At 59.2% G+C, this 69,982-nt stretch overlaps 1 protein-coding gene across 1 annotated transcript; it reads right to left on the bottom strand.

Moving 5' to 3' along the window:
- Positions 1–23,467: 23,467 nt before the first annotated feature.
- ELFN2 (extracellular leucine rich repeat and fibronectin type III domain containing 2) lies at positions 23,468–36,356 on the bottom strand. Its single transcript, XM_047786346.1, has 2 exons — positions 35,624–36,356; positions 23,468–26,435 (listed from the first exon to the last, which is right to left on the bottom strand). The coding sequence occupies exon 2, from the start codon at positions 25,959–25,961 to the stop codon at positions 23,499–23,501; it is 2,463 nt and encodes an 820-aa protein (XP_047642302.1). The 5' UTR covers positions 25,962–26,435; positions 35,624–36,356; the 3' UTR covers positions 23,468–23,498.
- Positions 36,357–69,982: the final 33,626 nt, after the last annotated feature.

Genomic DNA, 69,982 nt, shown 5'->3' with positions numbered 1-69,982 from the left:
GAGGGGCCTCGTGGAATGCTGGTCACATCCTGCGTCTTCACCTGGGGTCTGCGTGTCAGGGGTGTATTCGCTTTGCGAAAAGGCCATCGTTTTGATCTGTTCACTTTGCGTGTGCACGTGGATGTGATCTTTTTTTTTTTTTTTGTCTTTTGTCTTTGTTGTTGTTGTTGTTGTTGCTATTTCTTGGGCCGCTCCCTCGGCATATGGAGGTTCCCAGGCTAGGGGTTGAATCGGAGCGGTAGCCACTGGCCTACGCCAGAGCCACAGCAACGCGGGATCCGAGCCGCGTCTGCGACCTACACCACAGCTCACGGCAATGCCGGATCGTTAACCCGCTGAGCAAGGGCAGGGACCGAACCCGCAACCTCATGGTTCCTAGTCGGATTCGTTAACCACTGCGCCACGACGGGAACTCCGGATATGATCTCTATGATTAACTTAAAATATAGTCACTTCATAATACTAAAACCCTGCAGAAGGATTTAGAAGAAATTCACACCCTACCCCACATGATCTTGGAGTGTGACCTCCATAATTTTTTTTATGCAATTGTATATCTTAGTTGAATTTTTAAAAAAAACCACACACACACACACACACACACACACACGCACTCACACAAATGAGATTCTACCGTATCTTACTGGGTTGTTGGTTTTCATTTTATTCCAGGGGTCCTAAGTTTTGGCACCATGGACAGTTTAGGCTGGATCATGCTTTGTTGGGGAGCTGTCCTGTGCCTTGGGGATGTGTAGTATCATCTCTGGCCTCTATACCCACTCGTGCCCCCCCCCCAAGTCATAATAATCAGAAGTGTCCCCAGACATTGCCAAACATCCCCTGAGGCTAAGGTTGCCAGATAAAATACAGTACATCCAGTTAATACGCACTTTTTTTTTTTTTTTTTGCTTTTCTAGGGCTGCACTCGTGGTATATGGAGGTTCCCAGGTTAGGGGTCAAATCGTAGCTGTAGGCGCCAGCCTACACCACAGCCACAGCAATGCCAGATTCGAGCCACGTCTGCCACCACAGCTCATGGCAACGATGGATCCCTAACCCACTGAGTGAGGCCAGGGATCACACCTGGGTCATCATGGATGCTAGCCACAACGGGAACTCCCACTTTTTTTTTAAAACTTAAATTATCATCTGTTATGACTGGGTCACTTTGCTGTGCTGCAGAAATTGGCACAACATTGTAAATCGACTATAATTTTTTCTAGCTTTTTTTTTTTAAGGGCTGCACCTGGGGCATCTGGAAGTTCCCAGGCTAAGGGTCGAATCGGAGCTGCTGCTGTTAGCCAACACCACAGCCACAGCAACGCGGGATCTGAGCCCCATGTCTGCAACCTACACCACAGTGCACGGCAATACCAAATCCTTAACCCACCAAGTGAGGCCAGGGATCAAACCTGCATCCTTACGGATACTAGTCAGATTCACTTCTGCTGAGCCACGACGGGAACTGCCTATAATTTTTTAAAATGTAAAAAATTGTCAGTTGTTTATTTGAGATTCAACTTTAACCGGGCACCCTGCATTTTTATGGGCTTAATCTGGCAACCCACCTGGGAACTAAATCATCCATGGTTGAGAACCAGAAGTATCTCCTGTGGCTGGTTCCCTGTGGGGACAGAAGGCTCCCTCCTCCTCTTCTTTACAATGGTTCTGCTGTATTCCACAGAACAGACATGCCCGGATTTGTCAAGCCTTTCCTTCTGATGGACATGTTGCTTGTCCTTCTGGGGTTTCCTGCTGCAAGTAACAGAAACCCCTGCTCTGTCTCGCATTGACCACAAGCACATCTGCCATTTCTGTGCAGCAGAAAGTGAGGCGTGAGCTTTGGGTTCCTGGATGCGGGAAGCTGCCTCTTCCCTCCTTCTTGCTCGCCCCCACCTCACTGGTGATGCAGATGTCACCCCCAAGCCAACTAGGTCCTGGGCCTCCCCAAATGAGTACCTACAGCTTTCCCTGATGTTTCATTGGCTGGAATTATTCACATGCCCACTCTTGACCTATCACTGGCAGAGGGCGTGGTCACCCTTAGACCAATCAAGAGCACCAGTGGTGGTGGTGGCGGCGCTCCAGCTGCTGCTGATTCCCTGAAGCAAGGTTTGGAGGGAGGGGAAGGGACGGGCATGGATAGTTAGGATAAAGGGGTGTAGGGGTGCGGGTGGGCAGCAGACACCATTCTGCTGATTCTGAAGTTGCCCTGTTGCCATTAATATTACCATCCCCACCCCCACCCCATCTGCCCCTCCGCCAGCAGCATGCAGGGGGCTCTTTCAAGTCAGAGCATGCTGCTCCCTGCCTAGAGCCCCCTAGTACGTCCCTCTGTTCTTAGAACTAGCCCATTCCATCTCCCTGCCAGCCAGATCTTGTACCTACCTGTGGCTTCTTTGTTCTTTCTCAAACAGGTCCAACCCCACCTTGCCTCAGGGCCTTTGCATCTGCTCTTCCCTGTGCCTGGATCATATGTCCTGGGCTCCTTCTTCTTGTTGGATCCCTGTTCCTGCTTCTCTGCAGATGGGCCTCCCCTGAGCACCTCGTGCATGTGGCCACCTTGGGGTCTCCTTCTCCTTCACCTTGTTTACTTACCTATATTTACCCAGCGTCTCCTCCTGCTTGGATGTCAGTTCCTCGAGGGAGGGGCCCTCGAGATCCTGGTCACTGCTGTGTCCTCGGCAGTCCTCGAGGCCTTCTGGGACAGCCCATGGCACCAGAATGTTCTCCACTCACAATGACTAAACCAAGCATGAGGGGGCACTTCTGTGGACCAGGTGAATACAGACCAGTCCTTTATCTGAGCCATTAAAACTTTATCTGTATGGCAGCAAACCTGACCCAAACCGTTGTGAGGTTATGTAGTGTCTTCGTTTATCTTATTTAGTGTGTGACTATAAATGCATCTTGCTGAAGAAATATGTTTGTTTTGTTTTGTTTTTAGGGCCGCACTCGCAGCACATGGAGGTTCCCAGGCTAGGGGTCAAATCGGGTCTGTAGCTACTGGCCTACGCCACAGCCACAGCCACGCCAGATCCAAGCCTCATCTGCAACCTACACCACTGCTCATGGCAACGATGGATCCTTAACCCACTGGTGGAGTCCAGGGATCAAACCTGAATCCTCACAGGTCGTAGCCAGGTTCGTTTCCACTGAGCCACAATGGGAACTCCTTAGTGGGATTTTAGAAGGTTGTCCTGGGCTGGACAAAGCAAAGCCAAAGCAAGAGGCAGAGATAGGACTTGGATGCTGGGGGGTTGTTTAGAAGGTGGTGCCAGGAAGCAGGAGGAGGGGACTGGAACAAGGGAGCCTGGGACAGGGAGAAACCAAAACGAGCATCTTTGTCAAGGTCACTTCGGAGGGCAGTGGGGCAGGGATGGGGACGCTCAAGTCCTCTGGGACCTTATGAGCTGCCCAGAGAGCTCGCCTGAAGGATGGAGGCTGCTGGACACTCACCCACCTGCCCCCTGGGCCCTGTTAGCTGAGCTTGTCCCAAGGAGCTGTCCCTTCCCCAAACTTCCCAGCTGCACTTGAGGTGGGACTCAATACCTGGTGGGAAAAAATGCCTGTTCCAGTTGTTGGTGACATGAATGACTGATTTCCTGCGCAGAAATCTGAGCCCATGTGATATATAATACTACTAACACTATTTACTATGTGTTGAATGAGTTAAGATGTTTGGCTGCAAATAACTAAGGAAGCAGCAACTCAAAATATTTAAACCATAAGGACATTTTATTTATTTTAGTTTTTTAATTTTTTTTAATCTATTCTTTTTTGTCTTTTTTTTTTTTTTTTTTTTTTTGCTATTTCTTGGGCCGCTCCTGCGGCATATGGAGGTTCCCAGGCTAGGGGTCGAATCGGAGCTGTAGCAGCTGGCCTACGCCAGAGCCACAGCAACGCAGGATCCGAGCCATGTTTGCAACCTACAGCACAGCTCACAGCAACGCCGGATCGTTAACCCACTGAGCAAGGGCAGGGACCGAACTCGCAACCTCATGGTTCCTAGTCAGACTCGTTAACCACTGCGCCACGACGGGAACTCCTAGTGTTTTAATTTTTCAATTTTTTCGGTCTTCTGTCTTTTTAGGGCTGCACCCATGGCATATGGAGGTTCCCAGGCCAGGAGGTGAATCAGGACCTGTAGCTGCCGGCCTACACCACAGCCACAGCAAGGCGGGATTTGGCTGCATGATGCCCACGTTAGAAGTGGGCTGAAGACCCAGCGTGGGACACCCCCGGGCCCTGCGGGGGAGGGACACCGAATGTGCCACCGGCACCAGATTACCTTCCTAAAATCTGGAGCAAGTCTGGCTTCAGGGATCTCAGGGTCCCAGAGGTAACAACTGCTCCATGAAGAGGGGACACATTAGAGTCTTGTGCATCCTTTTAAAGTTTTAATAGATGCAACCAAGAGCCCTCTGGAATGGCTGTCTCCATGTCACACTCCCTCTGCCCAAATCAACAGCACATGTGACCACTAAGTGGCAACAGTAATGGCAGGCACTTGCGTGAGGCTCTGTATCAAGTCCTTTTTTTTTTTTTTTGTCATTTCTTGGGCCGCTCCTGTGGCATATGGAAGTTCCCAGGCTAGGGGTCTAACCAGAATTGTAGCCACCGGCCTACACCACAGCCACAGCAACTCAGGATCCGAGCCACATCTGCGACCTACACCACAGCTCACGGCAACGCTGGATCCTTAACCCACTGAGCAAGGCCAGGGATCGAACCCGAAACCTCATGGTTCCTAGTCGAATTCCTTAACCACTGTGCCACGACGGGAACTCCTCAAGCACTTTGCTAAGAATTTATTTCTCATGATGATTCCACAGACTAGTACTGTTTTTTACCATCTTTTTTTTTTTTTTTTTTTTCAGGCAAGGAAACACTCAAAAAGGCCTGAGGCCCAGAGGTTATGTAGTATCATCCAGGTTCCACAGCTGTTGAGTCCGAGGCAGGAGTCCAGCGCCGGGGGGACATTAACCACAGGGCTGCACTGCTTCTAATGACGTAATAACCTTTTAATTCTTACCAATCCCGTAAGTGAAAAGTGACACTTCATTGTCTCATTTTGCATTTCTTTACTGTCATTTTATCAGTTAGGATTAAGCGTGGGTGCAAATAACAGAGACCTAAATCAGACATTTCTTGCTCAAGTAAAATCTTGAGCTTTGTAATCGAGAGCTGGCAGGGCAGCTCTACCCCGTGGTGTCCATCACTCAGGCTCCTTTTCTTGTTCCTTTGCTGTGTGTCATCTCTGGTCCCAAGATGTCCTCATAGTCCAGGATGGCTGCTGGAGCCCCAACCATCACGTCCTGCCTTCCAGCCACAGGAAGAAAGAGGGACAAAGAAAAAAGAGACACAAAGTACCTGCCAGCTTTAGGAAGATCCCTGGAATCTGCTACTTCTCATTGGCCCGAATTGGGGCACGTGACCTCACCTAGATGGGAGGCTGGGCAATGTCTTTATTCTAGGTGACAGTGTGCCCAGCCAAAAATCAAAGTTTCTGCTCCTATGGAAGAAGGGAAAGTAGATATGGGAGGACAGCCTGTGATCTCTGCCATGCTGGACGAGTATTTTGCAAAGGTTTCTGGGCCATTTTTATTTTTTCGCCCAAGAATTATCTTTTCACACTCTCTTTTTTCTTTTCTTTTCTTTTCACACTCTTTTTTCTATTGCACTGGTTCCTCTTATTTCAAGTGATGCTTCTTATAGGGCTCTCACTACTGTAACAGCCATCCTTGGCTCTAAGGATTTGGGTCAAAGTCAAACAGGAGACACAGTGAAGGGCTCAGCTCAGCACCTGACTTATCTTAGACACCCCATGAATGGTGGCTTCCTTCCCCTAACACAGAGGTCACCCAGGCTTGGCGTGCAGCTAGCCAACACAAGCCTCAGGGGTGCTAGGAACACAGAGGCTCATTGAAAGACAGGGACTGGACCTTGTGGCTTTTAACCAAGTTCCCCAGGTGAGGATGCTGCCCAGCCAAGTTTGCGTTTGCCTGAAATTGTTAGCAAACTGCTTTGCACTGTCACTTCCTCTTCGTCCTCCGTAGCCAACACAAACATGGCTGGTCTCTCCTCCATTCAGCAGTGCCCCCCCCCCATTTCGAAGAGATTAATGAAGCCTTCCCTGAGCCTTCTCTTTGCCAGGCTTAAAACCCCTGCAAAAGTCCCTTGTGTGATAGGATTTCCAAACCCTTCCAAATGGTATTGTTGTCAGTTAGATGGACGCTGTCAGGTCAACCTCCATCTTGGAATTGACCAGAGCCTCTCCAGGTGGGGTCTGGGCAGGAAGAAGAGCATGGAACCCTCACCTCCCCCGGCCTGGACCCTATGTTTCTATTCCTGTGGCCCACGGCTGCATCGGCCCTAGAGGAGGCTTTGTCACTCTTGTGACACATTTGAGCCCAAATCTACCACAGCTTCCAGGAGCAGGAGTTACATCTTGATGGTGTACACCTGCCTATGGCTGCAAGCAACACGAAATCCTTGCGCAAGCAAGGTCAAGCTAAAGAGGCATCATCTCACATGAGAAGGCAGAGGCAGGCAGATCCAGGCCCAGTGTGAGCCTCAGCTCCACCGTGTCTTCAACCACAGGCTTTGTTCTCTTTCCACTTGGCCTTCCTAGTGTGTCAGCTTTGCTCACGGAGGAGGAAGTCACGCCCAGTGAAAAATAACCAGACCACCCAGGAGAACACAGGAGACCCTTCCCCAAGCCCATGCCCACAGACAGGTTTCCTCCTCTTGGTAGGAAGTGGGTGACATGGCCATGCCTAAGCCAATCACTGGCAAGGGGCATAAGGGCCACCATGATTGGCTCAACCCGATCCAGATTTGCAGGGGGCGGGGCCGTATCCCTCGCTATGGACCCAGGTGGGGAAAGCTTTCCTGCACCTAAAAAGGATTCTTTTAGGGGAGATAAAGGGGAGAAGTAGAAGTTCAGTGGGAAATCCCCAGCAAAGAGAAGAGCAGGTGCAAAGGCCCAGGGGCATGACTGGGCGAAGGAGGCAGCGAGATGATTTAAACAGATGAGGGCCCCCAAAGTCCCTTCGGCTGCAGCATAGAGAGGGGCTGGGGCTCACAATGGAGGCAGGGAGGCCAATGAGGAGGCTGCGGCAGTGGCCCAGGTGAAGGGGGCGTGGCTTGGACCCCAGGGAACCACATGCATGGAATCAGATTCGAGATGGGTTTTTAAGGTAAAGTCAATTGCTCAGGCCGCAGCATCGGACGTAGGAAACAAAGGAGAGAGCTCAGTGAAGGTGCCGCCCAGGTTAGCTGGAGCAGCTGAGTGGTGCCATTTACATAAAAAGCACGAGGTTTGGGGGGGCGGCCCTGGAGGTGTCTGGGCTGGATATGTAGCTGAGAGTCATCAACATATGGATGGTACTTGGAGCCGCGGACTTCAGAGTGCGGGTCGGTCTGTGGAGAACCAGCGAGGGAGTGAATGTGTGAACCCACGCCTTTCTCTAGCTATTGCAGGAATCCGAGAGGAGAAGGAGGCTGGGACTAAGGCCCCATTAACCCGATGCAGGTGGGGAAGGGGAGGAAGAAGTCGAGGTGGCCCCCAGGTTTGGGCCTAGAGAGCACTGGGCAGGGTGGGGTCCAAAGCTGACCATCAGCCCTGCAGGCGCTGGATCCTCCCCAGAGCCCGCCCTCTAGCCCCCTTGGCCAGGCAGTCTCCATCTCCCACCTCCGAGGCCTTGTCCCTCCCCGTTCTCTTTCATCCCACTCTTGAGACCCTCTGCCTCTCCCTCCCCTGGTCCTAGCTGCCCCCACGCACCCTCTCTGGGGTCTGTTTCTTTGGGGCTAAGCATGTGCTTCCACTGTTATGCCAGCAACTCTGTCATGGCCTCCTTCCTCCTAATGTCTTGGCAGCCTCCTGGGGTCGGGGGCGGCCAGGCCCTGGTCAGAGTGCTTCTCAGCTCTCAGGTCTACCGCTCCTCCGGCGGAGCCGGCTCCATTTCGCAGAGGTTCACCAGCTGGCCACCAGAGTCCCTCTCCTTTCAGGGGTGCCCCTCACCTTGGAGTCGAGCCTGGGACACACTATCCACTGATGGGCACTGGGGGGCGGGGGGGGGCAGTCAGGCCCGGGCCAGGGGCATGATCTGTGGGAGTCTGTGTTAACATCTGTGGCATCCCGATCCCCTGGTCTGTCCACTGGGGATAAGAAGAAAATGTTTATCTCGCCTTAGGCCATTAATGACCTAATGCCTACCTCACGGTACTATCGTGAGGTTTGTCTGGTTAGCACTGTGTAGGTGCAATGCCGACACACGGTAGGTGCTTTGTCCTTCAGTGAGGTCCCCCAGGGCAGGAGCCATGGACCGCACTCCTCCCCACCCCTCCAAAGCAGTCCGCAGCAGGCCGGGCAGAGTGGCAGCTCAGGGACCATGGGGAGTCTGTTGACAACAGTTGGCTTTGACCCTGGTGTCCTAAAGCCGGAAGAGTTCTTAGACCAGAAGGGGCTGGGCAAGGGGACCTGTGGACCAAAAATGGGGGCTGTGGGGAACAGAGTCGACAGTAGCAACACCAAAGAAGTGGAGGGATCCGGGGTGGGAACGGCTTCTGTGAGTGAGACGGATGAGCAGAGTAAAGAAGGGGCTTGTGAGAAGCACTGCCATGAATCCTAAGTGCAATCTAGATGCTCTTCAAGAGAGCAGAGAGTGGCAGCCCTCTCGCCTCGTTATTTGATGGTGGGACTGTGCTCTTTGGAATGGTATTCACTTCTCACGCTGAGCCCCGTGAAGCCCCGATATCTACTAGGGTTGCATTTCAGCATTTAATCCTCACCTGAAGAATGTGAAAGGAACTTTATAATTAAGGGGTAATTATGGCAGCTCCTGTGCCCGGCCCGTGCTCCATGTGCTGCCCCTCAGGCCCCTGTTCCGCCTCAGCATCTCTTGGCTCCCTGGAGACAGAAGCTGTGTCCCCTCGAGGCATCGCCACTGCAGATGCCAGCCAGGACCAGAGCCTCAGATGGCACAGAGAGCAAGGCTCGAGGGTTGACCCTCAGAATAAGAAACGGAAAACCACCTGGGCTGAGGATTCTGCTGAGCAGCGGAGGGAAGAAAAAAAAATAGCTGCTTTACTTAGCTGATAAAGGCAAAGGGCAGACACCCCCCCGCAAATGCAAACAGACTTTCTGACCTCCCCTGATCCCCGCTTCATCCCCTCCCTATTCCAGGAGACAACCCCCGCCCCCCACCGCCACAGAAGCTGAATCATTTCCACTCCAATTTTTACCTTCATTGCAGCTTTATCCTCTCCTCTGTGATTGGCCTTCCAGAACTCCCTGTTCCCGCCCAGACACAAAAAAGCAAAACCATTTCCTCACCCTTTATTGAGCCTTTTCCTCCAAACAGTGGGCCCCTCCCCTGCTCTATGGTGGCCTCCCTTAACCCCAAGCCCAGCCCCCCACCCCTACCCCCCAGTGCTTGCAAGGCCTAAGGCCGGACTACAGAAGGGAAGCCCCAAGACCCCATCGGTCTAAATCTTTAAGATAAATCAAGCTAATCCACTGTCTGGACAGCCTCCTACTTTGACAAATATACTATCAGAATGACCTACGAGCGATTTGAAATGTGAATTCTTGGGCTCCTTGAATGTGGCAGCCCAGGGAAAGCACGCCCCCGTTTTCTGGCACCCCCCACACACCCCCTTCTCTTCTCACCCGCTCCACAGCGTAAGCGAGCTTGCACGCAGAGAGCCCCCAACCCACACATCTAAGCTCTGTCCACACTTGCATACACACCTCCCCCTTGGCCAACTCTCGTGCTGGTGGGGGGTGCCCACCTGAGCGACCCAGTCCACCCTTGGGTGGACAGACCCCGGAAGCAGACCTGAGGCCAATTGGGCAGACAACCCCAGGATCCCAGGTATTTCGAGTAGAGTCTAAAAGTAGGGAGACCCTGGGCACGCACGTGGTCTGCCCTGCAGATTCATCGCTCTAGGTGGGGAGGGGCTGGAGGCCAGAGGCAGGTCCGGGTAGGCCTTCCGCTGGGCACGGTCCAAGGCGGGGCCCCCTCTTGACCCCGGTCCCCTGCCGCCGCCGCCGCCGCCGCCGCCGCCGCCGCCGCCTTTCCTTCCCATCTCTGGTCATTGACATACTGCCAGGCCTGACCTCCGTTTTCCCGGGTCAGGCCATGCTTCTCCTCACCCCCTGTCTTCTGGACTTCATTCTTCTCACCTTGAAATGAGCACTTTGCGACAGATAGCTTGGAAGGAGCCTGGATTTTAACAGCAAGGGACAGAACACAGGGTCTGCCAGATCTTGGGACAGCTTCCCATGTAAGTCCAAGGCTCAGGGCAGTCACAGGCCCTGGGCCCCTTCCAAAGCTGGCCTTCCTCTGCCTTCTCTTGGCCTACAGATTGGGACATCCGCAGTTCTTTTTTTTTTTTTTTTGTCTTTTTGCCATTTTCTTGGGCCGCTCCTGCAGCATATGGAGGTTCCCAGGCTAGGGGTCTAATTGGAGCTGTAGCCACTAGCCTACACCAGGGCCACAGCAACGCGGGATCCGAGCCGCATCTGTGACCCACACCACAGCTCACGGCAACGCCGGATCCTCAACCCGCTGAGCAAGGCCAGGGATCGAACCCGCAACCTCATGGTTCCTAGTCGGATTCATTAGCCACTGAGCCATGATGGGAACTCCCCTCCTGTAGTTCTTAACTGAGCCTGGAGCCTTTAGATGTTGACCTGAGGGGAGGTCTTTCCAGAGGAAACTTTCTAGAGGAACAAGCCAAGCTTGGGAGTAAACTGAGGCAGCGTTTCCTCCCAGCCTGGCTCTGATGAGCCATGCTCGCTTATGACGTTCCCATTTCTGTTCCCCAAATGTAAAACGGAGCTAAAACACCTGCTTCACAGGGTTGCTGTGGGAAATAGATGCAACTCGGTCCTGTGCGGTGGCTGGGGGGCAGGGGGACTGGCCCACCACCCTGCAGAGGGGCTCCTGGCACTATGGAGATCCAAACACTAAAAATGGTCCACACCAAGCCAGACCCTCTGGAAGCTGAGTGCCAGAGGCTGGGGTTTCAGTTCCGCAGACCAGCTCCTCTCTGGAGACATGTGGAGGAGGCAGTGAGGCAGAGGGTCCGCTTCTGCTTCTGTAACCCTCCCCTGCCTTAGCGAAGGACCCCCCCAGCCCATCATCAGTTTCCACGGGCATCCATTGGGCTGCTGTGGTCCTGGCCCCAGCAGCCTGGGTGTCCTGCCAATGGACCAGGGAGCAGCAGCCTGTTACTTAGAAAGTCAGTCCAGAAAGCACAAGCTTGAATCTGGGCCATCAGCCTTTCCGATAGCTCTGTACAACTCTCGGCCCCCTGTCATCATGCCGTCCCTGCTTCAATTAGCTATAGGGAATTCTGTTGTCTGTGACAGAGCGCAGGTCAAAGTTTGTCAGTTCGTAGCTGTCGTGTCTAGCTAATGGGGGGGGGTGAGATATAATGTTTGCAAGACTTCGTAGAGGGGGGCGGGGGTGGGGAGTATCAGCTCCTGGGCCAGTGCAGATCCTGAGCTGGCTAAATGGCAGGCAGCAGAGGCTGCTGGAAGAGGCGGTCGGTCGGCAAAAGGGGAGGCAAGAATATTGACGACAGGGGCGTTCAGAGGCTACCGATTCCCATGTCCCTGGGTAGTCCCTCACTCCTGACCTTGCTTATTAGTTGGGCAAGATCCACGAGGACCCAGGTCGGGCTGTCAAATGCAGGGGGGACGGGCTATTTCAGCCCAAGAAAGGAGCCTGGGGGCAGGACTTCCGGTTCAGAGGGGAGCTGGGCAGGAATGGGTGTGGCCAACGTGGCCTTGAGGAGAGAGGATAGACCCGCTGGGGCTCCAGGCCTAGAGGAGGACAAAGGGGACTCAGGTCAGGCAGAGACGGTGGCCGCAGACCCCACGTGGAAGGTGGCCCCAGGAGATCCCGTCTCAACCCTGTGCAGGCCCCAGTGAGAGGGGAGGCAGGGGAGGCCCAGAGATAACCCCTGATGAGGGCCACAGTGCCAGGGACAGACCCTGCCATCCGGCTCACACATCAGGGTCAGGACGTCTTGGGACCAAAGACAAGGGTGAAGGGGGGACACTCTGAGAGCTCGGGCCCGAGGAAAGAGACAGTCCGTGAATTCCTGGCCTAGCAAGGCTGAGAGCGGCACCAGAAGCAGGGGCGGGGGGCCGACAGGAGGGGGATGGAAGGACAAGGAATGGGCCCGGAACCTTCGCCGCTGACTTATGTTGGGCACAGGGTCTCCTTTTTTGCAGGTAAAGGGCCCAGAGAAGGTGGCCCCTGGGGACTGAGTCCTTACCCCTGTAGGAGACTGCAAATGCAGAGGGACCTGTAACCCAGGGAAACAGGGTGAGTTTGGGCCAAGAGACACCCAGAACTGGATTTTCCAACCCCACAGTCCAGCAAAAAAAAAAAAACACTTCAGGTGCTGTGAAGTCATTTTAAGTAGCCTACTGTCAGGGAGCAGAATTTGAGGGCTTTTCTGGAAGAAGGGGTTAGCAGGCCCCCATCCTCACAACTATGGCATGAGAAGGCTTCAGGGGGGCAAGACGAAGGCAACTGGGCCAGGCATCCCTGAGCCTGAGCCAGATGAAGCAACCCCAGGGCAGCCCCAGCTCCAGGCCCCAGATGACAGAGCCTGCGAGGTTTCAGCACCTGCTCCTCTGGCCCTTCCCCCACAACCTGCCCTCTCTCCTCCTCCCAGGGGGCAAGCTCATGGTGAACCTTCCCTCAGGAAGCTGAGCACAGGCTGCTTGCGGAAAAGCCAACAAACAGAGGGGGGGCCCAGGCCGCAGCCCCCTTGGGACAGCAGCGCTGAGGGTGAGCCCTTCCAGAAGGATCCTCCCCATCTCCGTCTACATCTACGCCCAGGGAGGTCAAAGGCATCAGGAAAGGTGCATGGGCCAAGAACCCCCAGGACCACAGGCACGCTGCTGGCCCCGCCCAGGTCCGGGCTCCGGAAGGCCTCACTGTGACCTCACTCACTCCTGGGGGAAGAGGTCAGAGCCAGGGAGTCCCCTCCAAGTTCCCCTCGAGCCACCCAGGCCGAATCCAGGGGCTGCCCGGAGGAGGGCTTGGCAGCAGGTGGAAAGCAGGAATCCTAGAAAGAGAGAAGGGGAGGGCCCCTGCCTCCTGGGGAGACAAGGGGCCTGGGGCTTGGAAGGGGGCTCCAGGCTCCACCTGAGCAGAGGTTTGGCAGGTCAGCGCGAGGTCCCTGGAGGAAGCCCGGAGCTCCGTGCCTGGCCAGAGAGACAAGCTACATCTCCTGACCCCTGAGGAGGAGCAGGGGTGATGCATGGCTGTGGAGGAAAGGGCAGCAGACCGGTTGAAGGGGGTGGGTGGACAATGGGGAACAGGGCAACTTAGGGGGCCTGGGTCAGGGGCCCAGAGGAGCCCGGAGGGTGGCCTGGCCATGGCCTTACAGGGGGCGGCCCTCGGGTCCCCCAGAAACCTCGACCACTCAAGGCAGAGAGAGACAGGCCTGAGGCCAGACACTGGTGCCTGGCCCCTGGGAACAAGTGAGACCCAGGTTTGCCCCAGATTGTCCCCGTCACTGCTGACAGGCGAAATCTAGGCACCTTCCTGCAGGAAGGAATTCCTAGTCCCGACAGGATGGCGGGGCCTGGAAGAAGAGCTGTTGGCAGAGCAGTGGACAATAGCGCAAAGAAGCCTGAGGTCACTAGATGACATCCTGCGTGGTCCCCTGGGATGAGAGGACAGTTTCTGTGCAGGCAGTGTTCCTCCCCCCACCCCCCAACAGTGGTGACTTTGGCTACCCCCAGGGCCAGGTTCAGGGACACCTGGCTTTGAGAAACACACTTGGCTCAAGTCAACTAGGAGCAGAGTGTGAGCGTCCCTGCTGGTACCCAGGGTCCCTGAGGCCCCCAGCTGGGAGGAAGAGGTTGTGAGAAGCAGAGGGGACCAGCTGCAGGTACCGGCCCAAGAAGACCAGCAAGGCATGGGCATATGGACTGCAGCTCAGGCCTGGCAGGTGGCCCCCGGCTCCCCTCAGAATGAGGATCTCACGTGACCCAGGCGACTAGCTCCCAGCCCAAAGGAAAGTTCTGGAGGGCATGGGGCCTAGGAGAAGCACCGACCCAGGTCCTAGTTGCTGGCATCAGAGTGTGAAGGACAAGGACCTGCATGACCCTGCTTTTCCTGAGGACCTCATTCCAGACCCTTCCGGGGACAGGTTTCTTGACACACACCCCCATCCTCACAATGGCAGCAGGAGAGGGCAAGGGGGAAGGCAGCTGGGCAGGGCACCCTGAGCCTCAACCGGCCTGGGGGACCCCTGGACAGCCCTAGCTACAGGCCAAAGATAGCAGAGCTCGTGAAACTCCAGCACCTGCTCCTCTCACCCCTCCCACAAACCTCCCTCTCTCCTCCTCCTTCCATGATGCAAGTTCACAGTGAACCTTCCCGCAGGAGGCAGGACAAGGGCTGTATTATCCTAAACCTACAAAATAGCCAGTTATTTGACCAGCAAAATGGGTTTATTTGGGAGCAGCAAGGAATTGCAACTCAGGACATGCAACTATGGTGAACTACTTGCTAATCCTGGGAAAGTAAGGGAGAGGAAACTCTTTGATCGAGGGGAAGGGGGAGCTGGGAGGGGCTGTTATAAACAAAAAAGTCCATTAGAAGAAACTGCAACTGCCTGTAGTATACTGGCTTTTCATTGGCTGTCTTGTGACCGTCTCTCATTGGCTGAGCTGTTGCCAGGCAAGGAGAAAATCTTTGTTCCTCCTGCTAGTTAGTGAGCTTGTGTCACTTCTTGCCAGAGATGCAAGGTACCTCTCTTCCCCTTCGGGATCTGTACGGACATCTAAAAGTACACGCCTGACGGCGCTCCCGCCGGCCTCCCATCTCCATTTTAGTGAGGTTTCCCTTTATGAATTTTCACAGCTGCTTGGGAAGAACCAGCAAACAGGGAGACCACGGCCCAGGCCACACCCCCTTGGGACAGCAGCGCTGAGGGTGCTCGAGGGCAGCTCCAGCCTGGGCCCTTCCAGAAGGATCCTCCCCATCTCCGTCTACATCTACGCCCAGGGAGGTCAAAGGCATCAGGAAAGGTGCATGGGCCAAGAACCCCCAGGACCACAGGCACGCTGCTGGCCCCGCCCAGGTCCGGGCTCCGGAAGGCCTCACTGTGACCTCACTCACTCCTGGGGGAAGAGGTCAGAGCCAGGGAGTCCCCTCCAAGTTCCCCTCGAGCCACCCAGGCCGAATCCAGGGGCTGCCCGGAGGAGGGCTTGGCAGCAGGTGGAAAGCAGGAATCCTAGAAAGAGAGAAGGGGAGGGCCCCTGCCTCCTGGGGAGACAAGGGGCCTGGGGCTTGGAGGGGGGCTCCAGGCTCCACCTGAGCAGAGGTTTGGCAGGTCAGCGCGAGGTCCCCGGAGGAAGCCCGGAGCTCCGTGCCTGGCCAGAGAGACAAGCTACATCTCCTGACCCCTGAGGAGGAGCAGGGGTGATGCATGGCTGTGGAGGAAAGGGCAGCAGGCCGTAGCCAGGAGGAGGGAGCCAGCAGGGGACAGGGCGAGCCAGCGGGCCACGGGCAGGGGTCCAGCCAGCCCTGGAGGCTGCCTTGGCCATGGCCTGGAGGCGGCAGCCTGACTTCCTACAGAAACCTCAACCATCGACCATTGGAGGCAGAGACAGGAGGAGACAGCCTGGGAGAAGCCGGGGTCTGGGAGTCAGAGATCCGGGCCTCCTCGGAGAACCAGCTGAGACCCAGTGGGCTCGATGTGAGGGCATTTCCACCCTCGCCATCTGCATTTGCCCCCAGGGAGCTAAACAGCCTCAGGATGCTGACAGAGGCCGAGGATCCTGCTGCTGCCGAGGCAAAGTGGGAGCTCCCCGCAGCGGGGGAGCTGAACTAAGCTCCTCAAGAGAAGAGGGAGGTCCCCGGCCAGCAGCTCCGAGGGGGTCACAGAAGAACCTCGGGACTGTGAACACCTTCAAACCAAGCCCCAGCGGAGCCCAGAAAGGGGGAGCTTCCCAGGCAGGAGGAGTGTTGGCGAGCCCGGAGGAGGAGGAAGCCAGCTGGAGACACGTTCTCTCTTGACCCCTGCCGAGGAGCAGGGCTGGAGGAAAGGGCCGCAGACCCCCAGACAGGGGGAGGGGGACAGCGGGGACAGGGCAAGCCAGGAGGCCAAGGGTTCAAGGTTGAGAGGACACACGTCGGGTTGCAGACCTCCAGGAGAAGACAGAAGAGCCTGCAGCTTGGCCCCACAGGCACTGGTTTGAGCGAGCCCGGCACTGAGAGGGCACGACACAGGAAGGGTCTAAGAGGGGTCTCTCCTGTCCACAGCCCCGCGACTCCAGTCCTAGCCGAAATCTCCGGTCCTCGGGAGCCCGAGCCAGCATGGAGGTTTTACCCAAACCCGCCCACAAGGCAGACCCACGTGTCCCCTTACTGGATGGATACCCCGCACCCCGGAAAGAATTAGGCGTAGGTCCGAAACAGACATGTCACGTTTGCGTAATTCGGGGTCTGTGTTAAGAGATCTGGGCATATTTAGGGTTCCAGGTATTTTGGGATGTTTGCTCTATTAAAGCACCAGTGTCCTTGGAATTCAAATCGATGATTCAAAAAGAGGTAATTCAGAATTGTGATTTTCCTTGGAAATAGCACTCATGGGACAGAAGCTTGGGACAAGACAAGAGCCCAGCGTCACCCTAGGAGTGGAAATTTACTAGGATCCAAGGTTCTGTTTATTCTTCAAGTGAACAAAGTATTGAAAAAGGAAATTAAATGTGTTAAAGTTCTGGATAAAGTCTGGGACCCTTAAGAACATTTACCTGATTACATTTGTAAGCAGGATCTGAAATGAACCCCCAGTCCCCTTGAAGGGGAAATGTGTACATTTACTACATGTGTACATAGGAGAACTTTTGTGTTGAAATGAAGGGTGTGGCTCTTTGAATGTGTAACTTTGTAAATAAAAGTTCATTCTGAAACCTGAGTATAAAGGAGCGAGCCTTTCTGTACCCCAAAGCAAAACTGTCTTTGAAGACCCTTCCGTGTTCCCAGTAACTACAAGTTCCTCCTTAACCAAAGCGGAAGAGTGGTACTCGGGGGGTAGGGGGCACTGGGGCAGCCAGGAGAGGAAGGGCCTGGCCTAGCCACCACCACCCCTGGTCAACTTTGGGTCACACCTTTGTTTTCTCAGGAATAGTAGGAGCCTCCAAGAGGAAAGGCTCATGCTGATGATGAGTCACCAGGACAGAGTGACACAGGAAGGCAGCTGGGCAGGGCAGCCCTGAGCCTGAGCCAGATGAAGCAACCCCAGGGCAGCCCCAGCTCCAGGCCCCAGATGACAGAGCCTGCGAGGTTTCAGCACCTGCTCCTCTGGCCCTTCCCCCACAACCTGCCCTCTCTCCTCCTCCCAGGGGGCAAGCTCATGGTGAACCTTCCCTCAGGAAGCTGAGCACAGGCTGCTTGCGGAAAAGCTAACAAACAGAGGGGGGGCCCAGGCCGCAGCCCCCTTGGGACAGCAGCGCTGAGGGTGGGCCCTTCCAGAAGGATCCTCCCCATCTCCGTCTACATCTACGCCCAGGGAGGTCAAAGGCATCAGGAAAGGTGCATGGGCCAAGAACCCCCAGGACCACAGGCACGCTGCTGGCCCCGCCCAGGTCCGGGCTCCGGAAGGCCTCACTGTGACCTCACTCACTCCTGGGGGAAGAGGTCAGAGCCAGGGAGTCCCCTCCAAGTTCCCCTCGAGCCACCCAGGCCGAATCCAGGGGCTGCCCGGAGGAGGGCTTGGCAGCAGGTGGAAAGCAGGAATCCTAGAAAGAGAGAAGGGGAGGGCCCCTGCCTCCTGGGGAGACAAGGGGCCTGGGGCTTGGAAGGGGGCTCCAGGCTCCACCTGAGCAGAGGTTTGGCAGGTCAGCGTGAGGTCCCCGGAGGAAGCCCAGAGCTCCATGCCTGGCCAGAGAGACAAGCTACATCTCCTGACCCCTGAGAAGGAGCAGGGGTGATGCATGGCTGTGGAGGAAAGGGCAGCAGGCCGGCTGGAAGAGGCAGGCAGCCTGGAAGTTGGCCTGGCGATGGCCAGGAGGAGACCTACTTAGGGTTCCCCATCACCCCAGCCCTCTGAGGACAGCAAGCAGTTAAGAGGCAGGCCCATGAGAAACTGGGGTCCTCGGCTACTGATTAAGGGGCATAGTCCCTGGGAATCAGCTGAGACTTAAATGATACTCAAGTGTCCCCCTGTCTCTGAGGTCCAGAAACTGAGATGACGGAGGCCAGGATTCCAGGAAGGGGACACATGAGGACAGGCTTCCTGGTTTCCAGCGGGGAGAGGCCATGAGGCCATCCCCCTCAGCAGGTGGGGCTTGGGGTGGGGGGGGGCACCGTGACCCTTCATTTCCCTGCTGGCCCACCCTCTGTCCGGCAGACACATGTCTCTTTTCCTTGACCACGGGCGGGGGCTGCCCCCTGGACTGGGCCCCGTTCCTTGATCCTGTGTGGGAGGCTCTGGTGAGAAAGGGAGCTGGTAACGGGGGGGGGGGGGAACACATCAGAGACTGGGGGCGGCGCGGGGACTCCAACTTGCAGAGGGAGGGGTGGACACTCAACAAAGACCTGGGTCCTGTTGTTTTAAATAAGAAATTTATTGCAAATATAGAAATTGATTCTCTCCATACAGGAATCTCCAAGTTGAGGAAAACAATTTCGTGCCATTCAGTTTAAAATAGGAAATTGGGAGGGAGAGGCAGATACAGGGAAGAGAAAATAAATGAAGTCACCCCCCCACCCTGAAAAGAAGAAAAGGAGCGTACATCCCCCCCCCACCCAAGGAGGAAAAGGTCCGGTCCACACAGCAAAGGTTCACAGGTTCGTAGCCCGGGGGCCCGGAGCCCAACTCTGCAGGACCCAAACCAGGTGCCAAGCCGCGAGGCAGGGCCGAGGGGCTGGTGGCTCCTCGGGGAGGGAAGGAGCGAGCGAGGGTGGACCCCTCGCCCCTGCCCAGCCCTGTGCTTGTTTGGGGAGGGGCAGGGGAAGGGGAGGCCGCCCAGACCCTCCCCCCACCCCATCCCAACCCCTCTCCTCCCCCCACTGCTCAGCAGCAGTGATGGACCTTTAATGGGGGCCTCGGAGGCAGGCGTGAGAGCACAGAGCCTGAAGTACCGGTTCTGTCTGAAGGGTGGGAGGCTGGAGGGTGGAGGAGCCTGGCAGCTCCTGGGGCTGAGGTGGCCGTGGAGCAGAAATCTTAGCAGAGAGGGGAACAGCCCCAGGGCCCTAACTGGCACACAGGGCTCCCGGGCAAGCTGCAGCCCTGCCCCTTAGGCCCCGTGGGGGTCAGACACCCAGGGGGCTTCCCCGGGCCTTAACCACCCAGCCAGCACCCGGCAGAGAGAGGGCCCTGCTCCGCCAGGAACGGGGTGGGATGCTGCCGACTCTGGGGGTCCTCGCAGGGCAGGGGCAGAGCAGTGGGGGGCATCCCAGGAGGTGCTTGGGGACATCGGGCCCTTCTGAGCCGTCCTCCCCTACCTCCCGTCCCCTCCTCACATGGCCAGCGGGCTACTCCTCTGGCTCTCGCTCAGAGCTTGGCTCCGAGGGCTTCCCCAGCCCCTCCCCACTCCATCGCCCTATTTTAATTCTCTGCACAGTGTCCATCTGTGGAAGAGACCTTGTGGCTGTCCCGTGTCGCTGCACGTAAGCGCCTTATAACCTACCGCGCTTGTCCCCCGATGCCTGCCCCCCTTTCTGGCCTCAGTCTGTCTTTAACGGGTTTTGAGACCCTACAAGCTTTCCTTCCCTCTCCCTCCTCCCTGTGCTTCCTCCTCTGCTAAAAGTCCGGGACATGGGGGTGGGGAACATCAGAGACCCTCGGCCAGGCCCAGACTCTCAGCCCTGCCCTGGGAGGAGGGGGAGCAGTCAGAGGCGAGGGGCCAAGGCAGGGCCCCTCCTGCCGGGGCGGCGGGTTGGGGATGAACCAGCCCCGGCCCCTTGAGGTGATGGCCACAGCAGGCCGAGCTTCCTTCCTGCCAGGCCTCTGCCTTTCACTTCTGGAAGGCCACGAGCTCCAACAGAGGGCTGGCGGTCCCCCCCCCCCCCCCCGGCGTGGACCCCCTCCCCGGAACAGGCACCCAGGGCATTTCCTCTGGCGATTCCAGCAAGTCCAGGCACGACCAAGGCAGGTCCCCGGAGGTCCAGGGTGTCGCACCCACATCTGCTCCAGCTGGCTCGCCCCTCCCCCCCAACTCCACCAGCCCCTCCCCCCGGGGCACCCCCAGTACCCCCCTCCCCGGCCCCCCCACCTCCGCCTGCCCTCCTGGCCTGCCCAGGCCGTGGCCCCAGGTCCTGCCATTACAAACACAGGGCCCCGGCCAGCCATGTTCTCCTCAACATAAATGTCATTTGTTTTTTGTGAAGATTTTGCCCCCCCCCCCCCCGGGAACGTTATCCTGAATCGGACCCAGGACACGGATATAGGAAAAACCCCCAGGGTGAGCTACCGTGCGGTGGGGCCTTCCCTGGAGCAGGGGCAGGGGCCTGGCCTGGGCAGCTGAGGGAGGCAGCCTGGCCCCAGCAGGCAGAGGCCTGAGTTTGAGACCCTATTCTGCCTCAAAGATCCGTGGGACCTGGGCTATGAACTGTTGGTTCACCTCCTGGAGTGGAAAACTCTGGCGGCTAAGAAGGGGACCTGGCCTTTAAAGGCCTCCCCCCACCCCTGGAAGTGATTCTGAGGTTTCTAGAGGTCATTTTCAACCAGGAATGATGGAATGGCAAGGGTGGGGGACTGTGGCTCCTGCTGCAGCCCCCCCCCCCCAACCCCGGTGAGCCCAGGCCAATGTCAGGGGGCCCGCCATCCCCCCAGGGATCCCTCCCTCAGGAACCCAAACCTCCCTGTAAAGCTGAGCACGAAGCCCCAAGCTCTTGGCCTCTGTCCTCAGCAGTGTGACTGACCCCTCACCTGGCGGCCACATCACCAGACCCCTCCCTCGCTGCCCCCTCCCACTTCTTCATCTGCAAAATGGGAGCAGGTGGGAAGAGGGGGGGCTCCTCCCAGGCTCCCTTCCCCTGGGCTGCCCCTCCCTGGCTGGGAAGAGGGGAAGGGGCCAGGGCAGATGGGAGGAGGGGAGGCGGCACTTGTGGGGACATCGGGGCGGGGGCTGTGCTGTCGTGGCACCTGTTTTGGGTCTTTTGCAGAGCTGGCCCCTCCCCGGGTTTCAAGAGCTGCTTGTCAGATCACAACAGAGGGAATGTGGAAATGGGGGGGCGGCGGGGCAAGGGAGTCTGGACAAACTGGCACATACACGACAGATGTTTGCTCAGAAAAATACAGTAAAATCGTCATGCAAATATAACAGGGAATCTGCTTTCTCACACCACTGGCTTCTCCGCCTGCCTGCTTTTCTGTTTTGCCAATCCGGTGTGAGGAGGGGTTGGGGGGCAGGTTTTGGGGAGCTGGGGGAGGCCTGCTCTGCGCGTCCATGCCCGCCTCCCCGCTCCACTCCCCAGGAGAACAGTCCTTTCTTTGCAAATGTCACCCCCAAAGTGAGCCCCGGGCTTGGTCGGTCCCCCCAGTGGGTGTGAGAGAGGTGCTCGGTCGAGCCCTGAGGCCCCCTCACCCTCCGCTGCCACCCCCCCCCCCAGATCCTACCCTGGCAGGAAGGTCACTAGAGCCCCCCACTCAGGAACTGGCACTAGCTTTCCGGTCAGACTCCGCCCACAGTACAGGTCTTGGCCCCTTCCCGGCACCCACCCTCACCCCATAGTCACACTCCCCAGATCTCAAGAAACCCCACTTGGGCCAATGACACAGGCCAGAGCATAGGGAGAGCCGGGCGGGCTCCTCCCTCTCCTGAGGTGGTTGGGGCGCCAGGGGGCACCCTGGCAGGCAGGCGAAGCTACGGCTGTCTCCACCCCCTACAGGCCCATCTCCCATCCGCAGGTGGAAGGACCGCTGACTCTGGCCCCTCAACACCCTGACGGTATTCAAGACCCCCCAGTCTCAGGACCCCAGATCTGCCCCCTTAGAGCTCGCCCCCGGGAAGCCCCTCGTTCTGGAGAAAGGCGGCCACTGTGGTCTGGCCCTGCCCTCCCTCCAGTGCCCTCTGCCACCCACACTGAGAAACCCCAGGAGCCCAACGGTCCCAACTGCCAGGCTCTGGGTCGCTATGGTGACAGAGGCCGGCCAGGGCGGGGGAGGGCCCCCTCCAACCCAGCCTGCTCCTTCCCGGGCGGGGGTGGGGGGGCTCACCGCCGTTTGTGCTTTGTTCGATGTTGGGTGGGGGTCAGCAAGGGAGGATTGGCCATCTCCATGGCAACGTGGGTGCCCCTCGGGCCAGAGGGTGGGGGTGGGGATGGGCAGCCACGAAGGGGTGAGTGGAAAGCCCCCAAAAGCCCTCCTTGCTCCGGACAGGCTGAGGCGCTACCCCAAGAGCCCATGACAGGGGGTCGGGTAGGTGGGAGGCTAGGGTGTGGGGGCGGAGGCCGGAAGGGCTCCCCCATGAGACCCCACCTCCCTGCTGCTCCCAGGCATTAGCGTTCTCGGCTGCGCTTGTGGGACGAGGAGGGGTCCTGGAGGCCCAGAGAGGTGGGGGGTGGGCCAGAGTGTGGAGCCCTGCACCTGAGATGCGGTGGCTGCCGGCCCAGCCGCTCTCCTGACCCCTCAGCAGCTCCCAGGCTACTTGGAAGACACTGGAAGGGGGCTGGTGGACCATCCCCAGGTCTGCTCCTCCCCTGTCAGCAGGACCTCCCACCTCTCCCGGTACTGGGGTTGGGGGGGGGGCCGAGGCCCCCCACAGGATGAATCACAGCTCTGTGCTCAGGGGCGTGGCCACGGGGCTTTCTAGAATGGAAAAGCACCCGCCTGATTCTCAAGTCCCGCAGCCCCGGGAGACCACAGGTGGTGGGTGGTGGACAGAGGAGGAGGGTCCCCGGGAGGCCGCTGGGGGTGGCGGACAGCACTGGGCCGGGAAGGGGGGAGACTGACCCTAACCCGCCACCTGGTAACCTGACCCTGGGGTCATCACCTTTCTCTGGGCCTCAGTTGCCCTGTCCGTGAAGGAAGGACTGATGCCCCGTGTCCATCTGCTACTAGATCTCCAAGTGACCTGTCCCCCACGGAGCAGGGGGAGGGCTTCGGTCCGTCTCCACCCCAGGCTCCTCTGCCCCCAAACCTGTCCCCGGTCCCAGAGCCCCGGTCCCCCCACACCCTCCTTTGGCTTCCTGGCCTGCCCCCCGCCCCCACCCAGCCCGCACCCCCCAGCAGAGTCCCTGGGCAGCACAGTAAAGACGACTGGTTTCGGTATCAGTGTGTAAACTTTAAGAAGGACATGTCTTTGTTTTCCTGTCCGTTATTGTCGGGTGGTAGTTGTTCACAGTCAGGTGGTGGTCAGGTGTGTGCGTGGGTGCGTGCGTGCGGGTGTGCGTGTGCGTCCACTCCTCGGCCCCGGGCCCCCTGCGCGCCCCGCCCGGCCGCCCCCGGGCCCTTCCCCACGTGCCCCCGGCCCGCCCCCTCCAGCCTCACCGGAGAGGAGAGGGTCACAGCTTCTGCTGGGCCGAGACCCCCTTCCAGTAATCGAGGATGTCGTGCAGGTCCTCGTCCTTGGCGAACTGGACCTTCTTGCGCAGAGCGTGGCCGGCGGCCATGTACACCTCCTCCCGGTGGTGCTTCTTGTAGGGCCGGAAGCGCTCCCAGATCTTGTGCGTGCTCTCGGACGAGTACTCAGGGCTGGACGAATAGCCCGAGTAGTAGTGTCTGGGGGAGAGCTGCGAGTAGGTGGAGTCCCGCTTGGTGCGGGTCAGCGGCTTGAGGAAGGACACGCGCTGGCTCAGGCTGTCGGTGCCCTCCTCGTAGTACAGGGCCGGGAAGCTGTGCCGGTGCTCGCTGCAGTGGTAGGCGGGCTTCACCTCCAGGTGGTGGACGCCGCCCCCGGTGCTGCTCCCGCTGCTGCTCGCGGGCACCAGCGGGAGCCGGTCCAGCGGGCTGTTCAGGGGGCTGCCCTTCTCGATGTACTTGGAGTCGCCCTTGGCCAGCCCCGTGGCGGCCGGGTGATCCGGCACATCCAGGCTGAAGACCTTGGCGCTCTTGATGGAGCCGCTGGAGGAGACGCTGCAGGTCTTGCGGGCCACCGCGGCATCGGCGCTCAGCTGGCGCTGCAGCGGGTGATGGGAGCTCTCCTTGTAGGGGGGTGAGAGGAAGCTGGGCCGCTCCAGCGCCCCGGGGGGGGCGGCGGCCGAGGAGGCGGTGGAGGCCGCAGGGAGGGACTGACACTCAAAGGCCATCTCGGGGTCCCCGCCACTGCTGCCACCCCCTAGGAAAGAGGCCGAGTCCAACTTGAGGGCATCGATGCAGTTGTTAATGATCTGATTGACCTTGTCCACCTCCTTGGCGATGGTGGAGATCTCAGCGGCCGAGCCCTGGCCATTCTCCAGCTCCGGGAGGTCATCCTCGGGCCGGGCCAGGCCATCGCCAGCCGCGCCCGTGCGCACCTCGATATAGTTGCCCTTGGTGGCCACCTTGGGCGTGTCCAGCCCAGCCTCCAGCCCCTTGGAGGTGGGCAGCTTCTCCCCGATCATGGAGGGGATGGAGGACATCCGGGACACGGGCAGCACGGGCGGCTCGCCCAGCTTCTGCGTGGCGTGGACCACGGAGCCGGCGTCCACGTCAGCCCCGTAGCGCATCTCCAGGATGGTCTTCTTGACCTTGGCGGACTTCTGCTTCTCCTCCTGCATGCGCCGCTTGCGCAGGCAGTAGTAGACGGCCCCCAGCACGATGACCATGCCGAAGAGACAGCCCAGGATGGTCATGATGTAGTGGGTGGTGGTGGAGGTGCTGGGCGCCAGGTCGCCCGGGACCGGGTCCCGGGTGGTGAAGGTCAGGCAGGTGTGGTTGAAGCGGCGGCTGTTGCGCAGCGAGGTCACGCAGAAGGTGTACTCGGTGTGCGCCCGCAGCTTGTCCAGCGTCACGATCTCCTTTTTGTTCTTGAGGGTCATGACGTCGGAGAAGTAGCTGTTGTTGTACTGCACCAGGACGTACATCTTGCTGTAGGGGTGCGGGATGATGACGACCAGCGTGGCCGAGGTGAAGGTGACGTGGTGCAGCTTGATGGCCGGCCCCGCCGACGCGTCCGTGGTGGACGAGGCCGGCGGCTCCACCGAGAGGATCTCGTCGGGGTTGAAGCCCGAGTTCTCGTCGGGCTCCCTCTGGGCATCGGTGGAGTAGGGCGTGGGGTGGCTGGCGGGCCGGGCGGGCAGTGAGCCGTTGCGGCACTTGGCCTGCAGCACGGTGATGGCGTTGAGGCTGTGGTAGGGCCGGGGCACCAGCAGCGGGTAGCCGGCGAACTCGCGGGGGGACTCACACTGCAGGCGGTCGTAGTTCTTGGTGACGTTGTTGAAGACCACGAGCCAGGCCAGGAAGCCGAAGAGGTCGCACTCGCAGTTGAAGGGGTTGCCGGCCAGCTCGCACACCATGAGGCTGGCCAGGCTGGCGAAGGTGGCGCCGTCCAGGCGGCTGAGGCGGTTGGAGGACAGGTCGATGCTGATGAGGCTCGGGCACTCAGAGAAGGCGGCGGGCGTCACCACCTCGATGAGGTTGTGCTGCACGAAGAGGAACTGCAGGCGGCCCATGCCCCGCAGCATGCCCTCGGTCAGGTTGCTGAGCTTGTTGTAGCCCAGCTGCAGCACCTGCAGGCTCGACTGGCCCAGGAAGGCGCCGTCCTCGATGTAGGAGATCTCGTTCTTGGTGAGGTTGAGGTCGGTGAGGTTCCCGAAGCGGTTGAGCGAGGAGTAGAGCACGGCCTTGAGCTTGTTCTCATTGAGCCGCAGGTCGTGCACGGTGCTGTTGATGTGCTGCGGGATGGTCTCGTAGGGCGGCTGGTTCTGGCTGCAGATGGCCAGCCACACGTACCCCTTGTCGCCCTCGATGAGCCAGCAGTCGGCGCGCACGGCGCCCGGCCGGCACACGCACAGCAGCGCGGCCGCGCACAGCCCCAGGCGCAGCATGGCTCTCGCCTCGGCCCCCTCGCAGGCCGGGCTCGGGGTGGAGGGGCACGGGGGGTGGGGGGGTGCCTAGCGGCCGGAGGCTGGGGCCAGCAGCACAGTCCTCCCTGGGGCCGTCACCATCTTGGGGGCCACCCCCGGCTCGGGGGCCCCAGGTGAGGCAGGCACGGCCAGTGCCAACCGCTGGGGGCCGTCCGGGGCGCTACGAGCAGTCGCTTGGTGCCGGGGCCCAGCCAGGGCCGGTGGGGGGGGGCCTGGGGCCCCACAGCCTGCTTCCCGGAAGTGTTCCTCTCCTTCGAGGGCAGGTGCCCAGGCCCTCAGGGCTTGACTTCCTCTCCCTCCTCCTCCTCCTCTTCCTCCTGGGATTCCGGGCTCAGAACTTCAAAGGATTCCCACGGGAGGCTGGAGACGGGAGCTGAGCGGGGAGCACACGAGAGACGGGGGCAGGAAGGAAGAGACCCATCTGTCACCTGGTTCCTGAAAGGCAGCACCGACAGGGGGTGACAGATCAGTGGGAAGGCTCAGAGCCACCCCTCTAAGTTCCAGCGCAGGACCCCACTCCCTCTCCCGCCCCCTCCCGGGGGTCCTGTGCCAGCAGCGCTCTGGGGTCCCTGCCACATAAAAGAAGGGAGGGGACGGGTGGCAAGAGGGGGAGGAGGGGGCCAAGGGCCCAGAAGGAGGGAGACGGAAGAAACAAGGGAGGGGGACGGGGGACAGAGTCTGAAGACAGTGGGCAGAGAAGGGAGACTGGAGTTAATAGGTCAAGTGCACGCGCGCGCGCACACACACACACACACACAGATGCTCCAGCACACGCTGCGGCCCACACGCATCCACCTGCCCACACAAAGACCCACATGCCCTCGTGTGAGCCAGAACTGCACAGCATGCCCACTTAAACAGGTCTCCACACGCACACACAAGCACACCTACGATCGTGTGTACAACAGGCCCGCACACACATGGACACGTACCCGAGCAGCCACCCTCAAATCCAGAGAAGAATTAAGAAGCCCAGCAAAATGCCTCCTCTCCTCCATGCCCAAAGATAAATAATTCATTTGTTGTGTAACTGCTCTTGTTCCAAAAATAATTCCCTTGTCTTGGCTTCCGTGGGGGAGGGGGAGCACAGCAGCATGGCCGTGGTCCCCCCAGGCAGGAGGATGCAGGGGCTGGGGTCTCCCGCAGTGGGAGGGCAGGAGATGAGCTCATCCTGCAGGCCAGAGCCAAGCCAAGGGGAAGACGGGGTGAGAGTCCGGGAACCCTGACACGCCCCCCGCGTCCCTTCCTTGGTGTTTGCCCGGAGCGGCCCGGAGCCCGCAAGGGGTGGGGTCCTAGGCAGGTGAAGAACCCAGAGACCTTTGCAATTGTGTGACCAGAGCCCGGAATCCCCCTCAGTGGCTAGAGACTCAGAGGCCCAGAGAGGGGCAGGGACTTGCCCAGAGTCACCACCACACCCGGGGCCAGGATCAAGGCTCCCGAGGCAGCAGGAATCGGGGGCCCGGTGCCCTATCCATCCTGCCCCATGAGCCAGATGCCGTGCACACCTGAGTCTGTTTCCATATCTCTAAAGTGGGGACAAGGCCCCTGCCTGGCCATCTGCGGGGAGGAGTGAGCCATGCGGCCTCGGCTCAGGACGCAGGGGTGGGGGGGGAGTGCGGCAGGTGGGGGGGACAGGGGCGGTGCAAGGCTCCCAGCCCACAGACCCTCTTTCTTCCAAGTGGGGAAACCGAATCTCAGTCTAGGGGGACTTGTCGGGGTTGCCCGGCAAGCCAGACTGGGCGCTCAGCCAGACCAGTCTCGAACGCTCATCCAGGGCTCTCCTGACTGCGGGAAGAGCTTGGTCCTCCCTCCCTCCGCCCTGGGCAGGGGCCAGGGATGTGAAGATGAAGCCAGAGAAACTTATGTTTGAATAAAGAAAGCCTGAGACCATTCACAAGGGCCACTTCTGCCTCCTCCTCCTGGGAAACTCCAGGAAAGAGTGCGCTTTAAGGAAAAAGTGTTAAATCTTTGCTGTTAAAGCCAAACCAATTTACAGCCCTGAGCCCCGGGGGCTGGAACGGAGGAGAGGAAAGTGGAGAGGGAGAAAAAGGGCCCAAAGATGCCCAGGCAGGGCAGCTCTTGTTGAGGCAGCAAGTACATCGGACGTCGGATGACCCCTCTCGGATGAAAGGCCGCCGCAGCTTCAGAAGCTGTGATGTTTAGGTGCTCCAGGGAGGCCAGCCTCACACCTCCTGGTCCCCGGTCCCTGGTGGGGCCAGCTCAGGCTGAGGGGCAGGACTGGGAGGAGATGGGGGGACCCACAAGGCTGGCAGGCAAGAAGGGGCACACGGGCAGCACACAGAGGCAGGGCAGGATTAGTTCAACCCCCCCAGGCCTTTTTAGGGCTGCACCGGCGGCATATGGAAGTTCCCGGCTAGGGGTCGAATCAGAGTTAACAACTGCCGGCCTATACCACAGCCACAGCAATGCAGGATCCGAGTCATGTCTGCAACCCACACCATAGCTCGTGTCAACGCTGGATCCTAACCCACTGAGTGAGGCCAGGGATCAAACCCACATCCTCATAGATACTAGTCGGGTTCATTACTGCTAAGCCAGGACGGGAACTCCAGCAGGGAGCATTTCTGTCCTTGGCTGTGCCATGCAAGTCTCAAGCCGGGAGTCTGGAGACCCGGGCTTGTGTCTGATGTGGCCACTGGCTCCTAGGGGCGCTCAGGCCAGTCCTACCCCTCTGGGGGCCCCAGTCACCCACTTCCCCAGGCAGCGAGGTTGGACTGGAGGAGGCTGGGTTGCCAAGTTCGCCCTGGCAGAGAACCCCCACCTGTGCAACTCCTCTGGCTGGGAATGTCTGGGGACCACATTTGCATGCAGGTGGCGTGCAGGTGTGCGCCAGCTCAGAGCACCGGAGCAGGGGCATGCTGACAAGTAGACGGGTGTGAGGGCAGGCGTGTGTGCACACATGCACTCATGTGCACAGGACGTGAGCCTTCATGGCCGGCTACAGGTGTGAACGAGGGCATGCCAGCGTGTGGTGGGGCGGGAGGGAGGCACGTGGGCCATCTCAGGGGCACAGAGGCACACATCTATCTGTCCACACGTCAAGCACATGTATGTTCCACATAAGAGTATGTACGCACGTGTGTAACTTCTGTGGCATCCAGCCCCGCCCCATCCCCAGATCTGAGGTGCTCAAACCAGCACCCGCTCAGCCAGACCCAGCAGCTGTCAGGGAAAGCTGAGCTGGCCAGACGCTTGGAAAGCCCAGGCCATGCCAAGGCTGGAGAAGGAGGCGGAGGGGCGGGAGGGGAGTAGGAGAAGGCTCCCAGGCCTGGGGGGGTTGAACTAATCCTGCCCTGCCTCTGCCCTTCCCAAATGTCCAGGGGGCACAGCGTCCCCGTGCCCCCGACCCCAGCCATTCCCCAACCTGGGCTCTTAAGGTGGCCCCGCCCTCTCTTCTGCTCCTCCTGGGGCCTCCTGGACAGCCTGGGTCTGGGCCAGGGCCCAGCTTCCCCCCCCACCCCCGCCGTGACTCAGAGTGGGGCAGAGGCTCCCCCGTCACCCTGTCCCCTGTGCGTCAGCTGCCTGTCCCTGTCCCTGGGCTGCCTGCCCACCACCCCTCGAGGCCTGACACAGCCAGAGAGGGGGGATGGCAAGGCCAAGAAGGCGCTGACAGCAGTACTTGGCCTCTGGCCTGGCTGCACACCCACACAAGGTGTGGGGAGGGGTGGGCCGGCTGCCGTGCTATCAGGCCTGGGGCCGAGGGTCCTGGCGTCGGGCCCTTCCCAGGCTCCCACAGGAGCGATGCTGTGGCCCAGACACCAGTGTGGGAGGAATAGAGCCCTCCCCCTCCCCCACCCCCGCCTCGCCAACACCTGGGGGATGGAGAGAGAGAGAGGAAGCGAGGGAGCTGCAGACAGGAGGTGAGGGCTGAGGAGGAGGGAAAAGCAAAAATCGGGAGACAGCTGAGCCAGGAGAGGCAGCGGAATAGAGACAAATGGAGAGGGCACATTGGAGATGAAGGAATCGATCAGCAGAAAAGCACAGCGAGATGACAAACATGGGGGGTGCAAAGGGGGAGCACAGCGACTGCGGCCCCTTCCGCCCACCCACCCAGGGGCCAGGGAGGCAGAGGAGCCGTGGGACCTGCTGAGCCACTGAAACGCAGCCTGTGACCAGCCCAGAAGGGGGTGGGGAGCGGCAGGAAGCAGCGGGTGGAAGCCGAGGCCTTTTCTGCCGAGGACCGAAGGGCGCCAAACCTGGGAGGGAGTGGGCCCCCCGGGAAGCAGGCTGCAGGCCAGAGGCCAAGGCCAAGAGCAGCGCTCCCAGCCGACCTGGCCTGACTGGAGCCCCCCCACCCCCCACCCCACAGGTGTGGGGTAGAGTCAGTGCTGGCCAGAGACGGGGGCAGGCCCAAAGTGCCGGACCAGCGCATGTTCAAGGGGCCCCCTGTCCGGCGATCACAGAGAGAAGCTGGGGGCAGCATGCTGTCGAGGGATCTTGGGGTGGGCCCCCAGTCTAGCGGGCTACGCTCTGTAGAATGTCCGCTCTCACGGGGACACCCTGGGACAGAGGGGAGGGAGGAGAGTACGTGAGACCTTACAGGTCCTGGGGCAGAGCCGAGGGGGCAGGGGCTCTGTTGAGACTTGGGCGGGGCCATGGCATGTCTGGGTTCCTCTGGGCGAAGGCTTCCCCTCTCTGGGCCTCCGCACCCACCCCACCCCCAAGTCGCCAGCTGATCCTTTTGGAGTCTGCACTCATTTCCCTGTGCCACGTGGCTCAGGGCCCCTCCCTGGACTCAGAATCCTAGAGCCTTAGAGCAGCAGGCTCGAGGCGTCCCATCAGAGGGGAAACCGGGCCAGGACTGGGGAAGACGACAAACCCTGATCTGCCAACCCTGAATCCTCTCCGGGAGCTTCCTGCACCCCAGACATGGGCCTCCCCCACTCAGCTGCCCCAGGACACGACGCAGGAGACTTGATCCCTACCTGCAAGGCTGCCTGAGGTGCGTCAGGTGCGTGCACACTGCGTGGCACTGGAGGCCTCAGAAAACGCCAGCTACCGATAAATGAGGGTGTGGTCCTGATTTCCTCATAAGATTAGGGTTCCCCTGGACTCAGGCTCCCTGTACCCCTGGGCCACATCTGCCCCCTGACCTCCACAGCAGACTGACCATCAAGCTCCCCAGTCAGAGGGGAATCTTGACCTCCTGGCCCCAGGCTGGGGGGCTGTGAGGATCAGGGGGCTGCTCCCCCTGCCTGGGCTGGACGCTGGGCAGGGTGAGGTCTGCCTGTGTGCCCGGGCTAAGAGCAGAGGGTGCAGGATGAAGAGTGGGGGTCCGGCAGGGAAGACGCGGGGCCGGCCAGCTCTGAGTCCCTGGGCAAGTTGCAGGCCCGCGCCAAACCTGTTTCTCCACCTGGGTGGCGAGGTGTGTGCCTCCTGACACCCCAGGCAAACACGCTCCTTACAGGGCAGGGGGCCCAGAGAAGGCACCGCTCCTGCTCATGAGGCCACACTCCCGTGAGACACTCATTGATGGGGTCCAGGAAGCCTGACAGGGGAGGTGTTCCGACCTCCCAGGAGCTGGACGTGAGGCTTAGCCAGGGAAATAGCATTTGCAGCAGCTGATCAGCCCTGGCATGGGTTCCTCCCTGGGCCGGGCTGGCCAAGGCTCCCTGAGGTGCCACTGTCACTGTCCCTGTCAGTGCCATTAGCCAGGATTAATTAGGAGGACGGAGGACTCCTGGGGCCCAGCCAGAATTCGAGGGTGGGCGGCCACCTCGCTTCTCTCTACTGGAAGCACAGCACAGGCTCGGGGTCCCAGTGATGGGCCACCATGCCACCCTCAGGGGACAAAGCTTGCCACCCCCTGGGAACTCAATACTGGGTCTGGTGGCTGCCTCCACCTCACCAGGGCTCCTCGAGTGGGCTGCTCTGGGTCTCCGTTCCTCATCTGTAAAATGGGATAGGTAACACCTTCGCCCCTGAACCACTGCTTGGTGAGTAAACCATCTGGATATCAGGTGCAGAGAGAAAAAAGCATGGACGTTGGAGGCAAAGGGTCCCGGGACTGACTGCTGAGCTGTGGGACACAGGACACGTTAATGAGCCTCCCGGGGTTTCCATCTCCCCGCCCATAAGACAGCCACAGCTACCCTTGGCCCAAGGGCTCACGTGTGCCTGACATTTTATATGTCTTGACTCCTATGTCAGCCCAGCATGGCTGGTGCTGTTGGCTTCATTTTATAGATGAGAAAACTGAGGCCCCCTCCTTCCCCAGCTTCCAACAAACGGCCGGGTCCAGTGCAGGGACTGGACATGCCCAGGCCATCTTGTGGGCTTCCTGCCCCTCGGGTAGACTCCTCCCTCACTATCGGGAAAGCGTACGAGTGCGGGCTGTCCCTAAACCGAGAGACTTCCATTTCTCCATCCATTGGGAAGTACGCAGCCCAGGTCAGCCACGCTCCTCAAGTATCCCCAGGCGCTCTCCCACCTCAGGGCCTTTGCACATGCTGTTCTCTCTGCTTGGAGTGCTCTTCCCCTAATATCTGCACAACCCACTGCCTCACTTCATTCAGGTCTTTTCTCAGCTGCTCCCCGCAACCCCACCTTGCCTATAACGCCCAATCTGAGATGACTCACTGGTCACTCTACCCTGGCTTTGGTCTCTTCAGAGCCCTCAGCAATACAGGACATCATTCAGTTCCTTGTCAGCCTCCCCACTCCCATCATAAAATCAAAGTAGGCTTTACCTTTGTTTTGTTTTGTTTTGTTTTCTAGGGCCACACCTGCGGCACGTGGACGTGGACGTTCCCAGGCTAGGGATGGAATAGGAGCTGCAGCTGCAGGCCTATGCCACAGCCACAGCCAACACCAGATCAAGCTGAATCTGAGAGCTACACCACAGCTCACCAAATCCTTAACCCACTGAGTGAGGCCAGGGATCGAACCTGCATCCTCATGGATACTAGCTAGGTTTGTTACCTCTGAGCCACAATGGGAACTCCCAGTAGGCTTTATTTTGAATGAAACTGTAACCCTCATGCCGGGAACAGGGCGGGCATGTAACGGGTGCCCAGAACGTGATGTGTGGGATTCGAGCTCAGGGCTAGGGACTGGGATGGGGGACAGAGGAGCTCCTGGGGTTCCTGACTCCACTGAATCAGGATTTTAAATACCAGAGGGAGGTAGTCGCCTCCTTAGCGCAGTAGGCAGCGCATCAGCCTCACAAATACCACAGGGAGGGGCCCCACTACTGATGGGGTTCACGATGTACAAGAAATGTGCTGGGCCTTCTTTTTAGCCCCGTGAGCCTGTGTGTGCTTCCCATTTTTCAGATGAGGAAACTGAGCCTCAGAGAGGTACCACGATTGGCCTAAGACCATGCAGCTGGGAACTTGGACTGGCCTGAGCTCTTACCACTACCAGCCTTTCCAAGATTCCTGCAGCTATGACTTCCCCCCAACTTGCATACCTCCAGGGACAGGGATCTCAGCACCCACCCGAGGCTACTTATTCCCTTCTCGAACAGCTCATGTTGTTAGAGATTTCTCTACATTACAAAGCCAAACCTGGAACTCCCATCATGGTTCAGTGGAAACGAATCTGACTAGAATCCATGAGGATGCGGGTTCGATCCCTGGCCTTGCTCAGTGGGTTAAGGATCCGGCGTTGCCGTGAGCTGTGGTGTAGGTCACAGATGTGGCTCAGGTCTGGCATTGCTTTGGCTGTGGCGTAGGCCAGCAGCTACAGCTCAGATTCAGCCCCTAGCCTGGGAACCTCCATGTGCCAAGAGTGTGGCCCTAAAAAGACAAACAAACAAACACCAAAGCCAAACCTAGCCCCTGGGCCTCTTTCATCCATTGGTCCCAACCTGCCACTGGCTGGACATAGCTTGTCTGGGGCCGATGAAGCCAATCGCCCTCCTTGAAGGCCCATCTGATAATTGTTCATCGGTTCTCTCGTGCCTCTGCAATCCACTGATGCAGGCTAAACAGCCTCACGTCCTCCGCTGCTCTTCCCACCCCACGGTGTTAAGTCCCACACCCTTGGGTCCAGCTGCCCCGGGTCATGCTTGCTGTCAAGGTCCCTCCTAAAACGTGACACCTGGCGCTGAGCCTCAGTGCTAACGTGGTCTGAGCAGTGACGGCACCAGGGGCCCTCTGCCTCCCTTGTTTTGGCGTCACGCTTCTGTGAGATGCACGGCACTGTGTCCTCACCTTGTCCTCGATGTCAACCCCCTCCCCATCCGCCCCCCCCGGGGGGGCCCCTTCACACATCCTGCCAGGCAGCTCTGGGAAGGATCTGTTTGGGTTTCGCCTGAGGTGCTGGGTTTCCGTCCACTCCCATTCAATCACGCCTTGTTAGTCTCAGCCCTTCGTGCCAGCTGCTCCGCATCTCCGGGGAACGGGCTCCTGCCCCTCAATGCCGTGGCGCCCGCTCCCGGCTCTGTGCCATCCTGCGCTGGGCAAGCAGGCCACATCCGTGTCACAGGGAAAGGATGGACCAAGCCCACAGCTTACCCCTGGGGCGGCGGGGGGCACGCTGTCCAACTAGCCACACACTCGCCCACGCTCCTTACCTGCCTGCACGTATTTACTGCATACCCACTACGTGCCAGTGGCATGCTCTACTGCAGACAGACACACTCTGCCTCCACGGAGTCCCCAACTTACCCAACAGGGCTTAATAAGAAAACCGCCACGTCACCAGCAGCAAGAGCTGACAGTTATTGGAGGTTAATTGGGCTGGCAGAGCCTCGGTGTACAAAGCATCCATCTCCAGGCACAGTAACCTTGGCCAGAGAAGGAGGCTGGGCTGGTCTGCTGAGCCACGGGCTGTCAGGACACACTGAGGGCTGGCTCACTGCGTGACCTCGGCAGGTCAGCACCTTAGCCCTCTGGGCCTCAGTTTCCTCATCTGTTTAGGGGGAGAACAGCCGAGCATGTGTGGGTCTCTCTGGTTTGCTGGGGCCACTCCCAAGCCCCCTGTAACTGCTCACGGTGTCATGCCACCAGGAACTCAACTGGTGGTCAGGCCGCCCCTGCTCTCGGGGCGTCAAACCTGTCATCAGCACCTGTGCCGTGTCCAGGACTCAGTGGAAGGAGGTAGGCAGAGGGATGCAAGGGCTTTTACCAATGGTCTTGGCCTTGGGAAACGACTCAGCAGTCTGGTAGGAGAGGCCCTGACAGTGGTGCTACGGGCAGGTCTTCCCTCACAGGGCCCACCCCCTGGTGGTACCCACTCCCCAGCCCTAAGCAGCCCAGTATTCACCCCACCCACCACCGAGCACCTCAAGGAGCACGTGACCCTCCTGCTCACAGCCAAGAATGACCTAGATTAAAAGTCCATCTCCTAGTCCCACGCTAGGAGCCATCTCTGGCTTTCCCAGAATCCTCCAGGCTACTCAGGGGCCTGCCTCCCATCTGACCCCTGCCCTCCCCCACCTGACCTCTGCCTCCCCACCTTGCCCATCACCCCCCCACCTGACCCCTGCCCTCCCCCACCTGGCCCTGCCTGCCCACCTGGTCCCTGCCTGCTCACCTGGTCCCTGCCTCCCCCCAACACCTTGCCCCTGCCTCCCCCACCTGGTCCCTGCTGGCCCCTTGGCCTTGGCTCCGGCAAACCCCAGGCCCCGCTCAGCTGCAGCCCCGGGCACTACTCACCAGTCTCCACTGGACCCGCTCTTTCACCAGTGCCTGCGCACGCACGGCTGCCTCTGCCTGCATGGCCTCCATTCATTCATTCAATAAACATTTATGGAGCACCTACTATGTACCAGGCGCCGGCTAGGCCCGCCCTCCCGCCTCTGCTCTCTCTCCAGGGCCCCAAGGGCTGAACACTTCCCTGCTTTCCAACATCCTCAGGGCTGTCCCCAGGTGAGGTGGAGGCTCCGGGTGGCCAAGGGTGCGGCCCGCTTGGAGACAGCCTGGCAGGGGAGGGATGGGCAGCCTGGGGCAGGTGCAAACACAGTCCTGGGCTGATACAGGCTCGGCCTAAGCACCTCTCGTGTTAACTCACTAATCCTCGGCACAACCCCATGAGTCGGTACTGCTAGTATTCCCACCTTATAGAAGAGGAAGCTGCTACATGCTAGCTTTGACCCTCTGTGGCACCAGGCTCTGGGTCTAGAGATGGTGTCAGATCCTGTTCCCCCTGGACGATGGTTTTCGAAAAAGACTTTTTTAATGTGTTGCCAACATTGATAAGTTGGGGAGATTTTTATTTTTCAAATCCCCATTTCTGGAACCCACCAAAAAGCCTGGAAGAACTAGCTGCCCAGGTTCTGCATCCCAGGCCTGCGTGGACCCATTTCCTGGCTGCCTCTATGGCTGAGGTTCCCATGGCCCCCTGGGTGCTGGGGTTTGTGAGGCCAGCAGCAGAGGGAATCCCCGGGGGGATAACTGGAATCCCAGCCTACAGGGTGGGGGTGGGGGTGGGGGACCCCATGAGGGTCCCAGTTGGAACCCGAGGGTCCCACAGGACCTGGCTCCCTGGTTCTGTGGCTCTGGCTTCTTTGAGCTCTAGGACCCTCTAACATCATGTGTCTTTTTTTTGCGGGGGGGGGCTCTGATTATGCATCTTGGGCTCAAAATGCATAATTCCTTGATCCTAAAGCCCTTCTGAGCCTTGGCCTCTGTGTCACCGATGCCACAGGCCTTTTAGCTGCCTTGACCCATCACAACACCTGCTTGCCTCCAAGCAGGCTCACTGCAGTGGGGACCCCAAGCCAAGAAAACACCCAGCCAGCCCCCTAGACCTGCCTGGCACCCTGTGGGGTCCTTGTCTCTCCAATGACGCTGGTTGGGTTACTGGGTCAAGTTTGGGGCTCCCCTTGGGGTTTGAGGGTTACTTTCTCCCGAATATGACTTCTACTCTGTAAAATGCTGCCCGGCCGCCTGGGCTGAGGCTCGGGCCAAGGCTGCTGAGAACCTCAGGAAGCCTGAGGCCTCGGCTGCTCAAGCCACACCTGAGAGGAGAACCTGCAGCAAAGGGCTCTGGGCTTCTAGAATGGCTCCCTGCTCCTGTCCTCTGCTCCCCCAGACCTCAGGCTCCCCTCACTCTGCTCACCTGGGACCCCTGCTCACCCTCTCCACTGCCTCTCCTGGGCCAGGGCCAGGCTGAGACCCCTCCTAAGGCCACAAGCCCAAACTAGGTGGTCGCATGGGGTCCCTCTCCTGGCCCTGAGACTAGCTTCTCTGGTGCGGGTGGGGGGGCTTGCGGGGCCCTGCAGCTGCAGCATTGGAGAACAAGAGAGCTCTGTTCGTGCAGGAGGAGCCCCGGACATGCCCGGGGGGAGGCCCACCCCAGGAACTGCTGGCTGCGTGGAGACCACAGCTAGGACACGTGGCCACCGAGTCCGCGTGGCCGACCCATGGAGACTGGCCCTCCCTCGTGTTCTCCCGGAAGGACGGGCCGCATTCAGCTCAAATCCCGGCTCTGCCACGGCACGAAGAGCGTGGCCCTGGCAAGCTAGCTCTTTCCTCTGAGTCTCAGTCTCCTCTTCTGTAAAATGGGACTAGAAGGACCCTACCCCAGAGGGATGGAGAATGAAAGCTACAGAGCAGGGTCTGGCACACAGTAAGTGCTCAATAAAGTTAGCTGCCTCTGGAATGTTTACAGGCGTGGCACAGCGCCTGGCACATGGCAGGTCCCCGTCCCCCCGTGCCTGCAACACTGGCAGTGAGGAAGGGATGAGGCCTGGCCCCTGACAGCATCTGCCTTCCTGCCAGGTCCTGCCCCCTCTCGTGGGTCCAGCCCCTCCAAGGCCTGCCCCCACCCCCGCCTGCAGCCCGCTCCCCAGCCTCTCCCATCGCCAAAGCACAATGGCTGTTATAATTAACGGATTATCTCAGTGCGACAGCTGTGGTCCTTTGAAAATTGGGTTGAATAACAAGATCCCAGCGTATGGTAATTTCTTTTCATCTCCTGCTCCCTTTCTCTCTCCCTGCTTCAGCCTTGTTGCGCATGCAAATGTCTTTTCCCCTTTTCCTCCTTCCCAAACACCTCCCTCCACAGTGGCCTCCTCCTCCTCCTCCTCCTCCTCGGGATGGCAATGGGACAGACCACAGCTCTGCTTTCCCAGCAAAAGCCGGGGGAGCTGACCCTCCCAGGCGCCCCGTGGGCGCCCCCGGTGCTGGGCCAAGTATCTGACATGTGTAACCTCTGTCACCTCCTGCCAGACCTAAGTCCCTCCCCCTTGGGATTCCTCCTACCTGCCAGGCCCCTCCCCCTGGGGCTACTTTAAAGTGACCTTCCCTGACGTCCTAGTCCTGGACCCCCTGCCCCGGCTCTTCCCAAGCCTGCTTCCACTGCCACCTCCCCCAGCATCTCTGCCCGCCCCCCTCCCGACCCTGACCCACGGCTTCTGTTATCAGCTGGGTGCTGACCGCCATCTCCCAGCTGCCTCGGGACCCCTCCCTGGCACCTGCAACTCCAGCGGTCCTCGGTCCTCCTCCAGGGCCGGACTCCTCCCGCAGCCCGCCCACCCCCCAGCCCGCCTCTCTCGCCCGGTCCCTGAGCCAGCAAGAAGCATCCACAGCTGCCCACACCTGGAAGGTCTCGGTGCGTGCCTTTCTACTGCTTTGGCCTCCTTCCTCGCCCCAAGTGAATTTCTCAATCAGCCACCTTGCCGGTCCCCCTCCAATCTCACCGCCCCCTCCACGCAGCAGAGAAAGAGCACTCTCAGCTGTAAATCTGAGTGGGGCACTCTGCTCCTCAAAAGTCTTCGCTGGCTCCCTACCGATCTGGGAAATTTCCAGCAGCAGACATCTGAGGCCTTGCCCCTGGGGTCCTGAAGAGCCGGTTCCTGCCTCCTGCCCCCTCCCCGGCCCCGGAGTTAAAATGGCCTGGTTGGGGTCCCTCCTGTGGGTTCCCACAACACCCCTGGGCTTCCTCTATGACAACTGAGATCAGAACTGCTGCATCCACTCCTGAACTGAGTTCTCCGAGGAAGGATCTGATTCTCCATTAAAGCCCAGCTCTAAGGACCCAGTAGGTGCTGAAAAAACACCTGATAATGACTGAATTGAAAGAGGCCTGCTCTCTCCCTGTACAGAATAGGAAACCGAGGCTCAGAGCAATTAATGACTTGTTCAAGATCACACCGTGTGTGCAAGACAAAACCAGGATTTGAACCCAGGTCTGTGATTCCAATGCCAGTCTTTTCCCCTCCCTGGGGAGGGCTATGGGGGCTTCTGCACAGGTCTCAGGGGACGTGAACCTCCCTCCAGCCTCAGCTGGATGATAAAAAGATGGGGCTCCCTACCCAGGCTGTCACCGCCTTGACCTTTGATGAGTCACATGACTCCCAGGGCCTGAGTCTGCTCATCTGTAAAGTGGGAAGGTGCCCCAGCTCACCCCCATCTCAGAGGGGGGCTGCGGGGCTGAAGCTCAGGTCTTGGAGAAAAGCTGGTTCTACCAACATCTGACACCCTCACCTCGAAACCCAACTGTGTAGCCCTTGGCAGGGACTCCTCAGAGCTTGGGGGTGCCTGGGATGGCAGGGGTCACACAGGACGGAAACATCCCCCCCACCCCCAGTGACAGCTCCTGGAGAAGCAGGGGAGAGCTGGGGGTCAGATCATGACCTTGGGCAGAAGCTTCCTCCTCTCAGCCTCGGTGTCCTCATCTGTGAATTGGGCCCAGGATGCCCGTTGTATGGGGTTGCAAGGAGGACTAACATGTCAAGTGTCCAGCACGGTGCAGGCACCACCAGGGCCACAGGTTCTATGGGAACATGACGGTCAAGTGCACCCCAGGAGAGGGGGAAGGGAAGGGGCAGCACAAAGATGGACCACTGTTCCTGACCCTCCATCCTCAACAGCCCACAGAAGAGAACTGACGCCCTGACCTGCGGCCTGGGGCCCCTCCCTCCCTCCCTAAACTCACACCCCCGACACCCCTTCACACTCTCTGGAGCTGCAGGAATGCACCTGTGCTGTCCCCTGGGCCTTTGCTCATGCGCTTCCTGAGCCCGAGGTACCGTCAACCACCCTCCCACCCTGCTGCAGCCCCGACCTCATGCCTCCTCCTCCAAGAAGCCCTCAGAGATTGCCTCTCCACGGGAAGAGTGTGGGCCTCCCTACTCTGCCCCCAGGCCCTGATTCCAGCCCCACAGACTCCTGGAAGGATCCTAGAGACTGTCTTACCCCACCCCTACCCCCCAATTAACAGATGGGGAAACTGAGGCACAGACATGGGACAGCGGCTCTCCAGGGAGTGCTGCTTCCAGCCCTACAGGCAGCTTCTCTCCTGGAGCTGCACTGCAGTCCTTCAGCCCTGGCCTGTCTCCGCCATGCCCCACCCGCCCGGCCCGGAGCTACCTGAGGACGGGACTCCATCTTCCTCTCTGCGCCCCCACCCCAGTGCCTAGCCTAAGGCCTGGCGCATAGTAGGCACTCAGTAAATGTCTGTTGAATTGAATTGCGCTCAGGGCGGCCAGTCGTCTCTGCTCTGTAAGAGAAGCATAGAGTTAGTGGAGCCATTCCCGTGGCGACAGAGGTGGGACCCCAGCTGGTGGGGTGAGGCAGCGGCCTGCCCCAAGGACCCTGAGGGCCCTGGGAGGAAGAAGGGGGACTGGGAAGCTGGAACCTTTGGACTCAGATGAATCCGAATTCTGCCCCAACAGGCGGGACGGCCCTGGCAAGTCACACCGCCCCTAGGGCCTCGGTGGCCTCATCTGTCCAACGGAGAGGACACTCTGGTCCCTAGGGGCTCTGGGCACTGCTGGTGGTGAGGACCGGGAGAGCCGTGAGCAGGGTAAACAGGGACTCCAGCCCACAGGCACTGAGTGCTCAGTACCCGAAACACCCAGTCAGGCGGGAATTCTGGCCAGTCCTACAGATGAGCAGACTGAGGCTCGCGGAGGCGGGGGCTTGATCCCATGCCGCGCAGACAGCCTCCCTGCAGAACTGGAGAGAAGCAAGGCGCAATAGCAAACCCCAGACAAAGACATCGAACCCACCAAAGGGTAGATGGAGCCCAAGCCCAGGCTGGAGAAGGGCCCAGCGTGAGCCCCGGGGCTGGGAAGGTTCAAAGCCATCCTCAGATCCAGAGGCTGCAAAGCCCGGGCAGGCCCTGGTATTAATATAGATCAGCACAGGCTATAAATACACAGCCAGGCCAGGCACCATGGGGCGCAACCCGAGAAGCAGCCCAGAGGGGACTCTGACCCCAGCCCCGCCCCACGGTCCCTCCCCTTGGGCCTCGGTTTCCCCGTTTGGCAACAGCAGGCGACACACACCATGACCATGACAGCTCAGGCTCTTTACCCTACAATCGATAGTTCTGGGACCCTGCCAGGCTGGCGGGGGGGGGGGCCTTAGGGCCCAGGCTAGGGACTCAGGGAGGAACAAAAGAGGATTCAGGTGAGACTGCCCTGGCCCACCTGGGATGACCAAGGGGAGGGCTTGGCTGGGCCTCTGCTCCCTGGCTTGGAGCCGGGGGAGGGGCAGGGATAGAGGCTTAGATGCCAGCCATTCACTCCTCCGCTCCCTCATTCACTCCAACCATTCTCTGAAGAGCTTCTGCTGGGAGCCGGGAACTCACAGCCAGAAGCCACAGTCAGATGGAAGCCGTAGTGGGAAAGACAGCAAGGTCAACAGGCCCCTCTCCTCCGAGCCACGTCCGGGCAGAGGCAGTCCCCCGGCTCCCAGGCTCCCTCCCAGCCCGCATCACCGGACACCTGTTCCACCAGGACCTCATCGAGGACAAGGATGGGGAGGCCCATCTCATTCACTCTCTCAAGCCCGGGCCCAACACGGCACCCAGGAAGCGCTTCACAAACGTCCATGCGAGGATGAAAGAATGAATAAAATGCCACGTAGCATATACAAAGGGAGCCCGTACACGAGGCCATGACACGGGCCCAGGGGGAGGTGGGGGAGCAGGAGGGAACCCCCACACTTGAAACACGACCTTCCCACTTGAAGGATGAGGGAACTGAGGCTGAGAGAGGCTATGGGATGTGCCCAAGGACCCAAAGCTACAAGGCGGCCCAAGACCCGCAGCTTCCTAGATAAAAGACAGGGCTGGTACATCAAACGCCTGGCACCGCTGTTCCGAGCATCAGAGGATAACGTTTGCAGAGTCTGGAACTCCCCAAAGGCTGAGCCCTATAGGTGTGGGGTCCGTGCCCCATTTGCTCACCAAAGCCTCAAAACAGCTCTAAGTGGACCTTAATGCTACAGACAGAGAAACCGAGGCTCTGAAGAGGAATATGGGGTCCCCCAACCCCCAGCCCACCACATACTCTAAAGACCATTCTTGAGAGTTCCTATCGTAGCTCAGCCATAACAAATCCAACTAGTACCTATGAGGACGCAGGTTCGATCTCTGGCTTCGCTCAGTGGGTTAAGGATCCGGCGTTGCCTTGAGCTGCGGTGTAGGTCGCAGATGTGGCTCCGATCTGGCATTGCTGTGGCTGTGGTGTAGGCTGGCAGCTACAGCTCTGATTTGATCCCTAGCCTCAGAACTTCCATGTGCCGCGGGTGTGGCCCTAAAAAGACAAAAATAAAAACAAAGGCCCTTTCTGGCCGGTGCACCAGCAGGGGACCTCACCGCTGGTTGGCTAGGACCTTCTACCTCTACCCTCTTCTGCAACTCACAGGCAAGGGGTGTCTGCAGATCTGGGCCCCGGTCCAACCCTGCCTCTGCTGACCGGGTGACCTGGGGAGGGACCAGCCCTCTCTAAGCCTCAGCTTCTCCAAGACCCATCTCCTCTGCCCCAGGCAGCTGCTTCAAGGAGCAAATGCGAGACGGACACCCACTCCCTACAAACTGTAAAGTCCTATTCGTATTCAAGGGAATTTAATTATTCCTCCTCTACGTGCCTTGTCCTTCCCCAGCCACTGCTGTGCCCTCCTTTCTAACAAGGCTGTGACAGCTTTTATCAGATGCTCGCACTACACCTGCCTCTGGTGCTAGGGGTTTGCCGGGAACTTCATCCTCAGGATTCTAGCAATGGGGTACTGTTTGGATGCCCATTCTGCAGATGAGGATATTGAGGCTTGGGGAAGTTAAGTGACTCGCTCAAGGTTACACAGCAAGAAATGAGAGTGCTTAGCCCTGACATTGTCTATTCGGCCCTTTGTGCCTCAAGTATCTGTATATTCAGCCTTGGGAGCTGCTAGAGTCCTCCAGTTCACAAACGCCCACCTGCTCCCTGGTTTATCCAACTTCCCAGATGTATGCAATATTCATATTTCTATCAGCGGCAGCTCCCGCACCCCTCTCCGAGGCCTTCAGGAGCCCCATTAATCATTCAGACACACCTGCATATTCATTAACTTCCGAATTAATACAGGGCCCCTTATTACCTTGGGCCTGCTGCCTGCATTAAAGACACTTCGACTTCATTCATTATTAAACTCTCCTGATAAATGATCACATCCCTCCTTCACAGAGGAGGGCAGGGCCCAGCCCCCAAGCCTGCACGTCTGCTCTCAGCACTAGCTGCTGTGTGACCTTGAGCTGGGCCCTCACCCTCTCTGGGCCTCCTGCATGTTTACCTCCTGGGAAAATCAGGCAAAGGACAGTCTCTAAACACCACCTGGGCTTGTCAAAGTCAGCCCCGTCCCATCCGTCTGCAGATTCCTTCGACCCTTCCCTGCACTTATGCATCTTTCTGGGACTCACGACCCTCTGTTCGCAAAAAGCAACCCGCCGTCTCTGTCGTTGTCCTGATCCTCCCGCACACGCAGCCTCCACTCACACTGGGCCTGGGCTGGGGCTTTGCGGTCAGCACCATCCATCTGCCCCTGAGCCAAGCTGGCCGGGCAGACCACAACATGTCCCAAATCAGAGAGGCCAACTGGCCCCCATGGCCAGCAAGGGGGGACTCCAGGTGCCACCCACCAGTGATGACGACAGAAATAATCACCATGATATGTGCGGCGATTCCCGAGCACACACCTCGCCCCAGGCCCGGCGCAAAGTCCTGCACGGTCTCATCCTTCTTAGAACCACCTCCGCTTTACAGACGGGGCAACCACGGCCAGCGAGGTCAAGGCCAGCTCCCCATCACACCTGGAGTCCTGAGCCCCTCGGCATCACACGTGCCAGCCACAAGTGGGCCACCACCTTGCCCTGGCTCCATCCTTCCCTATCTGGTTCCTCTACTCGCCAATCCCTGCCTAACAGAGCTGCAGCCAACACAGAATGGACCCTGGCAGATGCCCTGATCCATCTCCATTATGCCTGGCACAGAGCAGAGCCGTGACTGAAGCGTGGAGATGCCACAGCCGGCCCTGCCCCTGCTGGCTCCACTGCCTTCTGCCTCCATTCCGGGGGCACCTCTATGTGGGGCTGCTCACCAGGCTCAGGGTGGCCCACAGCAGCAGGCCAGGCCTCCACCTTGTACCAAGGCTGGGCCTGAGGCTTCACTCCCTAGCTGTGGGACTGTGGGCCCGTTACTAAACCTCTCTGTGCCTCAGTCTCATCATCTGAATCACACTGGACTCCGTCCTCTGCCTCATCCCGCATCTCCAACCCATCTCGACTGCCCAGACCACACACCTAAGCGCCCAGGCCACTACTGGCTCTTGTCTGGAAAGCAACGCTGCCTCCCAGCGTCTCCAAGGGTCCCCTGGCTTCCTCCCTACCCTCTGCTCAGCCACCAGGGAGCCTCTCAAAACAGCCTGTTTATCATGGACCCCCGGGGTCTTAAAGCCCTTCTAGAATCTTCCATGGCTCCAGGCTAAAGCCAGAAATCCTCCTGAAGGTCAAGGCCTGGCCCAGCCACCCACTCCTGTGTCCTCCCCGAGGCAGCGCTGCCAAGGTGACCCTCCCTGCTCTTGTCGGACCCCTCCGTGGCACCTGTCCCTCCCACACTGCCCGGTGGCCGCAAGCGCTGTGTTCTCTGCTGCAGCTGAAGCCCCCAGCACAGTCGGCCTGCAGTCCTGTGGCCCAAACGAACACCCCTATCGAGTCAAGACACCGACACCTCCAGGGCTGCACCAGAGCCAACACGGAACCCAGTGGACCAGACGCAGGCCTCACCACTCTTTGCGTGTGGACCCAGCCCTCACCCAACAGGATGACAAGGGTCAGAAACACAAAGTGAGCTCCGGGGTCACCCCTGGTAAGTAATGGGGCTGGGACGGAGCCCTGCGGCCTGGGCCCGAGCAGCCAGCGCCAATGACAGGCCAGACCTTAGGGACATTTCACATGAGCCCATCCAGCCCTCGCCACCTCCCTGTGAGATGGACACGATGATCATACCCATTTTAGAGATAAAGAAACTGAGGCCAGAGCAGTGAGGAGGGCCGCCTAAGGGCACACAGCTAGGAAGCGGAAGAGCCTGGGACACACGAAGTTGGGGAAGTTGGGGCCGTGGAGCTACTCAGCCCCCACCGGCAGCTCCGCTCACATCTCCCCGGAACTTGGCTGCCAGGGCTGCCGTAGGTGAGAAGCACCCCCTTCACGGCTCCTTCACCAGCCCCGGCCCCAAGGCTGCAAGGACTTCAGCCATGGCCTTCCCTTTGGAGCCCCAGACCCCTCACCTGTAAGAGAGTGAAAAGACAACCTGGGGTCCCTTCATCAGCGGCACACAACCCACATGCTGGAGGGCCTGCAACATGGCAAAACTGGTCTCTGGTCCACAGGGGGCCGCCAAAGGGTGGGGGACCCGGGGTGGGAAGGGGAAGGGGCTCATCCAGGGATCGGAGTGGGGAGGGGGGCAAGCAGGGTACAAGGGCCTGCCTGCTGTCACCTAGAGCGCACAAAGCCAACAGGGGCCGTCAGAGAAGCCGATGGTTAACTGGGAGAGCTCGGCCCCTCTGAGGACCTGCCGCCACCCAAGGGGGCTGGGGGTCCCGGGAGGGGCCGCGCACCCTGCCAGCCAGACATCCCACATCTCATGAGCACCTGCCGTGTGCCTGGACTAGGACCCCTGGGAGACAGCAGAAGAAACAAGGATGGACAAGGCAGTCACAGACCAGTTGGGGACTCGGGCAAACGGACCCAGACATGCGCCCTGGGGATTTCTGCTATTTAAGGAAACCCTCCTGTAAATTGTTTTGAAAGAGAGAACCAGCCTCTAATTTCTCGCATAAAGAATTTGAATGTCCCAAGTTCCTGCTGTGGTGCAGCAGAAAAAAATCCAACTAGTATCCATGAGGATGCGGGTTCGATTCCTGGCCTCACTCACTGGGTCAAAGATCCTATGTTCCTGTGGCTGTGGCGTAGGCCGGCAGCTGTGGCTCCAACCCAACTCCTAGCCTGGAAACTTCCATATGCCGCAGGTGTGGCCCTAAAAAGTGAAAAAAAAAAGAAAGAATCTGGAGTTCCCCTCGTGGCGCAGTGGAAACAAATCCGACTAGGAACCATGAGGTTGTGGGTTCAATCCCTGGCCTCGCTCAGTGGGTTAAGGATCCGGCTTTGCTGGGAGCTGTGGTGTAGGTTGCAGACACGGCTTGGATCTGGCGTGGCTGGGGCTGTGGCGCAGGCTGGCAGCTACAGCTCCAATTCGACCCCCAGCCTGGGAACTTCCATATGCTGTGGGAGCGGCCCTAAAAGGACAAACAAACAAACAAAAAAGAATCTGAATTTTCACAGATTGGCAGTGTTTAAAGTGAGGCAAAACTCTTGGATTTCTAGGTGTTTCCTCAGTGTGAGTGCTGAGGGCGGGGACCACAGCTGAGTCCTCTCTCTGCCCCAGGCCCCAGCACAGGGTCGGCACGAGGAAGGTGCCAGTACGTTCTGGCCAAGCAGACTGTGAACACACTCATTGCCAGGCCCTGGGATCAAAGCTACTGTGTGCGGCACCCCCACTTTCAGACTCTGTGGGGTACTTGAAGGTCAGAGTTGGCAGCCCCTCAGCACACCTGGGCCCCCGACAGGTAACAGAGGAGAAAACTGAGGCCAGAGGGGGAAGGGGCCCTGCCCCGGCCTCACAGCCACATCCTTCCTCCTCCTTCCAGGCCCCCCTTCTGCCCGGGCACTGCCCCCCAAATGTTGTTGCTTCTCCAGGCTCTGTCCTCGACCTACCTATGCAGCCCTCCCTTCCAGGGTGGCCTCAGGCCCGCTCTTGGTGGCCCAGATCCTCAAGGGTGCCCTTGAGGGCCCAGGCTCAGCCGGTCCAGGTCACCCCTTGCCCATTCCCCTTGCCCATGTCTCCTCTTGGTCCAGGTCACCAGCACCCTGCCTGCTTGCTCAGACCACAAATCCCACCATCATCCTCAACTCTTTCCACTCCTGCTGGAAAAGGAGGAGGAGGCCAGCCACCAGGTCTGCCACTTTGTCCCCAGAAAGTCTCCCCGCTGTGTCCTCTGCTCGCCCCTTCACCGGGACAGGCCCCCCTCCTCGCTGGCCCTGTCGCCCATCACGGCCTCCAGCCCCTCCAGCCTGTCCACACAGCAGCCAGAGGAGTCTTGCTGAGGGCAGCCCTGAGGCCACCTCTCCTGCTCAAAGTCTTTCTGGGGTTCCCTACAGCCCCGAGGACAGAGGCCAAGCTCCTTGCAGGCACGCAAAGCTTCCATGAGGTGGAAGCTTCCCCGCCTCCTGCCCCGGGCGCACAGCCCTCTTCACGTTCCCCACCCACCTCCATCTCCCTGCCACCCGCCACCGGCACTGTGAACCCCCGCCGGCTTCAGATCAGGCATCGCCTCCTCCAGGAAGCCTGCCCTGAACCCCAGGCCTCACTTCAGCATCCCACGGCACCCCCATGCTCACCAGCTCCACGCGGGATCCCCCTGAAGAGTCCCCATTCCCACCCCCAGGGGCCAAATTGGCCCTGCTGGTCCCTCTGAGCCTCCAATGCCAGCAAGAAGCCTGGCACAGAGGCGGGGCCTGGGGGCCTGGGGATTGAGATGAAACAAGAACCTCCTGGCCCCCAGGCATGTCATTCCCAGCTGGCCTCTGCGCCCACCCACCTGCCCACCTGCCCACTTGCTGAGCGAGCCCATTACCGCTACCGGAGACCAGGCCTCCCAGCTCCTTATCACATCATTATAACCAACCACCAGGGCCTGGACCCAGGGCTGCGGCCCCCCGTCCAGCCTGGCCTCAGCCGGCTTGGGGCAGTGTGGTCAGGCAGGGGCAGAGGAAGAGGAGGAGGGCGGGGACACGGTCGAAACCTCTGTTGGGAGCCTCACTCAGGCAGGGGGCTGGCAGGGCTGACCTCAATGGAACACTGGCAGCCCTTATCTGGACGCCTGGGGCCTCTGTTCACAGATAGGAGACTGAGGCTCCAAGGGCAAGCTGGTGACCTGGGGCCTCAAGGCCAGTGAGGGCCAAGCGTGGGGTCAGAACCCCACGCCTGTCCACTCTCCTTGCACCCAGGCCTGGGGCTTTCAGAGCAGGAGGAGGGGAGCGACTGCTCATTCAGTGTCCAGGGCCCAGCATGTCACAGGCATTCCAGGAGGCCACGGGCACCAGGGCCACCGCACCCACACCCCCTGGATTTAGACCCTTGCTCTGTACCTGTCCCAGCTGAGTGGCCTCGGGCAGGCTCAACAGCTACTCTGAGCCGATTCCTCCTCTGTCCCTGGGGATGGGAAGTGGCCTTGCAGGTCCGCTCTGAGTGTCCAATGAGATAGCAAGGACCACAGTCAGTAACGACGAAGCATCTCCCAGGCTGGGCTGGAGGGAGATGAACTCGCCAAAGCCTCACAATGGCCCCGCAAGAGGCAGGTTCGAACAATATCCCCACTTCACAGACAAGGAAATGAAGGCACAGGGGCCCCACCCGGGAGCCTTGCTGCAGCTGCGGAGCTGGGCATACCGTGCTGGGCAGAGAATGATGGGCAAGGGGCGGGTCCTCACTAATGGTCTTCCTTTGCGGCTCAGACCTTTCCTTCAGTGCTTCAAAGGCACCCCGAGTAGACGGGCCTCTCCTGCCTGCGCTGAGGCCGCCTGCTGCGTCCTCCCTTCCACCTCCGCTGAGCCCACCCCTCTCGCCCTCTGCCATCCGGATCCAATGCCACCTCTCCCACTGAGCCCACCCTGAGTTCTGCCATCCCCCCTCCTCTGCGTCGCCTTGACACCACCTGGGAAAGCTCCCCAGAGTGGGTGCAGCCGTCGCCCAAGGAGACACCCGGACCGCCCCGTCTCTGCCCGGGGGCTGCCAGAGGAAACCTCCCGAAGCACAAGCAGGCACGTGGGTCACTGCTCTGCTTGGAAGCCTCCCCCATCCTGGCCCTGCACTCACGATTGGCCGGCCCTGGCTCCGCAAATCTGCCTCCGACAACGAGGACGCCGTCAGAACAAACGGACCTCACTAGGCACACTCATGCTGTGCACACACCACGAGTGCACACACGTGCTTCTCCCTGCACCTGCCCCGGACTTGGGTGACTCCGTCCTTACTTGGGCCTCTCCCTTGACCCCTCCTCTGCCATCACAGCCCCCCACCCCTCCAGCCCAACCCCCGAACAGTACCTCTGACTCCCTGTCCCCGTTCCTCAGCTCTTCCCGCTCCCCCCGCCCTGGACAGAATCATCCACAACCCTGTTTTTTATCTCCTTCCCTCCTTCCTTTTTTTTAGGGCCACACCCACAGCATGTGGAGGTTCCCAGGCTAGGCGTCGCATCGGAGCTGTAGCTGCCGGCCTACACCACAGCCACAGCAACTCGGGATGCAAGCCGCATCTGTGACCCCCACCACAGCTCACGGCAATGCCATATCCTTAACCCACTGAGCAGGGCTAGGGGTCGAACCCGCATGCTCATGGATACTAGTCGGGTTCGTAACCACTGAGCCACGACAGACACTTCCCACAACCCTGTTTCTAAACCCCCAGGCAGGCACCCTTGCTGCCAGAAGACGCACGGACACCTCCAGGCCTGCAGACAGCTCTCAGGCCCTGTGCTCCTCCCCAGACTCCCGCATCCTCCTTCCCCACTCCCAGGCCCTAGCACGGAAGCTTCTCACCCAACACGTCTCGGCCCTTCCCCTTGACATTCCCTCCATCTGGCATGTTCTCCTGCCCCACCCCCACCTCCTGAAGGCTACTCCTCAGAAAGGACTCAAGCCGCCTCCTACAGGAAGCCCTCCAGCCTCCCCGGGCATCAGTCAGACTAATCTGCCTTCCCCTTGGCAGTGGGATCCCTGGTGGCAGGGACTGCTCTCAATCACCCCCAACACCCCAGAACCCTGCACACTGCTCAGCCCCCAGCAGACGCTTGACAACTGTCCGCCAAATAAACACGCTTCTTCCTTCCTGAGCCTTCCCTGAGCTCCCCAGGGGCAGAAGGAACAAGTTCATTAGGCAACCACAGCCAATGTGAATCCACTCCCCTCTCCCCACCTCCACCCCAGTCACATACCTGCACTATGGCAGTGGCATCACCCTCCTGCCTGCTGCCGCCCTCAGGTCCAAATAAAACCCGCAGCCCTTGCCACCCTCCCGTCTCCCCTCTTCCCGCTGTCGCTGGGCTCCAGCCCCCAGCCACCTTGCTCCTCTGGAGCCAATGAGAAAATGGGGATCTGCAGCTTCTGGACCGTCAACCCTCCCTGTGCCTGCCTGTTGAGAGCGGCCGCTGAGCCCCCGCAAGGGCGGGACCCCATCTTACCGCTCCCCAGATCCCCAAGACCCAGCACAAAGCAGGAATTCCAAAGCTGCCTTGAACAAACAAACAAACAAACAAATGAGTGCTGGGTTCAAATCCTGAAGCTCTTGCTTCAGCCTGTTTCCCCATCTTTAATTGCAGACTACAGTTCTTGCTGTGTGTGTGTGTGTGTGTGTGTGTGTGCGCGCGCGCGCGTGTGTATAAGCAAAGGTGGGACTCAAATGACAGCATCAGCCCGTAAGTGCTTTTATTTATTTATTCACTTATTTATTTATTTATTTATTTATTTTTAGGGCTTGCACCTGCAGCATATGGAGGTTTGAATGGGGTTGAATGAGAGCTACAGCCGCCAGCCTACACCACAGCCACAGCAACACCAGATCCAAGTCGCGTCTGCGACCTACACCACAGCTCTCGCAGCAATGCCAGATCCTTAATCTAATGAGCAAGGCCAGGGATCAAATCCCCATTCTCATGGATACTAGTCGAGTTCATTACCTCTGAGCCACAACGGGAACTCCCTGAAAGCGCTTTTAAAACCATAAATCACTGCACATCAGGAAGGGACTTTTCATTCCAAAGTAGGGAAACCGAGATTGAGGTCAAGGATGTCACCCACTTCCTCATCTGGTCCCATTTCTCCGGCCCTGGGGCAGGAGCAGGGCCTCTGCAGTGATCAGGATGCAGGTGGTTCTGCCCTGAGGAAGTTCACGGCTCAAAGGCAGTGGCGCAGGAGACCCGTCACTGCGGGGAGAAGGTCGGGGAGCCATGGGCCTTCAAGACAAGGTGGCCAAGGCCCGGTAGGGTTGTCTGGGAAGACCTTCTAGACAAAGGGCATCTAGCTCTCGAATCATCTAGCACCACCAGAAACAAAGGGACCCAAAGAGCCCGGTCACCTAGCACAGGGGGCATGCCACCCTGACAAGCTGCTGTCGTCTCCGATGAGCATGTTCTACTATTGTCCCCATTTTACAGATGAGAAAACTGAGGCCCAGAGAGCTGAAGCAACACACCTCAGGTCTCCCAGCTCTTGAGCAGCAAAGGTGGTGGTCTCTGGGCCCCCTTGCACTTTCTGTGGCCCCCTAGGGAGGCTAGAAACTGTTTAGAACATTCAGCCTCCAAAGTAAGGGCCAAGCTGCTCTGATGGCATCCAGGTTAGCTGCTCCCAGACACAGCAAGGACAGCCATGGCTAGTGCCAAGCACACAGTGGCCATTAAGCTAGTGCCAAGCACACAGTGGGCCATCGGGCTAGCGCCGTGCACACAGTGGGCCATCGGGCTAGCACCGTGCACACAGTGCGCCATCGGGCTAGCGCCGTGCACACAGTGGGCCATCAGGCTGGCACCATGCACATGGCGGGCCATTAGGAAACATAGCTGCAGCTGGATCTGAAGAAATCACGGAAAAGAGCCAAAACAAACCCTCCGTACGGGAGCTGATTCATGTTAGCCGAGGGGCAGCTGCCGCAGGAGGCCAGTGAGGTTCCAGCACGACACTGGGCCCAGGCAGCCCTCCCTTTCATGCATGCAAATGAACAGCATAAATTTTGGCTTACTTAACTTCACAAATGTTATAAGCTCATAAAAAGTAAGTTATTCTTCCTTAGCTCCACAACACCCTTCATGTAATCTTGTTTTTCTTCCCTCTCTCAGCCTCCTCTGTGAGAGAAACAAAAAGCGACAGATTTGGGGAGTTCTCCTGCAGCACAGCAGGTTAAGGATCGGGCGTTGTCACTACAGCAGATCACTGCTGTGGCACAGGCTTTATCCCTTGCCCTGGGAACCTCCATATGCCGAGGGCAGAGCCAGTGGTGGGGGCGGGGAGAAGGCCACGGATTTGGGTGCTTCCCTGCCAGGTGGGTCTGCCCTTTCCCTCCCTCCCTCCTCTCTGCCCCTAGAAGGCCTGAGGGGAACCCCCCAGATAAGGAATCCGAAGGCCCAAGGGTGGGCCCTGCTCCCTCTCCCATACCTGTGTGACCCTGGCCTCTGACTTAACCTCTCTGGTTTAACTGGCTCATCTACAGAGCAGAAATTGCACTTCTGGCCTCAGAGTTGGTATGAGGATCAAACAAGATAATCCGAGTAAAGTGTTGAGCTGGTGCCTGGCACAGAAGCAAGCCCTCAACGAATGTTAGCCCTTGTTATTATGTAAAGAAGAGTTAAATATCCCCTTCCCGGTTAATCCATTTGTAGGGTTTGCCTTCTGGGGCAAGCTGGCAGCTCCAAATGCAGTCTGCGGATCAGTTTTGTTGGCGGGCTCAGTGTTGATACAAACCCGAGCTCGATGCCCTTAGGCAGAGCCTGAGCACTGGTGTTTACCACAGGCCCCACCACGCCCTATTGCCTTCCTCTCTTCCAGGGCTCACTCTATGTCTGAGTTTGCCGCCCCCTAGCGGATGCCTCTCAAAGACTTTTTCAACAGGTGATTTCACTGATCGCATCATTAGGCCCAGCTCACAGATGGGGAAATGGAGGTTCACAAGGGGCAGCAACCTGCCCACAGTCCCTGAGGGAGGGGTTGTGGAGCCAAGGAAAGTTCCATCACCAGTCCTGCCCATTTTCTCTCCAGAGTCCCTGTCCCACCATGCTACCTTGAAAGACGCCTCCCTGACACACAGAGGAGCAAGTGGCCCCTTAGATGGGTGGCGGGGGATGCAGCACTCAGCCTCCAGGGACCCAGTGCATCCTGGACCAGGTGAGTGGCTGAGCAGGCTCCAGGGCCTGCTCTGGGCCTCGTCCCAGTCCAGTGACAAGCATCCAAAGCCAGGGTGGCCTGCCTGTGTGCCCAGCCCCAGCAGACCCCAGCACTGGGGCCTCCAAAAGATGTAAGCTGGGGGTCTGAGCTGGCCCATTCCTCCCAGAACCTCTCTGTATCCTAGAGGGGACACAGAGGACACCTTGAGTGCACCTCCAGGATGGCCCTGGCCAGACACTGTACCTCAGTAGCCCACACTGGCCCCCTTCTGCTAATACAAAGCTGAAAAGCCATGGCCCCAACCTGCTTCAGTCTGAGCGACCCCCAGCTACACCCACGATCTCCCATTTCACAGAACAGAAAACTGAGGCTCAGGCGTGAGGAGCAGATCTTTATGGCTATAGCGGGGGAGAGGAAGCCCTGGCTTCCAAGGAACTGGCTTTACCAGCAACAACCGCAAGATCCGGAAAACAGGGCCGGTCGAGAAAGGTCAGCGCGTGCCGTACCGGCTCCCCCCGAGGCCTTGACTGATGCATCTGCCAGGTGCTACAGCTGACTCTGCCACAGTGAACTGTTCTCAGGAGAGGGCAGTGGGACTGGGAGCTCAAGAACCCAGCAACGCAGCCAAGGTCATGAACCTCAACTTGCCCACGAGGAAGGTGGCATTACTGTCCCCTGGGTTCCCCAGAGCCCCTCTCACAGGGCACCCCCTGGCCTGCATCCAGCAGTGACACAGAAGCAACCAGGTGGTTAGCGTGGACAAAACACCACGCTGGGGGCTTTCCACGGCTCACTAGGTGGCTGATGTTACACCCATTTCTCAGATGAGGAATTGGAAGCACAGAGAAGCTGAGTCATTTGCACAGGGCCACCCAGGAAGAGACAGAGCAGGGTGGACTGGTGGACAGACCGATGGACAAGGATAGAGAACACAACCCTGGTGGCTAGAGTCCAGTCAGTGGGGTGCAGGCTCTGAGGACGCGAGGAAGCTTGGGATGGAGGAGGAGGAACGGAGTCCAGAGCCTGTGGCCAGAGGAGGCTGCCCTGTCCCTGGACACCAGCCTCTGCAGCCCTGCGCGGCCACTGCTACTCTCAGTGGTAACCCAAGGTCAGGCCACTGTCCCTCTTCCTCTCACCAGTCTCTCAAATCGCCCCTGGGTGCCCCTCCCGGGACAGGCCCAGACACAGCTTGGTTCCGGTGGTTCAGGGCCCTGCCCGAGCTCCCAACAAACCAAATGCAGCCAAGTGGGGACTCGGACCCAGTCCTTCCGTTGCCCTCATCTCTCCCTCCTCCATTCTGGAAGAATCTCCAAGGGCACCTCCAGCTGCTGGAAGGAGAGGGTGGGGCCAAGGCCTTGAGGGGCGGGGTCAAGGGAGGCGGGGGCGGGGCCTGGTAGGTGGGGGGTGGGCCAGAGACAGAAGACTGGATCCCAGTTGCCCTGGCAACAGGATTAATTAATTCCAACTCTGGCTCCATCTGGGCCTTGGCTGGATGGGTGGTTTGAGCTCAAGGGAGGGAAGAGAAGCAGGAGGAGCTGAGAGGCTGTGGCCTCGGGGGCTGGTGAGGGGCTGACATCCCCCCAGCGTTCGCGCGGAGCATCTCCAACGCCAACAGGAAGAGACAGGCTCGTGCCACCCTCCCTCCAGCCAATCTTGGACCTTCTGTCCCAAGAAGGCAGCAGCTCATCCCAGCACAAACACGTCTGGCATAGACAGCAGACAGCAGCGCCTGCGGTGCACGCACACATGCACGCGCATAGACGGCGGCAAACGTGGGCTCCGCAGCAGGAGACTTGGGTTCAGACGCCAGCCTAGCTTTTTGAGTCTCAGCTTCCCCATCTGCAAAAGAGGCAACACTGCTCCCCTCAAAGGGCTCTTAGGAGATTCAGAAGGACATCCCCAGTGTGGGGGGGCACCTGCGGGGCCTCACCTATCCTGGGGTCAGGGAACATTTTGCTGAGGGTGATGCTAGGGGCAGTCAAACTGCCAGTTTCTCGAAAGTGCTACCAACGGGGAGCCAGCGACATGCTAGGAGCCCAGGCACACAGAAGGGGCCAGAATGAACTGGACAGGGTGAGAGCTGGCCTTTGAGGGGCCGCCACAATGGCCTGGGCCCGCGATGGTGAGGCAGAGGAGGGCCGCGGGGTGGACAGACGACGGGACAGTCTAAGAGCAAGACTTGGTGACCTGCAGGATGAGGATGGGAGGCCCAGGGTGGAGTTCAGAGGTGACTCCCAGGGTCCGGTGGGTGACTGAACGATGGTTGTGCCCACCCTGGTACAGGGAGCCTCAGAGAAGAAGCACACGGGCCAGGATGCAGCAGGAGAGATGAAGAGTCCTGCATCGGACAAGTGGGGTTTCAGGGGCCAGAGGGATACCCCAAAAGATGTGTCCGGTCAGTGGGTGGCCACACCTGATGCCCAGCAGCCAGAGGCAGGCACAGTGGAAGATGGAGAACTGGGCATCTTCTGCACACGGCTGTCAGGAGGAGCCGGGGAAGTGGAGGCACTGCCTATGGAGCAGGGGCTGAGGACCAGGCCAGGAGGATCATCCCTCAGGGACGAGGGGGGCTGGGTACAGACACCACTGCGCAGCTGCACCTGGAGCCAGATCATCTGGGTTCAAATCCCAGCCCCTTCAACTCACCAGCTGTGAAATCCTGAACTATTCATTTCAGCTCTCTGAGCCTCAACTTCCCCATCTGTAAAATGGAAATAAAAGCAATACCTACCCCAATAGGATATCACAAGGAGGGCTGTTCCCCTGGGGCCCTTGGCTGAGCCCCAGACACTGGGTCTCTAGGAACTGGCCCTTGCAGGGCAGACAGAGGCCACTAACCTTTGTTGAGCACCTGCCATGGACCTGGCACCTGGTGGGGGTGACAGACCATGTGGAGCAGCTGTCAAGGAGGAAGAGCCTGGAGTCAGATGGCTTCCAGCTAAATTCTGGGTCCTCTACTTACTAACTGGGACCCGGGCAGGCCCCTCACCTCCCTGAACCTTGGCTTCTGCGAATGTGAAGTGGGGTAAGGAGGGCATCTACCCCCAGCTCCTGGGATTGTCGTGAACGTGGACATGGAAACATAAAGCATCTGTCACCTGCGCACAGCAAGCACTATCACTGTTGCCATTACTGCAGCTATTGCTCCTGCCCCTCCCAATAACCCAAGACGGTGGATGGACTGAGCTCCATGTAACTGATGACAAGGACAAAGGCCACCTGGGCCGGCCACCATCTGGTCACAGGATCCCCTCTCCCCTACCCAAATGGTCCCCTCAGCCCAGGGCAGGGCCGCGTGAGACAGCCTGGGTCTGAACCCCACCCTGGCTGCTCTGAGCTGTGTGACATTGGACTCATCGCCTCACCTCTCTGAGCCTTAGGATCGCCCCTAAGAAATGAAGGTCCTATGCCTGCACCATTTCTGAGGACTGAACAAGGCAATAGGCAAAAGGCAACCAGGAATGCACACAGTAGGTGCTCAATAAATGACAGCAGTTATAATGAGTGATCAGATGGGGAGCCCTGAGGAATGAATGAATACAGACAGCCCTCACAGCGGGGCCCCAGGTGTGCTCTCCTCCCAGGGCCACACGAGTACACCCCAGGAGGGCAGCAGCCTGGGGACCCACCCGCAGGTGCACCTGCCCTGGCATTCCTCCACCAGGGCACCCCCCCGGACCGTGCCCCTCATCCACGCACACCTCCACCCCTGCCACCCCCTGCGACAAGCGCACAGCAGCATGTGCCCCCACCCAGCCCCGTGACCAACCTGGCAGCCCCTCCCCCTCCCCCGCTTTGCATCTGCTCAATTAGGAAAACTGGGGAGGGAGGAAAACAAAGACTTAATTTCTGAGCTAATCAGCCTGCCTCATACTAATTACCATCCTCCCGGGCATTACAGCAGACTTCCTGGGGGAGGGGGAGGGGGGGCCTTGTCCCCAGAAATGACACCCCTTCCCTCAAAGCCTGAGAGATGATGGGAGAGCCAGGACCAGGAGGCTTGGGCAGGTGGGCCTTCAAGGTGGGACTCAGTAGATGTGGCCAGAAGCGGGGGACATGGCAGGGAATATACCTGGGAAGGGGGTGTCACTTGGGCAGGTTGCACTGTCCCAGGGCACCTCCCAGGACCCCTTTCCTGGGGTCAGCCTCAGGCTGTTGGGGAGGCCCCAGAACAGGTGCCCTGGTAGGTGTCCAGCCCATGGCTGTGACAGAGAGGTGGACAGATGGATACTTTTAAGCTAGAAAATTGAGCAATGATCAGAGTGAAGCTTTCGAAGCATGGCAGAGTGTGTGCATTTGTGTGTGTGCAAGTGAGTGTGTGCCTCTTACACACACAAATGCACCAAGGGCTCAGGGCTGGGAGCCAGGAGGCCTGGGTTCAGTTCCCAGCTGGGCGCTGGGCAACTCTCCACCCCTCTGAAATTCAGACTTTCCCATGACAGCGCTGGAGGGGATGGTTCTGAGGTCGCTTATTCTTCAACCAAGGCTTATGAAGCACCTACTGCGCACACAGCAGGCTCTGTGCTGGGCTCGCAGGCTCAGCCATGAGTGGATGGACATGGTCCTTGTCCTCATGGCTTTCAGTGCTGTGGACGAGCCAAAGAGTCACATGTGAACGGGTCAACCGAGAGCGAGACGCAGAAAAACGCCCTGTAGGGCACAGACCCTGTAGGATGTGGGCCAGGACAAGACAACTGGAGGCAGGACTGTCGCTGCGTCTTTTAGAAAAAGGTCCTGCCCAGCAGCGAAACTTCAGGTAATCTGAAAATAGTTTGTTTTCTTTTTTTTTAGGGCCGCACCCAGAGCATATGGAGGTTCCCAGGCTAGGGGCTGAGGAGGAGCTCCAGCCACCAGTCTACACCACAGCCACAACGATGCCAGATCTGAGCCGTATCTGTGACCCCCACCATAGCTCATGGCAACGCCGGATCCTTAACCCACTGAGCGAGGCCACGATGGAACCCACGTCCTCACAGATACTGGTCAGGTTCGTATCCGCTGAGCCACAACGGGAACTCCACTTCAGATACTCTGAATGCACTGTGGGCCCCAGGATAAATCCCTTCCCCACCCTGGGCCTCAGTTTCCCGGCCTGCAACGACGACGGAGCAGGATGAGACGGTCTCCAAGGGTCACGCCCGCCCTCACATGAGGATGCACAGCCATCTCTCTGTAGGGGGGAGTGTGTGTGTGTGTGTGTGTGTCTCAGCCCCACCACGGACGCTCCAGGTGGACCCAGGGATGGAAGGGCTGGCAGTACCTGTACCGCCCCTCAGACCCATCCTCTGCCAATCACGGACTCCCAAGGATACACACGCTCCTCCGCTGGCGCAGGGCACCCTGAAGCCGCCTCCCTCTCAACCTGCCACGGAGCCATCACAGCTGCCCGCCACGTGCCGAGGGCCTACTGTGCGCTGGTGCTGCCTACGCTGCGTTGCACCAAATTCTCACACCAGCCCTGCCAGCAGGTGCTGTCACCCTGTTTTACATATGGGGAAACTGAGGCTCAGCTCAGTCAAGTGACTTGAGCGGTAATGATAAACTAGGGACTCTGGGAGGTCCTCTTGGGGCTCAGCAGCAAGGAACCCAACTAGGATCCATGAGGATGTGGCCTCACTCAGGGGGTTAAGGATCCCGGCATTGCCGTGAGCTGTGGTGTAGGTCGCAGGTGCTGTTCAGATCTGGCATTGCTGTGGCTGGCAGCCGTAGCTCCAATTCAACCCCTAGCCTGGGAACTTCAAAAAACAAACAAACAAGGAGTTCCCATCGTGGCGCAGTGGTTAACGAATCCGACTAAGAACCATGAGGTTGCGGGTTCGATCCCTGGCCTTGCTCAGTGGGTTAACGATCCCGCGTTGCCGGGAGCTGTGGTGTGGGTCGCAGACGCGGCTCAGATCCCGCGTTGCTGTGGCTCTGGCGTAGGCTGGTGGCTACAGCTCCGATTGGACCCCTAGCCTGGGAACATCCATATGCCGCGGGAGTGGCTCTAGAAAAGGCAAAAAGACAAAAAAGCAAAACAAAACAAAACCCTAGGGACTCAAATCCAACCTGACCCCAAGCTTCCGCACCTCATGCGGGCCAAGACCACTTCCCGGAATATCGTCAAGGCTCAGGTCGGGGGACCAGGCCAGCCCGGCTCCAACGCCACTCTCCACCAGACCGCCAAGGGCACGCAACACGGCAAGGCGGGTGGGACAGCCCCAGGAGCCAGGTGGGCCCCCTGACTCTCTGTGTGACTGTGGGCAGGATCCTTAACCTCCCCATCTGTAAAATGGGGATCAAGGATATTCTGCTGGATTGTCGTGAGGATTTAATTTCTGCAAAGTTCTTAGAACAGTGCCTGGCACATGGAAACTGTTACATAGATGTGGTTCCATTAAAAGAATAAATGACTCCCCTTGATTCTACGGACAGCCTGAGAACTGGGGCCCATGGAAGGTTAGGGGTAGAGCTGCCACTCAAGCCCTGGGCCCAGCTGTGCCCTGGCTGGTATCACCAACTGTCATCGGCTCAGCCTAGAGAAGCAAGAAATCACAGGACTGGCCAGACTCGGGCCCCAAGGGTGAGAGTGCAGGCTGGGGGCCAGGCCTCGGGACGCTGCTCCAGCCTCCCGCGCCTCCCCACTCCTACGGCTGACACTCACCTGCCCTGCCTCCACCCCAGCTCCAGAAAGCAACGGGCACCCCTGTGGCCACGCAGGGTCCCCGGGCAGCCAGGTCATGAAGCAGCTCCCCTTGGCACCAACGGCCTAAGACCCAGTGGGTCTGGGACCCAGCAGGTGGGGGTGGCAAGGGGGGCATGGCCTCCCAGCACTGCTGCAGCCATCCTGGTCCCCAGCATCCTGTTCCAGGGACAGCCAAGGGCCTCCTGGACCAGCACCCCACCCCCACCCCTCCCCAGGCCCCACCTCTGCAGAGGAAAAGCCCATCCAGAATGGGGTTCCTGCCTAAAGCCCTCAGCCCACAGCTGTGAGGGGAGCTCAGTCATCCATGCTTAGCCCTGGTCTCAGAGCCCCAATACCAAACTCCCCCCCATCACACGGAGCCCGCCTGAGTCAGAGTGGGTGAGGGCTGGTGTGCTACTCATCAAAGTGGAAAAACTGGGGCCAGCTCAGGCACCCCCAACAGGGACACCGCCATGCAAGGGGACCCCATGCCAAGGTGGACGGGGACTGGGCCCCACTGTGCCCTGAGGGGAGAGGCCTGGAGTGTGGAGTCGGGGCTCCCTGGGTAGGCGGTGAGGCAAATCCCACGGGGCAAATCCCACAGATGGCAGACATGTGTCCACAGGTGCCCAGAAACACGGGGAAGGGCCCCCCAGGGATGGGGCGGGGACAGCAGCCTGTCCCCCTCTATTTCACACACACGGAGCACGGGCCAGGCCCCGGCCAGCAGCGGGCTGGACACACTCACACGTCCTTTGATACGCATGCCCTCCAACACAGAACACACACACAAAAGCACCCGGGCCACACACACGCTCACACCCACACACCCCCGTCTTTAGTCCAGCCACCTCCCTCAGATGGCCAGTGGAGGGACATGAAGGCGCCGCAAAGGACAAGGGCGGGCTGGGGGGGGGGGGCACAGGCCAGAGGGTAGACAGATAGAGACGGAACGAGACAGAGAGGCACAGATAAGAAAGCTCAGCCCCAGGCCATGGCTGACCCTGCCCAGGAGCAGCCACTCCAGCCTGGCCCAGGGGCCCCAGCAAGTGAAAGTGCCCAAGCTCATAGCTGCCAGACCGGGTTGTCCTCCCAGCCCGGGCACTCAGGGTAGAGTGACCCTGGGCTGGCACCTCTGTGGCCATCAGCCTACCCATGAGTGCAGGGATGGGGGCAGACCCTGCTGGCTGGGACCCTCCAGTGCTCCGGATCCTGACTCCTCATCAAAGCCTGGCTCCCACCCCTCCGGTCCCTCAGCATCTGCAGCTGCCCTGGAGGCCTGGGTGCTCCCCAGGACAGACCCCACCCAAGCTCTCTCCTGAGTCCAGGACAGAACTTCTGGGTCCCACCCAAGCTGGGAGCTTCATCCCCAAAGCCCCCACCCCGGTCAGCACGCTCAGCCTCAAGTCAGAGAGGGGAAGACCGGGGCGGAGGTTGGAAACCAGGTTCCAACACGCATCTGTGCAGGAGCGGACGGGTGATGCCTTCCTGCATCATCTCGCTCAGTCCCCATGATGCTCCCCTCCATCCCGCTTTACGGAGGAAGACACTGAGGTTCAGAGAATGACCTGCCCAGAGCCAGGCAGCCTGCAAGGGGATGAATGAGCTGGGATGGAACGCACGCTGCCTGCTCCGAAATGCATTCGCTCTTTCCACAGCATCCGGTTTGGCAGGCACGGGGGCGAGTGGGAGGAGCCACAGAGGCAGACACCCCCACATTTCCTGACCCAGCACCCCAGCCTCTGGGATTCCATAGGCCACAGCCTGTCCCCAGCAATCTGAAAAGTGGTGGCTGAGGGAGTTCCCACTGTGGCTCAGCGGAAACAAATGTGACTAGTATCCGTGAGGCTGCGCGTTCGATCCCTGGCATCACTCGGTGAGTTGAGGATCCGGCATTGCCGTGAGCTGTGGTATAGGTTGCAGACATGGCTTGGATCTGGTGGTGCTGCGGCTGTGGGGTAGGCCAGTGGCTACAGCTCTGATTGGACCCCAAGCATGGGAACTTCCATGTACTGCTAGTGTGGCCCTAAAAAGAAAAAAAAAAAGTGGTGGCTAAAATGGCCTTGAAACCCTGTGTGCTCCTACTATCAGGAAACCCAACAAGCAGAGGGAGCATTTTTTGAGCACTCACTGTTCGCCAGGCACAGTACTAGGTACTTTATACTTCCAATCTGATGAGGTGCTGCTATTTTTATTCCCATTCTACAGATGAGAAAACTGAGGCACTACTACTCAGTGCCTACTGGTTATGCATAGACTCAGGAGTTGACCCCAGGCCTGAGCCCACAGGCTTGACCATGGTGTCACCCCCTTTTATAGCCCCAGGAGTTTCTCCACCCTGACGTTCTGTCCCCAAGCCAGCACCCAGAGTGTCTGGCAGAGGCAGCAAAGGCCTTGCTCACCCGGGCTCTGCCTGGCTCAAGGGCCCCTGAGCCACCATGGTCTGGGGTGCCTGCTCTCCTACGCCCACTCCTCCCCATGGCCTGTCTCCTCCCAGGATGCTTAGGGTCCTCGGCAGGCCCCAGCTGCCCCCCTCCCTCCAACCGAGGCCCAGAGAGAGTAAGGGACTAGGCAGGGCCACACAGCAAGCTGGAGGCAAGAAGGAGCCCTTGGGCCCGTGTCTCCACCTCAGCTCGGCACAGAGTCTGCCCCCCACCCCCACCCTTGCCTGTAAAGACTGCAGCTGAGTTAGCTGAGCTGGGACCCAGAGTAGAGGCAGGGGGTGAGGGAATGGGCGCTTGGCAGCTTCTACAACCCTCAGGCCATACCAACCACGAAGCCCCCAACAGCCCTGTGGGCCTACTGTATGCAGGTGCTCCTCCTCCAACCCGATCTCCTTCGGTTCCCTCCAGGAGCCCGGCAGTGTCCCCATTTCACAGATGAGCAAACCGAGACTCAGGTGCCCATGACCATCAGAATCTGGATCTAACCCACTGTGCCCTGCTTCCCACCACGGCACAGGCCCTCCTGTATCCAACCGCCTCCCGGTCCTCAGGGACGGCCTCCTCCAGGAAGTCTTCCCAGAACTCAGGGAGGCTGCACTCAGAAAGTGCCTCCACCCTCAGCCTGGGTCTCCTGAGAGTCCAGGCCTAACCCTCAGATAGGAGACCCCCTAACGTCACAGCTGTGTCTCCCTAAGACAAGGATGGTCCCACTACCTCCCCTAAGACCTGGGCCTCCCCGAGGAGAGGGCTACCATGCTTTGCTTCCTTTAGACCAGGAGTCACGAGAGTAGGACTCCCACCTCTTCTCTGGCACCTCCATCCACATAGCCCCCCTCCCCACCACCGGCCAGAATACAAGACTCCGCCCCAAGCAGGACCCCCAGGCCACGCCCAGCCCCCTCCTCTCACTCCCCACTGGCTCCCCTCCAGGCCTGGCCGGTACCAGGCAGGCCACCCCCGCCCCGGCCCTATCCATGAATCCCACCTCTGTTGGGCACCACAGACCCCCCTTTCTCCTCCCCAAACAAATGGGGTCTTGAGTGAGACACTGGGACACAACGCCAGATCTATTCCCGGGGCTACAGAGGCTGCTAGCAGGTGGGGGGAGCCGGGGAGCTGGGCTGGGGGGAGCAGTCGGCCCGTCCACAGTGCCTCAGGGTCCAGCCTCTGAAATAGGGGCCACTCTCAGCTCCATCCCAAAGGAACTGGGGCCAAGAGCCCACTCCCTGGGTAACCCCAGAGCAAGCCCATTCCAGGCTCCTCCATCACCTTCTCCCCTCTTCTGACACAGTGCAGACAGGAGCCTCTGAGCCGAGTCCAAATCCTGCTCCACGCCCCACGCAGAACCTCCCCAAGCCTGAGTCTGGCCATTTATAAAACAGGCGTAACAACGGTGCTATGCAGGGGCCAGCGACAGTGAAAGGGGATACAAACGGGAATGTCCCTGGCACATAGCAGTTGCTCATTAAAACCTTCTCTCTCTTCTCTTTGATTTTCTCGCTCTCTTTTTTTGCGGGGAGGGGCTCAGAAGTTCCCGAGCCAGGAATCGAACCCACACCATGGCAGCAACAATGCTGGATCCTTAACCCGCTGAGTCACATGGGAACTCCATTCTCTTTCTTTTTTTTTTAAAGGAGTGGGGATGGGGCGGGACAAGAGAGCCTACACGGGTAGGGCAGAAAACAGCCTGTCCCAAGCACTTAAAATGTCCCCTAGGGAGTTCCTGGTGTGGCTCAGCAGTAACAAACCCCAATCAGTACCCATGAGGATGCAGGTCCCTGGATTCACTCAGTGGGTTAAGGATCTGGCATTGCTGTGAGCTGTGATGGAGGTCACGGACTCGGTTCGAGTCTGGCGTTGCCATGGCTGCGGTGTAGGCCAGCGACTGCAGCTCCGATTCGCCCCCTAGCCTGGGAACTTCCAGATGCCATAGAGCAGCCCGAAGAAAAGAGACCCACAAAAATGTCCCCTATTCAGCAGCCAAAATCTCAAATCCCTCAGGGCCACCACTGAGGGCCCCCAGGACTGGGGTCATTCAGCAGACACTGTTTGTCCACCTTGGGGAGAGCGCCCTGGAGCCAAGGCTGCAAATCAAACTCAGAGCCCACTGCTTCCCGGAAGCCGGCCGAGATAAGCCACGGTGGCATCTCCATCTTGCAGACAAGGAAACTAAGACACTGAGTGGTCAATGATCTGCCTGAGGCCACACAGCCAGCGAGCCGCTGACTGATTTCTCTTGGCAGCTCTGGCTGCTACCAAAAGCTTTTCCTTACGGCAGGAGCCTTCCTTGCTTAAGGGCCTTTCTGTGATTTGTGTCTCGGCGTCCAGAGTAAAGTCTCAACTCTCGAGCCAAAAATGCAAAGCTCCCCAGCAAGGCAGTGTAGTGCAGCAGGAAAAGCACTTGACCCGGAGTCGGCCCAATCCGGGGTCAAGTGCCAGGGCTGCCATTCGCTTCCAGGTTCACGTCCACAGGGGATTTAGAGGCCTCCCTAGTCCCACTTTCCTCGCGGGTAAAACGGCAACGATGAGACTGACCTCCCAGAGTAGCTGGCGGGGTTGCCCCTCACGGCGTCATCGCGTATTAATGGAACATCTCCTATGTGCCAGGCCCTACTCAAGGCCCCTAGGATACAGCAGGGAACAAGACAGAAAACGCCCCTGCCTTCAGGAGGAAGCTGATTCTACAGTGGTAGAAGGGCGGATAATAAATAAGTAAATAAACAAAATAGCATAGGTTGTGCTGAGGTGAGGGCTATAGGGAAACAGAGAGAGAAGAACCAGGGCGATGAACAGAGTAGTCAGGGAGGGCCTCCCGGAGGAGGTGACAAGGAGCCAAAACAGGAGACGGCCACACCACAAGCCTGGGAGGCAGCCATGGGCACAGAAAGAACAGCCCCTCCTACGGAAGGAACAGCAAGTGCAAAGGCTGGGGACTCAATGAGCAGGTGGGGAACGCCCGGCACATAGCAGGTAAGCCCCTAAGTTCCTCGCATCTGGCTTTCCTTCCCTGGAAAATGGGTAGATTCAAGGGAATCCTCGGTCTCTTCCACATGCCCGAATTCATTTAAAGTAATCCTAGTTCCACTGGAGTTCCTGTCATGGCTCAGGGGTTAACGAATCCGACTAGGAACCATGAGGTTGCGGGTTCGGTCCCTGGCCTTGCTCAGTGGGTTGGGGATCTGGCGTTGCCGTGAGCTGTGGTGTAGGTCGCTGATGTGGCTTGGATCCTGCGTTGCTGTGACTGTGGCGTAGGCTGGCACCTGTAGTTTCGATTAGACCCCTAGCCTGGGAACCTCCCATATGCCGTGGGTGTGGCCCTAAAAAGCAAAAAATAAAAATAAAAAATAAATAAAATTAAGTAATCCTGCTTCTATTATTAGTCCTCCCATTTTGCAGGCGGGGAAACTGAGGCTCTCAAGACCCCACAGTTTGATAAATGGCAACATCAGGACTCATAATCCCAAACCCTATGCTCCTGCCAGCCTTCTGTGGTCTCGCTGTGCACAGCCCACTGAGCGCCTCCTCCATCCCATTACAAGACAGGTCTGACTGTGAGAAAGTCTCTTCGTCGTGATGAACTGAGGTCTGCGCCTGGGTGGTCCCACTTCTGCCACTGGGGACACCCAGGACCGCTCTCTCGCCCTCTTTCCTAAGTCACCTTCCCCTGAAAGGTGAAGAAGGCTGACAGGTTACAAAGAGCAGCTGCCACTCCAGGAAACACCACCCAGGCCCCAGGCCCCAGGCCCTGTGCTTAAACTTTCATTCCTCTGCCTCACATGGGCAAGGTGAGTAGGGATTCTTATACCCATTACACAGATGAAGAAACTGAGGCCCAGAAAGGCAGAGAAACGTGCCAAGCCCACCTAGACAGTGGCAGAGGCAGAATCTGAACTCAGATCTTTGTCACTTGCAAGATAGCCATCCCGCCTGCTGCTCCCCAACAAATAAATGATTTATCATTTTGCTTTTCAGGCCTGCTCCCACAGCATATGCAGGTTCCCAGGCTAGGGGTCGAATCAGAGCTGCAACTGCAAGCCTATGCCACAGCCACAGCAACGCCAGATCTAAACCGAATCTGCGACCTCCATCACAGCTCACGGCAACGCTGGATCCTCAACCCACAGAGCAAGGCCAGGGATCAAACCCATGTCCTCATGGATACTAGTTGGGTTCATTATCACTCAGCCACGATGACGCCCCAAATGACCCTCTTCGGATATCTGTTTCACCCTCTGCCGGGCCTGTCCCCTGATGGTGCCAAGGAGGTTGACAGGACAGACTCCTCCTGATAGTCCCAGGGTACCACCGGCCACCTGCCTAACACACTGTGCCCCAGGCCAGAGCTGGCTGAGCTGGCTGAGCTGGCTCAGAACACCTGCCCTGGGGAGGAAGCCAGGAGGCTGGGGACTCAGGCACAGGTGGGGGGACGAGGCTGCTGTGATCAAAGTGGATACACCAATACAATTTTGTTTAACTTAAAAACACTTTTTAATTAAAAAAATTGAACATAAATAAAGTACACACAGGCCCCTGAAGCAAAGAGGCAGGGAGCAACTGGACAGGGGGCCAGCCTCGCCTGGGTCCATCTGAGGAGCTGCCTGGCTGTCGGGAGGCCCTCCTCCTCTCCAGGAATTAAGGTTCCCGCTGACTCAGTCTACTCTGTGCCAGGTACCAGGGCAACCCAGACCCCATCCCCAAGTGACAGCAACCCCGGGAGGCCGGTGCATTGCCCCACCTTACAGAAGGGGACGCCAAGGCATGGAGTCTGACGGCAGTCAGCAACAGAAGCAGGATGTAAACCCAGAATCTGGGCTCTTCCGGGCCGCCTCCTCTTGCTATCAAAATGCAATGTGTGCTTTGGGAGAGGACCTAGGGACTTCTCAGGTCCCCAGGGAGGAGAGCCAACTCTGAGGGGGATGGCTGGGGAGGGGCAGGCTCTGGGGGCAAAGTTGTGCCTGGTGAGATGGACACATGGAGAGGCAGGTGCCTAGGGTCAAATCCCAGTCCCAGCACATGCCCGCCGTGTGACCCTGGGCGAGTCGCTTCTCCTAATGGGAGACCTCAGAGGCAGGCATCGCTGCCAGGCATCCCAGAGTCGAGCAAACGCAAAGGATGGGTACAGAGTCACTTGGGGACAAGGAGGCAGAGAAAGCTGCCCGGATGGGGGACTTGCATGCGCCGAGGCACCAGGGAGGGAGAGGGCTCAAGGAGCAGAGGCCAGAGAGCTTGGCCATGGAAGCAAGAGGGAAGGCCGGGCGCGAGGAGCCCTGGGGGAAGGGATGCCGGTGGCGCAGCGCGAGCGAGCTACGGTTGGGCCTGGAGAGGGCAGGATGAGCAATGGAGTGGGGAGCACAGCTCAGACCCACCTAGTGTGCCTCGCTGCCCCCTGCCAAGAACCCTGCTTCAGCCTGTGCCAGCCACACCAAGTCCACCATGGCAGCCCCTCCCCCATCACACCCCCGCCATCCTCCAGGGAGCACCCCTCCTCCCTGCACGAGCCCCCTCCAGAGCTCCCATCACCAGCCCTTCCTCCGGGGACGCCAGCACCTTGGCAGCCACAGCCCCTCCACGTGGGGACCACCACATCTTAGAGACGGCATCTCCCTCTCCTTAGCAACCACCAACACCCAGCCCAGAGGGCCAGCCTCCTCCCTCTGTCTCCTCCTCTCTCCATGGAGACCACAATGCCACAGAGGCGGCTCCCTCGCCACGGCAACCACTGTCACTCAGCGCCCCGCCTGGACAACAGCTCCCTCCACGTGGTCACCACCAACACAGCCACAGGGACAGGGACAGCCTTGGCCTCTCCTCTCCAAGGCAGCCACCAGCCCCAGCCGGGACAGAACAACTGCTCCTGCCTGCCGGCCTACAGCCTCCTGGTGTCACACTGCTCTCCTGCCTCCTCCAAAATTCAATGACACCGGATCAGGCCTGGTATTCATGGATTCTGCCTGCACGGCCCCTGCTCCCAGACCCTCAGCTGCCCCTCTCTACATGGAAAGGCCCCCACGGAGGGAGAAGAGGCCAGGAGCTCCCAGGCCACCTTTTGGAAGCCGACCCCCGCCCCCAACCCCGGGCATAGATGCCCCCTGCCCTGCTGGGGTGCAGGTGAGCCTGGCTCAGCCTCTCAGCTGGGCGAAGGGGCACACACGAGGGGGGTCTGCGAGCCAGCGGGGCTTCCGCCCCACCCTCCCCAGTGCACCTGTCCCAGCCCCCAGAAGGCCCACCCCTCTGCCAGCTGCCTCACAGGCCCTGTGGACGAGAAGCTGGGGAGGAGCGGCGTGGGGGTGCCTGCAGCCGGGGGCAGGGGCCAGGCAGGGCAGGAAGGGACAAACAGGAGGCAGAGGCTGGGCTACATCACGGGTTTTTCAGGCCAGGTCATGTGAGCCGTGCTCACACACAGCCACACACTCACACACCGTCAGAGAAGGACCCTGTCCTTACCGGACGACTGCGGGCAGAGGGAGCCCCTCTGGCCGGCGACGCTCTGTCCCTGGCCTGGTCTCAGGGAGGTCCCCACGGTGGCAGCGGCGGGGGCGGCGGCGACAACGACGACAGCAACAGCAGCAGCAAAAGGGTCTCAGGTCCTGGCCCAGCTCAGGCGGCAGCAGCTCCTCACCCAAGTCCTCTCCTTCTGAGAGGAGGAGGAGGAGGAGGCAAGGGGGAGAGAGGGGAGGGAGGGAGGGAGAGAGGAGAGGGAGGGGGACAGCAGGAGGGAGGGAGGAGGGAAAAATGCTGAAGTCTTGAAGGGTACACTCACTTCTTTCTTAGGTTTCCCATGGCAACCGAATATACCACAAATGAATATCAGTGTGCGAGAGAGGGAGGAGGCAGCGGGAGGGGAGGACGGAGGGAGATGGAGGCAGAGATGGAGACAGATAGAGGCAGGGCGATGGGGGACCCCGGGGCGGGGCGATGGGGACAGAAAGACGATGGGGCAAGAGAGACGAGGGGAAGACCCTCCCCAGGCCTCAAGGAGGGTTGGGGACCTCCCAGCCTACTCCAGTGGGTTCAAGGGTGAAGGGTGAGGAGAGGGGAGGGGCCAGGGGCCACAGGGCTTCTTTCAATCCCTCCATGGCCCCTGGGCGGGAGGGACAAGCAACAGATGGGGAGATTTTCTGGGAGCTGAAGGGCCCCCCACTCCCACCCACCTCATCCCATCCCAGGTCCTTCTGACCCGGCTGCGCCTCACAGCCTGGGGTGGGGGTGGGGGGGTCCTCCCAAGTCCTAGCCCCAGCCCCACACCTCACGCTCAGTCAGGGATGCACACCCCGGGCAGGGTGGGGGGGGGGGGATGGCCGCACACACACTCACACTGACCTGACGTCCAGTAACACCCCCCACGCCCCTCGCCACTCTCATGCTCAACCATGCTGCCCTCCTGTCGGTCACCCCAACATCAAGTCTCGTCCCTCCTAGGATGGGCCCCAGCCCCCCGCTGCTGCGGGAATGAGCAACCCCCCCCCCCCCCCAACCCTCACGCCAGCAGGTCTCTTATTCGGAACTTTCAAGCCTCTACAGCCCCTGTGGCCCCCAGCCTGGGCCCTGCCAGCTGTAACAGCTCTGCCCCACTGCCTGCCAGAGGCGCTCCCACACCCTTAGAGCAAGGCGCCTGCCCGCCGTCCACCTGCACAGACACACAGACTCCCAGACAGACGTGCCTGAGCCGAATCTGCCCTCCATCTGTGCTCACACGTGCACCCGCATACTCT

This window comes from Phacochoerus africanus, chromosome 7 (assembly GCF_016906955.1).
Source record: "Phacochoerus africanus isolate WHEZ1 chromosome 7, ROS_Pafr_v1, whole genome shotgun sequence".
Taxonomy (NCBI): domain Eukaryota; kingdom Metazoa; phylum Chordata; class Mammalia; order Artiodactyla; family Suidae; genus Phacochoerus; species Phacochoerus africanus.
This window is presented reverse-complemented; position numbering and strand designations above follow the sequence as displayed.

Bases quoted from the DNA above. Each gene is read 5' to 3' on its own strand.
- ELFN2 (XM_047786346.1), bottom strand. From the start codon at position 25,961: ATGCTGCGCCTGGGGCTGTGCGCGGCCGCGCTGCTGTGCGTGTGCCGG.